Source organism: Epinephelus fuscoguttatus, linkage group LG21 (assembly GCF_011397635.1).
Source record: "Epinephelus fuscoguttatus linkage group LG21, E.fuscoguttatus.final_Chr_v1".
NCBI lineage: Eukaryota > Metazoa > Chordata > Actinopteri > Perciformes > Serranidae > Epinephelus > Epinephelus fuscoguttatus.
Window position 1 is genome coordinate 34666284 of NC_064772.1, and position 72089 is coordinate 34738372.

The following is a 72089-nucleotide window of genomic DNA, read 5'->3' on the forward strand; positions in this document are numbered from 1 at the left end:
CACCTGCATGTTAAACTGTCAATTCTGCACACACAATATTTCACAATCTAACAGACAGATTGCCTTGGAATTCCCTGAGCACCGTCACGCTTTCAAGTAAAACTTTTGATTGTTATGACCCCAACAGCCTTTCATGTGGCACCATCTTCATCAAACATGTTACATTATTAAATGCACTGGTAAGATTTTAAGAATAGCAGAATCCTCAGTATGTTGATCATTAAGCCCGAAACTTCTGTACTGTGGGCTGTACTAATGAAGATTGCAGTCTCTAGGTACTGCAAGGACTCAAGCAGGACTTTGGGTCATGTTTATTGTTTGTGAAGATCAAACAGGAGCCCCCGGGATATTTTGTGGCCTATCTCTGTCCAGGTCAATCTGTAGTGTGGTTAACAATGCTGAAAAGTACAGGGCTGGTGCTTAGTATTCACATCATAACTTTGTCAGACAATCGCTCAGTGATTGCAATCCAAGCCGAGAGAGACGTACCTCAGCTGAGAGCTGAAAATGAAAAGTTTTCTTCATCTCACCAACTAAGTAAAGTTTTCCCATTAAAACAGCACCTGGAATAAATAGAGAGAAGTGTGGAGCAGGGTACGAACTATAGGGGAGCCAGGGGAAGCTTGGCTCCTCTTTAAAAGACATGAGCTCCCCTGAAAAAGATGATTTGTGAAAATTTGGGGGGGGGGGGGGGGGGGTAGCTTTTTGCCAGGCATTTCTATTTTTATGTATCTTCAACATCATGGATCGTGTGTATAATTAGTCTGTTATGGGTGTGTGCTGGTTTGTTGATAAGGACTTTTGCATTTAATGTCGGAATTGTTAAGAGAAATTATTGTGCTCATCTGTATGTGGTAGGTTACATACACAGCATTTGTGCTAAACTAGAGAATACACGTAGTACATCACTCTGCAGAGTATACTGTGCCCTGCTTTACGTGGCCGTATTGTATCATAGTCTGCTGTGATTTTTGGTTTTGATACCCGTGTGGAGCTTTGATGTGGTCATTGACTGATTGGTATCTTGACCAAGCCTAGAAAAGGATCGTGCGTTTGGTCGTTTTTTACATGTCAGCATATATCGCTGGATGTTCGCAGCTAATTTTGCATACTACTCGACCAATCAGTCTAATATTTTTGTGCACATTAATGACTGTGAACCCAAGGACCTCTCCTGTTTGTGATGATTCACAGTTGTTGAAAAACCGGTCACTGACCGCTGACTCCTCAGGGGGCTATCACACCACCGTGCGGTTACTCATCCCCTCCAGTCATTTTACTGGGGAAGCAGTTTCTAACAAGGCCATAGGGGTATGCCCACTAGTGATGGCCAAATGAAGCCTCATGAAGCATTTTCTTTATTTTCTGAGCCCACTAGATGGCGCTTTTTGTTCAACAAAAGGTTGAAAGCACACTAAATTGCCATTCTTTGAGCCTCTCTCTTTAAACCATGAGCGCCATCTAGTGGGCTCAGAAAATAAAGAAAATGCTTCATGAGGCTTCATTTGGCCATCACTAAATACCCACGTCATCCACCTGCATGCACACAGACTTCACCGTGCTGAACTTCTGGAGGTTGCCCCCTGCCCCAGCCGATTGATTAGCAAGCATCACAGCATTACAAAGACGATGGCGGAGCAGATAATATTGGTGTCTGTCAACTTCAGATGCCTGGTAAAGCATCCAAATATGTAGAAATCTTTGGTAATTTTATTGACTTATGTTGTCAACTACAAGCTAGCTTGCACTTCTGCCAGTGCTCAACAAAGCACCTGCCTGGCACCTCTTAATCCACCCATTGCAGGAGCTACAACACCTCGCAGGCAAACGAGAGCATTCCACAGCATGAACATTATACAGTTTGTTATCAAACTTTTGTCATTAATCTCTATCATTGTCCTTGCAATCAGTGCTGCCAGGCAACATCGCTCCTTATCTGCTGCTTGTATAATTTCTCTCAAATTGGCCTGGCATTGGAGAGCCTTGCAATTTCTCAGATCAAAGTTCAGTCCATTGAACTCCGCAAGAAGAAAACAAGGAGGGATTCATCTGCTACTAAAAGCGAATGTGTCTTGCTCTGTCCTTCACTGGAATGAAGAATGTTATGGCTGACATTAATGAGAGTATTTGGACCCACATTATGGACGCTAATGTGGACACTATGTTTCTCTTAAGTTCAAGTATTCATTGTGACAGTGGCAGCTTATCCCATCTCTCAGTCAGAGTCTTAGTTATGAGACGATGGTGCTGTGTGCAATATTACTTGTACACAAGGACATTTCTTACAAAAGATAATGGAACCCTTAGCGTCTACGTTTGCAGACTGCTTCACAAAACTGTGTATGCTAATTTGTGTTTTTAATAGAAACAATAAAAAACTGCAGTCCTACTTGATAGATGGAGTACCTTGTAATTGCAACCTGTCAACAACTGTAAACTGTGACAGTGGAGAGAAAAGAGTAAGCTGGGATCAGATTTAATGAGAGACAACGCCATCGAGAATTGCACATAGACTGTCTCAACTTTATGTGAGTCTGTGTGAATTACCACAGGTCAACTGGGAGTTGAAAGCCTCATGAAGTCAGTAATAAGTGAACCCGCCAGATGTGCTCTGAAGCTTAGCGGAGCATGCCTGTTTCAATCAACAACACACACAACAGACACATCCCACAGGTTGAGCCTCCACTGCTTGATATGAAGGAGGTAAGAGAGCCCTTTGTCTGACTGTGGTTCAGACATTCAAACAGGCTGCCCTCATAGTCAGTGAATAAAATATGGTTGATATGAGGCTTTCCATTGACGGAAGAGGCGAATAATGAAAAGACCTTGGTTACATCAGCGTGATATCTTTGCTAATATTTCCAGAGGAAGACTGCATTTGAGGGCCTCTGAGTATCAGCGAGGCATTTTTCCTTTATCACATTACATCCCCTCGTATTGATCCTGTAAAACAACTTGAGCTCCTTGACCTCATTTCACAAACAGATGCTGTGACATTGTGCTGGCAAATTAAAATTCAAATCAATCTCCCCTGTGTAAAAAGAAAAAGAGCAGAGAGAGGGAGCAAGACAGAAAGAGAGAGTGAGGGAGGGAGGGAGAGAATGGGAGACCTTAAATAAAAGGTGTCATCTTCCTGGGTGGAATTTTAATGAAGTGAATTCATAGTCTCTTCCAACAGAGAGAGGAGCAAATAGCAGCTGCAATTTATCAGCAAACCAGAGTCAAACGTCCCCAGTCGGAGGAGGAGGAGGCCTCTCATCACCACCTTTAAAAACTACAGCAGTGGTTATAGGCATATGTGTTAAAAATGAAAATGACAACGGGGTCTGGTATAAAAGTAACTTCACTGATCCATGTGGGGAAACTGGGTCACTGCACCTGTGAAACATTTTTAACCACAAGTTTTTAATGCATATGCAGACACACACAAAAAAAAAAAATCAGCAGAATGTAAAGACCTCAGTGAAGGTAAACTTTTTGACCTTTATATTAAATTATCTTCATCACAGAGGTGAGAATTTAAAACGAGACAGAGTCAGGCTTTCTTTGCATTAACTGGCTCGACAAAGCTTATTATTAACTTGCTTTGTTAATCCAGGCTTTAACTCCTCCTCCGCCTGAGCTCCTAACTTAGTATAAAAATTGTAGTGAGGAGTCCTAGCCCAGGGGTGTTTTAGGAAAGTTCTCAGAGCAACTCTAAGCAAGGACAACAGAAACTTTTCACTTGGTCAGATGGTGTGGTTGACCATGCTGCTAGGTGTGATGCATTCTTTTAACAGATGTGATTGGTTGTCACAGACACACCGCTTTGTGAACTTGCAAGGTGAGGACACCCAGTGGAAAATTAAATAAACTGCTGACTGTGAAAGTGTCATCACTGCTTCACTGTTGCATTTTTCCACTTTCCCAAATATCTTAGTGTTGTGATTACTTTATTTCTGGTGTTACAGCGTTAGGTGGAAAATGTGTGCATATACCTAACGACATCAGCCACACATATTATCCCTGCACAATCTAATCTGAAGCATTTTATTTACTCACTGTCACTCATAACATTTGGAGAACATTTCCTTCACCTCTTTGTGTTTCCACTATTTTCCCCTCTGATTAAGAAACTCTTAAGCCTCTTAAAAGTCCTCCTCCCTACTCTTAACAGTTTTTTACCTTAGGAGCTCTCTCAGGGGCTTAGATGCTCTGTGATTAATTCTTATCCTTACCAGGACTTACCAGGATAGTGCACCCAAAAATGAAAATTCAGCCATTATCTACTCACCCATATGCCGATGGAGGCCCTGGTGAAGTTTTAGAGTGCTCACATCCCTTGCGGAGATTGGCGGGTGGAGCGGCTAGAACATCTAATGGCAGACGGCGCCCCAGACTAACGTCCAAGAACACAGAATTGAATCCACAAAGTATCTCCATACTGCTCATCCATAGTGATCCAAGTGTGCTGCAGCTGCAGCATAAAAAGTTGTTTGGAAAAACATCATATGAACTCTTGTTCAACTGTTTTTAGCCTCACTGTAGCCTGTAGCTCTGACTGCTTCTCTGTGCTCCGCGCTCATGTGTGCGCGCCTGCGCGAGACCAGCGAAAGCATGAGCTTTGCTCACCCGTGTTTACATCACGTGACACGTGCACCACAAGGAGAGACAATGTAACCACAGAGCTAAAAGATAATTTGCACTACGGTCTTTTAGCAAAGGACAGCCCAACATGTCTGAAGACATTGAAATTGAGGAGGAACAGCATTTCTTTGTTGAGCCATATTTGTTTGAGCCCGAGTATTCGGACGGAACTCAGGCTACTGGACAAAGCAGCCACCGCAGCTCATGAGCCTCAGCCAGCCGCAGAATACCGGAGTCGAGCACTGGAAACCTGGTGGTGTAGTTGTTTCAAATGCAAAGCAATGCCAACGGATGAGGAAAGTCTTTGCTGCTCAGACTGGGAATTGGTGATGCCTGCACTTGAGAATCTGGACATCAGACTGCTGCTCTTCAGAGATCACCGATCAACCTAAGCGCACGCACACGTGAATGCGGAGCACAGAGAAGCAGTCAGAGCTACAGGCTACAGTGAGGCTAAAAACAGAGTTCATATGATGTTTTTTGAAACAACTTTTTATGTCGCGGCTGCAGCACACTTGGATCACTATGGATGAGCAGTATGGAGATACTTTGTGGATTCTAATTTGTGTTCTTGGATGTTAGTCTGGGACGCCGTCTACCATTAGGTGTGCTAGCCGCTCCACCCGCCAATCTCCGCAAGTGATGTGAGGACTCTAAAACTTCACCAGGGCCTCCGTCGGCATATGGGTGAGTAGATAATGGCTGAATTTTCATTTTTGGGTGCACTATCCCTTTAACTTTAAGGGAAAATTTTAGAAGTATTCTTGTAATTTTAACATTCAGGGCAACTCTTAGTACTAGGGAGCTTTGTTGCTATGGCCCCAGGTTTGCATTCCCATAAAAGGAGGTGATTGGTAGTGATGGCCAAATGAAGCCTCATGAAGCATTTATGAGCTCACTACATGGTGCTTTTTGTTCAACAAAAGGTTGAAAGCACACTGAATTGCCATTCTTTGAGCCTCTCTCTGTAAACCATGAGCGCCATCTAGTGGGCTAAGAAGATAAAGAAAATGCTTCATGAGGCTTCATTTGGCCATCACTAGTTTCGCCACCAGACAATCAGAGATCTCCGCCTTCTGATAGTCTGGGGACACTCCTTTCTAAAGTATGTTTAACACACCGGCAAAAACGGCCGGCAACAAAGCAACGCCTCTTGTATTTTTGAAAAGGACACGCCCTCCCAGAAATGTGCGCTCCCCCTTTTCTCGTCCGCAAGGACACAAACACACAGAGAGCTTGAAAATGGATGCCGAGAGATTTAACTGCGTTTTATCAAACGTGTGCTCAGTCCGCAAGATTGTGGAAACGAAGGACTTACAACGACTTTTGTACCACTACATGTGTTTCTAGTTGGACTATGTTTACGAGCACAAGAGTTCAGCGAGCCACCGCCCTGTGGATTTACTATTGGTTACGTATTGGCAACGTAGGGAGTTTTTTTAAACTCTGAAATTGTATCCACCCATCTAAACACAAAATCAGGGAGAAAGACATCAGTCTTTAGTTAAGCAAAGTGTCTAAAGACTGACTTGTGAGTCTAGGCCATCACTAGTGTTTGGTGCATCATTTGACTCTTATGCCATCTATGAAGAATACAAAAAAAGGCAAGGGCTAAAGTAAGTATCTTGACCGTACCACAGAGGTAGACTTAACAATCTGACGAGGACTGGAGAGGAGAGCGGGTGTTTTATACTGCAGGGTTAATTACTGGATGGTTCTCAGGTGAGCAGCAGGGAGCAGGTGATTTGAATGAATGTAATCAGGAACCCAGAAGAGTGAGGGAGTTGCCACGCCCACAGCACAGGCACACAAAGAGACGGACAGGAGGAGGGGAAACAGGGGACAAGTAAAGAACAGAGAAAATTATGACACGGCCAGGGTCGTGACAATCAGTACTGATTATTACACATGACATGTCATCATCTACGTTGGGTTTCCAGCAGGTTCTACCAGGTGGCAGCAGGTTGATTGTGGTCTTGTGGACAGTGAAAAAACACACACAAGGAACTAAGAGGTCAGTTATGGAAGCATAAAATCTATCGACTATTTCTATCACCATCTTCATCCCTTTGTTGATTATTATTTTATTATCATCTCCAGCACTGTCTGGAGGGTTGTGTTACCGTTGTGTGACATTATCACAGCAGCAACACAGCACAGTGCTGCTGTGAAAAACGTTGTTACCTTTGACAGTTTGGACAATAACTTTTTGTTTTCTGTCCGTTTCTGCCTTTTTCTGCACCGCTAACTTTGCTTAATTTCGGCTTGTTTTTAACATCTCTCTGCTAGACTCCTGTCTGCCACTCGGGGAGTGCAGACAACCATGCTGTCTGTAATACACTAATGATGGATAAGTAACTCAGTCAACCACACCTCGAAAAATCTGAATCCCTTTAAACTGAGCCCAGTCTCATTCTGAAGTCAGCAAAATCCGGCGCTTAGGCAGGGACTTACAGCGCCAGAAAACAAAAAAAAAAGGCGTCCTTTAACGTCGACATGATATGCGACCAGTTGCTGTTATATTTTACGGTGCCTGGCAGCATTAGGGGGAAATGCGGTGGGACAAGGATGAAAGTAAAGGTGGCAGAGTCCGAGTGAAGCAGATGGGAGTGGTGGTGGTGGATGGGTCCAGCTAACATCGACTGTCACCCGAGAGAGCGGTGTTCGCTGTCGTAAGATTCTGAGGCCAAAAAAAACAAAGGGGCGATATGCGGTGTTGTATTGAAGGTCTCTTAGGGGCTTAGATGCTCTGTGAATAATTCTTATCTTTACCAGGACTTGGTCTTAACTTTAAGGGAAAATTCTTTAAAAAAAATTAAAATTCTAAGAATTCACCTCCTCTTATGGCCAAATGAAGCCTCATGAAGCATCTTCTGTGTTCAACAAAAGGTTGAAAACTGAATTGCCATTCTATGAGCCTCTCTCTTCAAACCATGAGCGCCATCTAGTGGGCTCAGAAAATGAAGAAAATGCTTCATGAGGCTTCATTTGGCCATCACTAGTTGTTAAACCAGTGGTTCCCAACTGGTCCAGCCACAGGGTCCAGATTGCTCCTTAGTCATTAGTTTAAAGTCCACACAGTTTAATATATTTAGGATCATACTACCATTTGAAACCACCACTGCATCAGGAACCACTGCCTTAATAAGTTTGCATTTTTGTATCGTATTCCCTCAGTTGAGAATGTGTATCACTCAGAGAGAATAGGCTATCATCAAGAAAAGCCAAAAGATCTAAGAACACTCTCCCTCTGAAGAAAACCCCGTATTTCAATCTGAAATTCTCCACGTAAACTGTAACGGAACCGACAAGCAACAAAGACAACCAGTTTAGCCTTTTCTAAATTAGCTTTGATTTGGGAACTGGAGTGTGTGTGTGTGTGTATGGCCATTGCACACACACACAAGCACACACACAGTAGGAGGAGTGGTGAAGGAGCGTGATCGAGAAGACAAAGAGAGAAAGAGGAGGTGAGGTGGGAACACGAGGTGAAATGTAAGCACATGGAGAAAATGAACAGAGGGAAAGAGGTCAGGTGTCTCGTGTCAGACAGCGACTACTGAAACTGAAAGTAAATCCAAATGAGTTTCACTCAGCACTCAGTAGGTCACCCGGCCCCCCCCGCTGACTCCATCACACCCTCTAACAACATCTAGATGTTTCTTAGCGAAAATGTTGGTTGACATGGCCTCAGATGGTGTCGAATGAGGATAATCTGAGTCCAGTAGGTACAGCAGTGGATCAAATACACCCAGGAAGCATTGGAGAAATAGCAATAGGTTTGTTAATAATATGTTGGAATGGAGCAAATCTTTATTTTGGACAGAAAAATAAACAGGTTCTGACTTAACTAAAACAATGCAGATAGGCGACCAAACTCAAGTTTGTTTGCCCCCAAAGTGCGGTTCTTTTGGGCCGTTGTGAACACAGCAGTCGCACTCAAAACAACCAGACTGAGACCTTCTTGAAGAGGTGGTCTCAGTCTGGTTCCAAACGAACTCTGGTGCGGTTGGTTTGTGGTGAGAAGGTGTTCCGACTTGGATGTGAAGCAACTGCAGTCACATGACACATTGTTTGGGTTAAACATGAGCATGTTACAGTCCTGGAGGATTATTAATGTGCACCTCCTCCTGTACTGCCTTAATATGCACATTCAGCACATCCAATGCATCAAAACATTGTTTTCTAGTTGGAGCCGCGTTTGCCTCATTTTCAAACTGTATGCTTTGACTAAAATGAACAATGACAGCAATATAGTCCACGATGAGCAGCGCTAAAATCAACCTGCGTAGTTGTCCCTCCATTGTGACATTAGAAAGCGTCACATTTATCTTGCAAGTGTACTCTTCTTCAACGTTTGCTTTACTTCCTGGATTTTTCCCACATGGAAATTCTGACCAATCAAGAGCAGCTTTCTCACACAAGGCATTTGATCTGGTCCTCTTGTAAATGCTGCCATGAGAACACGAACCAACTCTAGGCAATTATACAACTTTGGTACAACATGAGTCCCTGAGTCAGCACCAAAAAAAAGAGAAAGCACCATAAATGTGTGTGTTTATTTTCCTTGTTATTATTATCAGGGGCGGCATGGTGGTGTAGTGGTTAGCCCTGTCGCCTCACAGCAAGAGGGTTCCTGGTTCAATCCCAGGAGGGAGCCCTTTGCATGTACCTTGCAGTGCTATATGCACTGGGCTTAAAGGTTGCCCCGACGGTGGTGCAAGATTAAATCCTATTGAGATACAACAATGGAAAGGCTTCATGATTTGAAAAATATCTTAAGCAAATGTCATGGCAGTCTGTGTTTTGAAACAGCTCAGCCTGACTCTGTTCAAACAATATCCAAATGCTAACTATGTACAGCCATCCTGACAAAATATTTAAATTGTATAAGTCTCAAAGGCTGTGAGTCCCCACCCTTTCCTATACATAATTTCTTTTTGTTTACACAGAAGTTGTTTCTCTGTAAATTTCAACTTTGCGTCAGAATGGATGAAAAGGAACCAGGTCATTTAAATTCTCTCCTCATTATAGTCTGGGAGACACAGATAGAGAGGTCCTATTTACATTTAGATTGTTTCAGCAGAAGTAAATTAATCAGCACTGCAACCCAGCCAACTCACTTGTACAGAATACTTAGAAGAGTGACACACATGCGTGTATATATATATATATATATATATATATATATATATATATATATATATATATATATATATATATAATAAGACACAAGATGAAGAAATTTATATATTTTTATATAAATAATCCAACCTCAATCTACTGAATCAGCAAACCAGGACTCCAGTTAACCCTGTCTCAGTCCCAAGTTGTCAAATACTGACAATTGGTTGGTGGCCTGTCGGTGTCAGACACTAGCCCCTTTTACACTCCCAGATTTTCAGCGAATGTTGGGCCATTTTGCTGGCAAGCGGCAAGCATTTAGACAAACAGAGCCCGATTGGCGAGTTGATCCGACGTGCCCAATTTTCCACCTCGTAGGGTAGACATATCTTTTTGGTTTAAAAAGAATGAGGCATCCTTCCGCCATGGGAGGAGCTGTTGATGACGCCGCACGTGCGAGCCACTGGCAGTGGATAAACAGGAAACAGCTGATAGCAGGAATTAGCGAGCAGCTAGTAGCAAGAGGGAAACACAAACCTGACAGACACTGTAAAGATGAGCAACTGGGGAGACAAGGAATTGCGCGCCCTCCTTGTCCTTGCACATTAAGAGGCCATTAACCGTCAGATGACGGGGACGGTGAAGAACGGGCCGACTTATGAGAGAATCGCCGAAGGACTGACCAGCCGCGGCTTCCCTCCCACATCACTGTTTATGTCACACGCTGAGCTACACGTTTTGTTACTTGCTCACGCCCCCCATTGCCCCGAAAAAGGCACATTCTGTATAAACAAAAGTAGGCAGGCGGCATTTTGCTGCACTGATTTTGTTTTTATACTGCCAATGCTGAAAAAAGACTGATTGGCTTTGCACAATTCCTGTTTAAAAAGGGCTACAGACAAACGGAGGCGTCATATTTTGATGTGACGGGCCACTGACCAAGCGTCTGTATTTGATAAATCGGGAGTGAGGGTGTGTTGTTCCAGTAAGTGCTTTTGCTTTAAATCAACATGACTACTTGTGTTGCCTTGCAAAGACATGTATTTATTTTCACATCATTCCTCCTCTTACTTTTCCAGTGCTAACATCAGTTCATTAAAAGACAGTTTTGACCTCCTGTGTTTGTTAAAGAATCTCTGCACCTTTATGACGGATCCAACAATGTCTAAATCACTGAATTCCCTCGATCACATTCACGAATGTCTCGACATAGCCATGGCTGTTCTCTGAGTTTGTTTTGCCAATGAACCATTTCCCAAGGTAAAAGTCTGCCTCATTTATTTAATTACCTTCAGATGTTGTCGTTTTTTCCCCAACAAACTAAACTCTTTAACCAAACCAAACTCATTTTGTGTTCACAGTAACTACAGTTATGGTCTGCTGAACCTCTTATTGGGTGTTCACAGCACAGAACAGCACTAAGACCCAACCATCATCATAATGGTAAAAACAGTTCTATTAGACTCTTTAATGCCGGCACTGATTTAAGTCTCTGATGCTGATTTCAGGACCCAACCTTAAAACCGAGCACTGACCTATCACCAGGTCCTGTAATGCTTCATCCCCCCAAATGCATCATTTATCAACCTCTCACTATGAAACTGATAAATCTTCTCATGAGTGCAAGGTAACATGAGGCTATAACTTGTTCTTCACTGTAAATGGAAACATTCAGAGAGTAATTCAAGGTTTCTGGTTGTGGAATGATGTAACTGTCCACACATTGTGACCCAACAAGATGGACACATAGCCACTCCTTTGTGCTGCAGCTACTGATGGCCAAATGAAGCCTCATGAAGCGTTTTCTTCATTTTCTGAGCCCACTAGATGGTGCTCATGGTTTAAAGAGAGAGGCTCAAAGAATGGCAATTCAGTGTGCTTTCAACCTTTTATTGAACAAAAAGCGCCATCTAGTGGGCTCAGAAAATAAAGAAAATGCTTCATGAGGCTTCATTTGGCCATCACTAGCTGCAGCCATCTCTGCACAGTGTATAGCAGTGATCGACAGCAGGAACAGGACAGCACCTCACATTCCCACTGACACAATACTTGTTCACAGTAGACCACACACTTCTTCACGCCTAGAAAAGAAACTTATAGCTGATTGGCACTGTTGAAGATTTAGCAAAGTTTTGGTGAATCAAAGGGGATAACACTTCCTGATATTCTGATATTCTATTGGAAACTAATGCAGCACGGCGTTCATCCAGTTTATTTTCCAACACCTATATTATATGAAACTCATTATTAAATTTGTGCAAGGAAGGCTTTACGTGTTGGGCCTACAATGGACGAGTATAAATATCATTCTTAAGGATGAATCATGTTGACTAAAAAGATAACCTGCAAAATGTCTCCTTTTCTTGAAAGAGACTTCAGACAGTTCAAATGCTGGTTATAATCTTGCAGATTCAAGATTCTAGACATTGTTGTGTCTCCAGTTATAGAAGTACAATCATGTGTATTATTTTTGCTAAAAAGTCCCATGAAAGAAGAACAAAAATTATATATAAGTCAGCGATCTGATTAATAGCTTTAGCACCAGCTCACAGCTCAGTCAACACCTGGCTCATACAGGCTCTGGATGTGTAATCTGACAAACTAGTTGATTCCCTTAAGAACAGTTGAATAGTGCATCACTTGCACCAGATGTTGGTGCAGAAAGGGACTGTAGGTAGTGATGGCCAAATGAAGCCTCATGAAGCATTTTCTTTATTTTCTGAGCCCAGATGATGGCGCTCATGGTTTAAAGAGAGAGACTCAAAGAATGGCAATTCAGTGTGCTTTCAACCTTTTGTTGAACAAAAAGCACCATCTAGTGGGCTCATGAAATAAAGGAAATGCTTCATGAGGCTTCATTTGGCCATCACTAAATGTGGGACGGCATATCTCCTTTTCTCTCATAATCGATGGTGCAGTGTAAAGGAAGAATTGAAGCTCCTTTCTTTTGCATTTAGAGAATTCAAACAGCTCTTAATATGGCTGCCACATAGATACATGCGGGGCATTTCTCTTAGTTAGGAACCTCCCTAAGCAAAAATGATTACTCAACCGTTGCCAGTGTGCAGCAGTAACTTTATAGAGACTCTCCTCTGAGGCTGAGCAGCTGAAATGTCTCACCTGTTTGATACAAGCCGTCGACTGCCTGCACTCTGAGCCTGGAGTTTGTCTCTGAGCAGATACCACTGATAGTGTTGGCCACATTAACAAAGTTCTGTACATTTCTATAGTCAGCAGGATTAAGGGTTAATAATCTCGTGCTGACCACACTGTATAATAAGTTCTCCCCCCTGCTGGGCCAATGCAGAATTTATTCTAATGTCCTGTCTACCTGGTCTGGTGTGATTATACCAGGAGCTGCATGGTGTCTCTCTTTTTCTTTCTAGCCTCAGCAGCAGTCTATCTATCTATCTACCTATCTATCTATCTATCTATCTATCTATCTATGCAAAAAATAAAGCTTTGTACCTTTCTATTTCATGCATGGCTCCACAGTGACAGTAGTATTGCATTGAGTGTTAGAGTATTGTTATCTGGTGGCTTTTTGTAGGACAGACGAAAGAAGTGTGGGCTTTGTTTAGAATAGACATAATCAGCCTGCTGAGGCTCAGCAGAGCTGCTGATAACACTCGCTCCACTGGGGACACATACACACACAAACACCCAGGGAGTCTGGAGGATGAGCTGTGTAGTTATTCATTCAGACTTCCAATGCTGATTTCTGCTCTGCTGCTTCACAGTATATAGAATCTACTGTATATCCTGAGACCCTGCCGCTGTGATTATCCAATTTTATTGATGTATAAATAAATACCTTTGCTGTGAATGCTGTGCCCCTTCTTCAACCTCATTAAACAACGGCATTCCCTTCTCACAAATATAAATTTAACCCGTGGGTAAGTAAACAAATAAAGTGGCAACACAGCTCATATAAGAACATCCAAGGGTTTACATCGAGAAAGTGTATTATTAAAACTGTCTTTCCAGATTACAGAATGCTATCACGCACACACACACACACACACACACACACACACACACACATTAACTCTGTATTTTCTTGCCTTACCCGTGAATTCAACAACTCTTTATTCTCTCTTTTCCTTTATTTCCTGCAGCTAACGTAGCTAATGCTAATTTCTTCCACCCCCAATTACTTTATTTGGATCTCCAAAATTTATTCATGTATTAAAAACATTTGAAATTTAATTTACGGCACTTACTGAGCAGCCGTTTATCTGTTTTTGCCAAATTTATTGGTTACGCAACTAATCCTGTCTCCAGGCTCACTGTGTCTGACTTCGGCCACAGTTTAATACTGGGTAATTTAGAACTGCAAACAACCACTTGTGTCATAGCCGTCCGGTTGAAGGTTAATCCACACCTTCTAGCCAGTTAGAATTAGTTTTGTCCAGCTTGCAATGTGAATATTTTGTATGCAATGATTATGCTCAAAGTGGACTAAGGCTCCAGCAGAAGACAAGAGACTTAAAACCAAGCTAGTGTGGATTCTACAATTTTAAATTTCAGATGTGATATCAGCTGCCAGAGGCCATCCTATTCTGCAACTTGCTCATTGATTTTGGCGTCAGATACCGACGCAAAAAGGCACCTTTCATGGCGGTATTGTCCCAATGTGCACTTCTGACGAGTGATGGCCAAATGAAGCCTCATGAAGCATTTTCTTTATTTTCTGAGCCCACTAGATGGCGCTTTTTGTTCAACAAAAGGTTGAAAGCACACTGAATTGCCATTCTTTGAGCCTCTCTCTGTAAATCATGAGTGCCATCTAGTGGGCTCAGGAAATAAAGAAAATGCTTCACGAGGCTTCATTTGGCCATCACTACTTCTGACCTGCCATACATGCTCTCTCTAACCCAGTAAATTTCCACTCACTCGGCCTCTCCACCACACCGACCCACCAGCCTATCACCTGCCCTCACATCTTTTCCTCCACCTCATTAAGCCACCTCAGCTCACCTGTGGCTCAGCACTCCCTGCCACTATTGTTACTCCAGCTTCAAACTCTCATAGCCAGATTGTTCTTTGTCATATCTATGCAAGACTTAGCTTGCAGCTTTTATTCTTGGACTGCTTCCTTCTGGACACCTCACCTGCCTCTGACTCTCCTGTTTCATCCGCTCACCGGTATACCACTCAGCCTTCAGTCCCACACCAAGAGATCTGGTTCTATTTTTCCTGGTTTCTGTTTGCCTGTTACCTGTGGCTGTGTGGAGAGACTTCCAGTCAGCTCTACGTTGTCAGTTAACCTATTCTTCTGCCTGTGCTTTCCTGCCCTGTCGTTCACCTCGCTGCATGGCTGTTCATTCTGCCTTTGTGTGTGCGCCATGGCATCCACTCATTGTCACTGCTGGTTCCTTGACTCCTTGCTGGTTCCGACCTTCACAGGTGTGTTGACTTTCCACATGTGTTCCCCCGGTATTGGACCTTCTGCTCGTCTGGCTTCGCCTCCTCTCTGCTCCCTCCAATACCGCTGCACATGTTTGAACTGTTTGTGTGAGTCCAGCGGACACCAAGGACTCACCTGCTCTCTGCTTCGGTGTGCAACGCTGAGTGCTTAGTACTGAACCCTATTCCTGGAAGGCTGCAAGCCAAGAAATTGACTCACTGTTGTTTCACCTGCCTGCTCATTATGTGTTTGACAAGCAAAATAATAAAGGACATTACAGACTTTTCTATCTATCTGTGGTGCTGCAATTTGGTTCCTACCACAAACAGGTAACAGGTGTAATACTCTGTGTGGGCGGCGTCAGTGTGAAACGCTGCCTGTGATAATGACATACGAGGAGCTGGAAGGTCCCTCTATGTAGGGAGGGATGGGAGGTGGATGGTTCCAACAACCCCCAGACTTTCTCCCAGGACCCTGCTGTTAACTTATTGTATTAAATATGCACCAAACCATGATTATTTTTTTTTCTAAACCTAGTTATGTGCATTTGTTTGACAAGAAAACAAACATCATTGTGAGGTGTTTTGCCAGTTTTGAAAGACTGTCCGCATCTAATGAGCAGAAACTGTGCAGCTCCTGTGAAAATGGAAGCATTTATATTTGACGAGTTGGGATGAGAACGTGTAGCACCTGCCTACCTTAAGACTGCATGTGTCAGTGTGAGTGTTTTATGTGCCCTCATTTTCATCAGAATTTTCATCTCTCCCATTCAACAGGGACACGTCCAACTCCTCCGCAGAAATATGGAGTAATTCAGAACTTTAAAGATCTGTCAGCACACCCCAAGACTAAATTATGCATCAATGCCAATAAATTTTTAAGCTTCAGACTCATCATATTTCACCCTGTCTTTTATGATCTGAGGACCCCTTTGACGTACAGTGGGCAGGCAGAAGTCCTCAGTCTGCCGGACAAATTAAAGTGAAAATGTGGCTTTTGCTAATTCAGACTGTTAAAGGGTGCCACAGCTTGGTGGTTTGGCATATGTAATAACCAGGATTTGTGTGGTTCTGCCTTATATACAAGATCAGTATGTGACAAATATGCTACAGACAAATGCCAGTAACACAAGTGACTATGATCTGTTTGATAAAAGACAATTAAGTAGACAAGCTGCATGCAGAGTTGGTCTGTTCTGTTGTACATGTAGCAGAGAAGGGTTCCCTGCCCATTATCATTGGGAAGATAAGCAACCCATGCATTTTGAAAGGCTGCAATCACGCGACCAATGGGTATCAACAAGGAGGCAATCCCAAGCAATCTTGTAAGAGGCAGGTTGGGGTGGTGGATGGGTCAAAAAACTATGGACTTTCCCCAGGAGATGAGTGTTTGAAACTGTGTGAACTTTGAATAATTTTAAGGTACTTCCTCACCATGTTTCTCTTCCTAAACCTAACCTCCATTACTTTATGTTAAGGATGTAATGTTATTCGTGGGGCGGTAATCAGAGGATATCATACGCACTGCTGAGTGTGCATGTTCAAAAGACATCAAACAATTTTTCTATATAGATGATTGTCTGTTTTCTTGTGGTGCCCTATTGACCTCTCTCTGTGTCAGACATCAAAGAACTAGTGGCGATGAAAGCCAACTGTTGCGCCATCTACGTCACCCTGTGTCAGTTGCATTTGAACACACTACACGGACTACATCCGATGGCCAAGTAGCACGTACGTTCTGTGCCTGCGTGAGAGAGAGTAGAGTGAGAGAGTGGTACATCCTGTCAGCCGAGGGGTTTCCTATCTGTGCAGCCGAGCACCGCAGCACCTCCACGGACTATTACATCCAGACGGTCCCGGTGTTTCCTCCGCAGGCTCCACTTCCCTCAGCTGCCCGATAAACCCGCTGCTTCTTCCCACTTTAACCTGAATAACAAACCAGGGCTCGGTGCTCCGGTTGGATCCAAACGGAGAGCCGGGGCTAGCTCAGAGACTAGCGGAGGCTAACTGGCTGTGCTTCCCTCCGGTCATGTTGCGGCTAACGCTCCGCTAGCCGCTCCCAGCTAGCTTCGGTTTGTTATTCAGGTTAAAGTGGGAAGAAGCAGCGGGTCTGTGGGGCAGCTGAGTGAAGTGGAGCCTGAGGAGGAAGCACCGGTTAGCCCCGGTTTCACTACAGGCAGATTCACTCACTACAGAGGCGAGGAAATAACACCTGAACAGCCAATCAGAGTGATCTCTCTCACCGACAAGCTCTGCCGCTGATTCAACCAGCTGAAAAGCCGCTGACGCCGAAGTGCGGGACACTGCAAAAACTAGGGTGACAGACGGCCCGACTTTGACCGTCGGGTTGGTGTGTCAGGGCCTTAATAAAGTCATTCTTCTTCTTCTCATTATTATTAATAAACCATTATGTGAGGATACATTGCTGGGCTGGATGCACTATGTAGATGATTCCGCTCACGTTGAAACCCTCCTGAACAAAAAACACTGAAGGAACTCAACTCGGGAATAGTTTCAGCTGGGTGCAATTTGCAGTCCTCACAACTAGATGCCACAAAATATCCCTAAACTGACATACTGCTCCTTTAAATTAAATCCTTGACTTTCACTTTGACATGGGACATGAACAGCTGTCTCTCAGGTGAAAGTCCACTGTTTGCCATCCTGAGTTCCTCCTCATGTGGACTTTCACAGTCTTTATGCTATTATGTGGTTGTAGCAACAACCACTGCCTATTGCTTGCCGTTGTTGAATTTGTGTGTCCACTACAACAAAAGATCCTAACTGACTTTCCATTGGTACTGTCTAGACTGGGCTGGCAGGTAATTTCAACACTATACATGCCATCACCGGGTAATGTGCTGTTAAGAGGCTGTGGTCATTTTGTGTATTTCTCCGAGACCAGTTTTAAGTGGTTTCCTGATTTGATCAAACAATCACTTACATATGTATAATGATTCATACCATGATTAGTTAACTGGAGGCTTTAATTGACTTAACTTTATTACAAAGTGTTAGCCCAACACAGATTCTGATATTTCCCACATCTAAAGGACTCAGGGGAACTGCGTCCAAATGTCCATCTATAAGTATTGATCCACCTTGATATTCCAATACGGCATTCACACAAAGAGCCATTGTCTGATAGTCACAACAAAATGTGATGGAACTGAGTGCATTCAGCTTGCAAAATGATGCCTGGAACAAACTGGGGGTGTGTTCAACCAACTAGGAACAGAGTGATAATGCTCCCCTGATGTGCAGGGTGAACACAGGTAGGTGGTACATCGGAGGCGCCATTCATCACACCGTACTCCACAAACGTTGAGAGAATATGTAAGCAGGCTCCAAAGTTTCTCTTTCAGCTTAACTGGTGATGAGGCTGAAGAGGGGTTTTTAATACTCAGCCTCTGTGAAAGGCTGGGAAAGTGGAGACAAGCAAGTTATGCTCTCAGAAGTGTGAAAACGAAAAATCAATCAGCTCTTCCAAACAGTGTACTACAGCATGACAAAACAATTACTATTGTATCAAGTGTCTCTATACAGACAGAGAGAAAAGTCTGTGTGACAGAGATCAGCTATATGTGTGCAATTCAGATTGCATTTTTGATTCTTGTGTAGAAAAAACTTATTTGATCAAGTAGAGACTGATATTACAGCAGAGCTGGTTTGCCTGTGTCCCCAGAGGCGTTTGTTCAAGAGACTCCCCGTACGTAAAACACTGATGCTTGTCTGTTGAATGTGTCCACTGTTCATTGCCAAGCATGATCAAATAAATCCGTGATCCTCACTATTTTTTTCACAAGAGCCACATTGGCAGAGCAAAGCCAAGGGGAGAGCCACTTTCACGACAATATACCAAGTCACCTACACAGACTACATATAAACTGGACATCCCACAAATAAACAACACAGCCAATACATTTTCAGTTTTATTGTTGAATCAGACAACTGTAATCCTTTTATTTGTTTGAGAATCATGTCCTTGTTGTCGAAATCTGTGAACAATATTTCTGCTGAAGCCAAAAGCAGCCTTTTACTATTTCTGAGTCTGAGAATGGTATTTTTTGCCCGTGCCAAAGTCCACACTATCTCAAAAGATGCCTCTGTTAAACGCTCTGTAGTAGATGTTGTCCGGTGGATAAGATTCTGCTGCCCACAAAGTGAAGCAGTGAGCTGTGCTATTTTTTTCTTTCTGAGTTCACTGCCAGGCGGGTAACTTTCATTGAAGTGTGGATGCGTGTGTGTGTGTTTGTTTGCATATTAAGCACAGAGGGTTCATGCCATGAAGAACAAAAAAGAATTCATCTGTCCACTTCTCTTGAAATTTCCTGTGCTCATCTTGTATGCCTCGTACCTTTCGTTTTTCACTCAGCGTTTCCCTGCTCGTCCCCTCTCCCGACTCTCCGGCGTCTTCATGTTGATTTTCATTTGCTGCTTCCTCTGACTCTTTATCCTCAGTATTCCTTACAACGCTGTGTGTCTGTCCTTCTCGTATTTGTTCTTTTTTTTATTAGAATTCGATCCATTTTTTGCGAAACAAATGGTTTTGCCACGCTTTGAAAGTATGGCGGTGTTGGCTGATGGTTCAGCCCATTCTCTGGCAGTATGATACACCACCAGACGGCATCAGTTTGTAATGTCGCTGGTAACTACGTAATATGAAGAGCTGAAGAGTTTCAGTAGGGTGGGCCGAAGGGGAGGGGAGGTGGACAGGTTAAAAAAACCCAAACCTTTACAAGAGAGCTTGCTGTTTGCTTCCTGTGTGAATGTTAAGCCAAATCATGATATTATTTTTTTCTAAGTTTAAATGTGGGCTTTTGTTGCACAAATAAATTTGATGATGATGTAACATTGTTGAGTCTTCGACAGGAAGGCAGTCTAGGCACTCCAAAAAATATGGAAAAAAAAAACGAAGGAAATAATAAAAAACCTTTATTGTAGTGGCTGAATCATTAAAAGACCCAACATTTTTCAACCACTGCAGGTCTTTGTCAGGGCTTTCACAGGCAAATAAATAGACAAAAATGAAAACAATAACAAGTTCATAAAAACACAGTGACGTTAGATGAGATACCACAAACAATACATAAATAAATATACGCTTTTCTTAACCCATGGGCTGTGAGAAAAATGATGCTACCTGTAGAGAACAATGACAAATCACAAAATAACATTAAGTCTATATCCTTATTGAGACCAGGACACTTTAAAAGTAAATTTCAGTTTATTTCAACCTGTCTCCTATCGTCCTAAATTTGTTTCAAGTGACTAGTGACATAAAAATAATAGTTAGCATGTTAGCCGTTAGCCTAGATACAGCCGGGGTGCATAGTAGCATCAGACCTGTTAAAACGTAAGTGAACGGGCAACCTTCAAATGCAAAGTTAGTCCACTAAACAAGCTTTTTTTACACAAAGACCGCCTCATATCGTTAGGATAAATGTCAGAGAACATATAGAAAACCACATGTAAACATGTTGTCTTACCTTACCGGTGTGCTGCCATGTTTGTTTACCATTTAGCTCTGCTTTCCAAAGCGTGGCCGAAATATATCTCGCCAGCTCTAGATAAAGCCCAGCCGGATACTACTCCAGGTGGAGGTGTCTCGTCCTCGATCACATCCAGACCTTGAAAATAAGGCTGCAACCGGTCCCATGCCTTGCAACAGAGGCATTCCTCTTCTGTGGGCACTGGGGTACAGCATTCACAGACACACCACCAATCTCCAGAGCTACGCAGCCTTGCAGCAGCCATTCCTCCTCTCTTGTCCTCTACCTGTTGCGCCTCTCTCTCTCTCTCCTCCTCCGTTCTTCAATTTCACGAAGCTCTTCGTCAGTGTATTCTGGCTCAAATAAATAAGGCCGGCCATCAAACTCTGCAAAATCAAATTCCTCCTCCACAAAGTCGAAGTCTGGCAAAAAGTCAGCCATTATTCTATAAATCTTTCATAAAATAAATGAATGAACTTTTCAGGCTACTGTCCGGTTCTGCCTTCCAGCTGTTGCTGCTTGTTCTCGTGAGATTTCAGCTGCGCTTTGGAAAGCAGAGCTAGATGGTAAACAAACATGGCAGCACACCGGTAAGGTAAGACAACACGTTTACATGTCGTTTTCTATATGTTCTCTGACATTTATCCTAACGATATGAGGCGGTCTTTGTGGAAAAAAAAGCTTGTTTAGTGGACTAACTTTACACTTGAAGGTTGCCTGTTCACTTATGTTTCAACAGGTCTGATGCTACTATGCGCCCCGGCTGTATCTAGGCTAACGGCTAACATGCTAACTATTATTTCTATGTCACTAGTCACTTGAAACAAATTTAGGACGATAGGAGACAGGTTGAAGTAAAGCGAAATTTCCCTTTGAAGCATCCACTTGATGGATTCAAAAAGCTTCCCTTTCATTAAGTTTCTGTATTCTGTACAAACTCCCTTTAAGAAATACAATTTACGATTTCTCATATGTCCGCAAAAATACACAACTCTATAAACACAAGATAAAAGACTGTAAAGATAAACTGTGTTTGCATACAAACTTTACATTTTGGAATTTGCTGCCCTAACTCACCACCAGCCTCCGTTGGTAAGCTGTGATATTTTAGTGGGAGAAGACCGCGGTAATGAGAGGAAATCGAAATCATTTAAATTTCTATTTCTCAGTAAAATAAGTGCTGGTTGGTGGATTAAATACAAACAGAATTAAACACAGTCTTCACGCTGCAACTCCACCAGTTTCTTCTCCTTTTCCACAGTACAAGAGAACCAAAACTTATTCACGATCTTGCGCCTTCTCAGAGTCCCCTCCATGTTTACAGTCTACCAGTCTGTCATTGAACAAGACAAAAAAACTCAAGATAATATTGAATGTATGATGGGTAATTTTCCTTTTTTTATGGATATGTAACTTTATGAGCAGCTGTGTTCAGATTGTAGTGTAGGCTCAAATCCCACTGCAGGAGGCAGTGCTTGTAACGTGGTAGTTGGAAAGCAGAGTGAGCAAAGATGTCATGCCTACAACAAAGGTGTACCTTGTACTGTAGAAGCATTTCACAGCTTTATTGCTGTTGTTGTACGCCCTTATACATGGTGATGTTATTTGAGAAGCGATTTCCATGTCATTGCAGAGGTTCCATGGTCTAACGGTTAGCATTCTGGACTCTGAACGGTTCAATGTCCTTTCTATCCACTATTTTTCTATGGTTTATACACACTTTGTATTTCTGTTGCCAGATTAATTGTTAGTAGGAACTCTTGATGAAACAGTTGCTCAAGTTAAATAAGGACTATTGCTTCCTCAGTGCCCTGCCATGTTACTATATTGACTGTGTGTGTGTGTAGGGGTGTGTGTGTGTGTATTTTGTGAAGCACTTTGTGTTGCATTTTTAATGTATGAAAAGTGCTTTATAAATAAAGTTTGATTTGATTTGTTCTCAGCATGTTCAACAAAGACAGTGGATAAACCAAGACGGTCCACTGCGAGTCAGTTTCCTGTATCAGTGTCACGTGGGGTTCACGACCACCACGCCCCTTTAGGAGACTAACAGCAGGTCCTGAGTCCATTGAATTCAGTGGGAGAAATGAACGTGATTACAGATTGTGGCCGATTCTTTTGCCCCATAGTCACGGAAGCAGATATTGGACCCATTTATCACAAGCCACATATCTTCAGAACATTCCGACACCAAAACGGCAAATTTCAAACGGACAAATCAGGAGAAAATTTACTTTGTTCAAGACCTGTCTCTGTCTCAACAACACACTCTCGCGAGATCTGGCAACAGATAGCTCCTCTCTGGTGCTGAAATCAGTACAGTTTCACCAAAGATACTGGATTAAAAAAATATTTTTTTCCAGCGGATATCTTAGTTACAACATGATTGAGCTAGCAAAGCAGTTTTGTGTTGCTGTGTGTGGTATTTATTCAGTTTTGGGAAATCACGATGTCTAGAAAGCATCAGTGGCTGCAGCTGACAGGGACAGCTAACACTAGCAGCAAAGCTAACATCAGGACGTCATCTGTTAAAAGCCTCCCGTTGTCGGATACGACATGAAACTACTCCAGTTAGCTCAATCATGTTGTAACTAAGACATCCGCTGGAAAAAATATTTTTTTCACGGACCGTTCATTCATTTAGCTTACAGCCAGTAAGGGTACACACATGTTGACAGAAGCGAGGTTGGGGATACTCATCTTTGACTGGGGTACGGGGGACAACGCCTACTTAGGAGACCGGAAATGTATACCATTTCATACAATGGGAGTATATTGTAGGTGGGCCATGTTGTAGTAATCCAGTATCTTTGTGTTCAATTACAGAGATTTTTTCACACCTTCTTGTGGTTCCATGGTGTAATGGTTAGCACTCTGGACTTTGAATCCAGTGATCTGAGTTCAAATCTTGGTGGAACCTGGTTGCATCTATAATTGCAGGTGCAGGATGTTTTATATCTCAGAAACATAAATATATCAGTCATAGCTAAATGAATACAGGCACAGTGGGAGTATAAAAGAACTCAGCACATTCACTTAGCACATAAAGCAGATCCAACAGTGTTCTGATCGACCAGTCTAATCGATCAGATTTTTATGTTTTACCGTTTTTTGGGTTACATGCATCTCATTGTCGTGAATGCAATAACTCAAGAACGCTTTAAGGAATGTTCTTCAAATTTGGCACAAATGCCAACTTCGACTTAAGAATTGGTGGTCAAACCTGACCTTGATGAAATTGCTTGAAATGGTGTTTAGTGTAAGGCCAAATGCTATTAGTTGCAACACAATCAGATGTTGTATTGTAAGACCAGATATTGCACAGAAAAAAAAAGAATTAAGTCGTTTTGCAGCTTCACAGATTTGTTCATCAACACTGTTACCTCATGTTGATAAAAATAATCATAATGGCATTACTTTTTAAAATGTATATGCTGTTGTAAATAAATAATTCTTGGCTGTTTGTTGGCGAACATGCACAGGGGCCACTGGGATAAATGTGCATAGCTACACCTTGTATGTAAGCCGTCTGTTAATGTTTGTTTGGGTCTTTATTTCATACGTGCTGCCTGACAAGAATTAAATCAACCAATCATCTTGCTTGATAATGGCTTCATCTCTGGGCTCTTAGAAAGTTTAACAAATATAAAATGTACATAATTTAAAAATTCAGAATACAAAGAGCAATAACTGACCTTGTCTGCAGGTCAAATTGTCTCGTCAGTGGTTTTAAAGACATTTTCTTTGGTAGCGAAAATGCTTTATGGGGATTTTTTTGTTGCAATTCCGCATGTGGCCACTGGGACAAACTGGCAGCAGAGCTGTTGGTGGCACTGTTTCCAGTTGTCCTACGACATCCATGGTTGGTACCTCTGTGAGCCTCTGCGACCCACAGTTACCCATAACACCCTGCTCTGAGTAGGAGACTTTATGGATGATGTAAGAGATGCCCTTTGAAGGAAGTGGCCCCTGAATGGGGACACAGACGTCTGAAAGCTGGAGGGCTGAATCTGCATATCTTTCCCACATGAAGCAGTGCAAAGAGGATTCAGACCGAGTCTCTCTCTCTCACACACACACACACACATACACACACACACACACACACACACACACACACACACACACACACACACACACACACACACACACACCAGACCTGACCTGCAGTGAATTGGAACACTGACCACTGGGTCTCACACTCTGTCCTGAAATCCACACTTTGAAGGAGCTAGCCCTTGAAATCAGACACAGTTTTGTATATACACAGCAACTTCCAGCTCGCCTGTCATGTTCCATTTGCTGACAGTTCACTCAGTGAAAATGTCTGAGACCAAATGCTCGGTGTTGGTCCACATCAAGTATGTAAGGAGCAGTTTATTGTGATGTGCTTGTTTGGGACTTTTGGCGAGATGAAAAACATTGACATTCAAAGTCGAGTGCTACCAAATAAACCCTGACAGAAATGTGGCTCGCAGTCGTCGTCAAAGAGAACTCCACTGTGGTCCAAATGGAGTGTGAATGAAATGTGAACCAAATACACAGAAGGGACACAACACACACTATAGTTTATGTGCATAATATCACCACTCCCTCATGCTTGGAAAGCCTAGCATTACAAAATGAGGTCTGTAGTGAAGCTCATACTACATACGGTGATTTCTTTCTTTTATCTGTTACCAGAAGAGGTGAGGAGAAAGGAGAAGGAAGGAACAGGAAGTGGCTGACATTTTGTCTTGGATGGTAAGCTCTGTGATGAAGGCCGATAATCATGTTGTAATTTCTGGAACCAATGAAACAAATGAAGGATGTCCTCAGAATGGGAGCTGGTGCTCATCATGGAGCCCAAATAAGTTGGAGATGTAGCTAAACTTAGAGGGCCTGAAGATGTGCCCCGATGACTCACCTTCCAATTATCAAGCCACTTGAAAATCATGATACAGGCCTGGGTTTGCTTTTAAATTGGCCGACTGAGCCAAATACAAATATGTGCAGCCCGCTCAAAACAGCCTATAAACAGAGTCACTTTATTTCTAGTCTATTTCTAAATTTTGTATACACTCTAAAAATAATCCACTGGTTCAAAGATTTAGGTAGCAATTTGCATGCATCCTTTTCAGGAGCTCCAACTCTGGCATTATTGAGTCAGTTGTATGAGTCTTTTAAAGGGCCAGTGTGTAATATTTGGCATGGTTTATTGTAAAATCTGAATCTGAATCTGAATATTCTTCCCATTAATATGTTTATACAAGTGTATAATCGCTATAAAATAAAATTCGTTTGGTTTTCGTAGCCTTCTAATTATGCTTTTATATATATATATATATCAAGGGCCATGCTTTAGAGAGGTCGCCATCTTGCACCGCCATGTATGTAAGGCAGCCCTAGCGGACAATCCAGCCAGCCAGAGAACGCATTTCACGTGTATAAATAAACCAATGAAGACAGCGGAAGGAAGGAAGAAGGAGGAGGAAACAGCAGAGTGTTAGTAGTTTGTAGATAGAGAGTAGTGAAAAGTTTTTTTAGTTATAAAGTTTGTGAATGGACCACACTTACCACGCAACAGGAGAGAATGAACCTGAACCGTCATCTGCGAGGAAAAGAAGACGCAACTTCACTCCTTGTGATGCACTCTCTGTGGCGCTTTTCCTCCTGATGATATATCTCCCCAACGATGGTAGCAGTAGCACCGAATCCCATTCTGTGCAGCAAAATGGGAGCGGAGGATTCGGCCTCTCTTCTCGCCCGCTCAGCATCCAACACATGGAGATCCTCATCTGTATGCTCCGGCTCAAACAGGTATGGCTCTGGGTCTGTGTCCGCTATAAGAAACTCTTCAAAATCGCGTTCAAAGTCGTCCATTGCAGCTACTATAGTCCGGAGATATCGCTAGGCTAAATAAACAGCTGAGTTTTGGTTACAGGCTGTCAGTCACTGTGCAGGCTGGAGATTGGTGGAGCAGAGAGGGGAGGGGGTCCCCGCTAGGTATTGTAAACGAGTATGTGTGTATGAAGTGTGTGTGTTACGCTAGAAGAGTCAGAGTTTGGGACGTAGTCTTTTACCCCCTGGACCCCTCCGCAACAGATACGCAGAACTTCTATTTTTGCTGGACGCTGGAGCACAACGCAGCAATTCAGCATGGATCAGATCGTGCAGGGCAGGAAGTCGTGCACAGAAACAAAATAAAACATCCGGTTTATTTTCAAAATAAAATACACAGTGTTCATGGCGGATCATATTTCCCTGCACTACACCTTGAAAACGTCATAATGGGCGGAGGCAGGCCTGAAGTCAACAGGTCAGAGGTTTTCAGACGTCATTTCACCCCGTTGACACCATGGACGAGGAGATGTTAATCATGGAGGAGCACCCAGATGTCTTCCTACTACTCCTCTGGTTTTGTGGTTCTGTTAATAGAAACTACATCTTATTATATCGTGCATTATGCATGAATTTGCGAGATGTCGTGGGTCCTCATGACTCCCGCTATCTGCACAGCAAACGCAGCCGATGGGTGTTGATGGACGGCGGAGCACGCAGCGGATAACCAGCGCAGCCGCTCTGCAATGGACACGCATCCAGTGGAATTCAAAAAAAGTCAAAATAAAAGAAATACAAAAACTAAACTGAAGACCAACCAGGGAAGAAAAATGAACACAGTAAGGAACTTGAAGACTGGAAAGAACGCAGACAAACTGACCAGGAACAAATGGAAACACACAGGTATATACACACAGAAAACTAATCACAAGAACGAGACACAGCTGGAGGAGGACACAGGCAACAGGAGGGAAATGGAGATTGGCTGACAACAAGGGTGTGGAGGGGAACACTAGGGTGGAGCAAACAAGACTAATACAGAACAGGTGTGAAGGGAAGACTCTGGGAACAGGGAAGGACTAATGAGACAGGTGTGACAGAAAACAGGTGGGAAAACACACAAAGACAGGAAGTAAAACCAGACACGACACATGAGGAGAGAATCTACAAAATGAAACAGGAAACAGATTAAAAATGAATGAATAACATGAACAAGGAACACAAACAGAACATTCCAAAACAAAGTCAACAGGATAACAGAGTATGAACAGAAAGTATCTTGTTGAACAAAGCACTGATGGACATGTAGCAGACAAGCAGAGGAAATACACTGCATGAGCAGAGGGAGCACAGGACATGACCAGAGGATGCACCTGACCAGTCAGGGGGGACAGATCACATCCACATCTTTTCATCATTTCATACAGATAAGTGCTGAGATCGTATTACGCTCCATTTAAAGGAGAAAAAAGACAGAAAGCAGAGCAGAAAGCTGTGATATGATCCGACTCTAAGATGTATCAGAGGAGGCCAGAGAGCAGGTGTGGAGCGAGTGGAAGACAGAATGAAGAAGTCAAAGAATAACAATGCCGCAGCAGCATTCGGGCCTATTTGCCATGCAGTCAGGTGCACACAGAGCATATGCTCCAACAGATGGAGGTCCCAAGGTGACTTTGACTCTGAGATATTCCCACTTGCCTCAGGTTTTCTTAGCATTTCTGATTACCTGTTGAATAGTGGAGATTTTTTTTGCATGCGGCGAGCGATAAAGCCAGCTCCAAATCAAGCGCTTGCCTCTCACCTTCCACAGAGGAGAGGCTGCTCGCCCTCAGCGCTTTCTGCAAAATACCAGACATTCTGCAGCGGTAAATTAAACAGGAGCAATTTAAAATTCATGACGTTGTGGAGGGGAGAAGTGAAAAAATGCAGCCATTAAGATATTTGTTGCTGTGCTCGCTGGTCCACAGGGGGTGAAAGAGGGGGAAAGAACCGTGTGGCTGTTGAACAAGAGGATGCCAACTGCTCTATGTGAGATTGGGATAACCATTTAAGAATGATAGATAAGTGATTTCTGCAGGATGCATCTGCTCAGTTGAAAGAGGAATTTATCTGAAAGTGTTTCTGGAAGCGGAAAAGCATTAGTTGAAGAGCCCTGCTGTTAAACGACAAGTGTGCAGTGCTTTTGTTTTAACTTTCATGATTGACGGGTCACAGGAAAGCTTAAAGTGGAATGTCATTAAGAAATCCCTGAGAAGCTGGAGTGGAAGGAGAGTGAGGCATGAGGTGAGAAGAAAGGTGCACACACACACATACACACTTTCTTCTCTCTGACAGGAAATCTTTTGCCTCGCTCACAGTGTGGTTTCTGAGTGCTGGCGATGGGAACAGGCCGTGTTACAGCGCACAGACAGCCACTGTACGTCTCTGCCTAGGCGGGAGGGATGATGTGCACTTTCCCTGAGTTAGTGTTTTCGGTCAGAGCCAAATGTTTTCTCAGGGCTGTCCTGTCACTTAGATCAAAGCGGGCCAGGGCCTTCAGTCTGCCTCGGCCGACCTGCCTCGTGCAGCCTCGCTGCCAGCTGAGAGCACACAGTCTGACTGCTCGCCTCCAGTATGGAGCCCAGGCCCTGCTGCAGTGTATAGAAAAATATAAGCGTCAGTGTTTGCTTTTAGTTTTACTGCCTTCTGAATGTATACTGTAGCTTGTCTCGCTGGCAGCGTCAGTTCCCCCAGCACAGAACACCGACACAACACAGACAATGATTCTGGTTCATCAGCTGTGTGAGCGGAGACAGATGCTATTTTCCAAGTTTTGCACATCATTTTAAACCAAAAATCAACCTGAATTTAAGTTTATGTCTCCCATGTTGTGTCTTTGATCGTTCATTTAAACAAAAATGACATGCAGTTTGGGGCTACGCTGCGTAAAGAGCGCAGAGGAGAAGAGGAGGACAGCGGGGCTGCAGGTGTCTGTTCTCTGGGATTCTTAAACAATATTTAAAGCTTATTCAGAGGATAATTATAAGAATTAACACGTGACTATTTCTAAAAGAAAGGAGGAGAAGAGAGTGAGGAGAGGAGAAGAACAAACTGAGAAGAGGAGCAAAGGAAAGGACTGGAGAACAAAGTAAGGAGAGGAGAGCACACTTAGCCTGATTGTTGCAGCTGAACATCGGCCTATTCTGTAGTTTGGAGTTTAGATCGGTTTGTTTATCTTACAATATAATGATGAAAACTCTGTGTGTGTGTGTGTGTGTGTGTTCCACGTTTTTCTCCTCACTGACTTGGTCAATCCATGTGAAATTTGGCACAGTGGTAGAGGGTCATGGGAGGATGCCAGTGAAGCAATATTACATCAGTTGGCCAAAGGGGGGCGCTATAGCAACCCATTGAAATGTCAAACTTTGAATGGGCATATCTCATGCCCCGTATGTCGTAGAGACATGAAACTTTGCACAGAGATGCCTCTCCTCATGAGGAACACATTTGCCTCAAGAACCCATAACTTCCGCTTATATAGATTTTCCGCCATTTTGAATGTTTTGAAAAACACTTCAAATGGATCTCTTCCTAGGAAGTTTGAGCGATCTGCATGAAACTGGGTGAACATAATCTAGGGACCAATATCTAAAGTTCCCTCTTGGCAAAAGTTGGAAAACTTCCTAAAACTGAGCTTCTATAAGGCAATGAATATTGCGGAGGGCGTGGCTCATCACATAAAGGTGTAGAACATCTCAAGGGTTTCACCCATCACCACGCAACTTTGTAGGCATATGACCACACATAATCTGAGGGGACCCCTCCATTATTGACCCCATCAAACAAAATGGGGGCGCTAGAGAGCTCATTTCTTATCTAGGCCTAACCGCCATATGGATTTTTACTAAACTTGGTAGATATGTAGAACAGGACGCCTCAAGGTGACTGGAGAAATTTAACTCTAATTGGCAACTGGGTGGCGCTATAACAACAGAAAAATGCTTCAAAATGGCTAAAATGCGGCCGATCGCTGTGGCTCCCCCTGTGGACCAATGTTGGTGTTGTTTCTAATGTTTGGTATGACTAAGTCATGGTATGGTATGCTGTACATAATCACGGAAACTGTCAGTGTGTCATTCTGTCAGTCAGTCATTCTGTCTGTCCCACGTTTTTCTACTCACTGACGTGGTCAATCTATGTGAAACTGCACATAGGCATTGAGGATTGGCATAGGTAGAAGGTGACAAAGCAACCAATGGGTATGGACTATGGTGACTGTCATGGTTATTTACATTAGAGCACTAGAGTGTGCACAATGTGGCACTGTTTACTATATTGCTGATAATAAATGACAAATGATAATTGTAGAAAGTGAATGTTTATGTGTAGCAGCTGCTCGGTGTGCATAGTACAGATAGATATTTAGACACCTCATAAGTAAACTACACAGACAACTCCCCTGCTTATTACTGTGCACAAATGTACTGTATGGACTTACGTTTCCAGCTCAAGAAACCCTCTGGTGCTGGCAGACAGCCACCTCCCAGCAGGGTGCACTTTGCATGTGTATATTTGTTCATGCATGCAAAATAAATGTGTGGAAGGGATGCCCTTTTTTTCCACTTGAGCACCTGCCCTGCAAAATGTCTGTGCATGGCACTGGGTGTCTTAGAGCATAGGAATAACTTGTATGAATTTAAAAAAAACAGGCATAGTTCCACTTTAAGGCCCCAGTACACCTGCATCGGGCCGTCGGTGAGCATCTGTGAATGTCTTGGCACTCGGAAACAGCTGATAAGCCGTTCGTCACTCTCTTCAAACATGTTCTGTCTGTCTCTGGAGATGTGCTGTCTCCTGAAGGCACGGACTGCAATGTCTTCCAGTAAGGCTAGATATGCCGTTCTCACACCAGCTGGGAGGTAAATAAGAATCGTTCTTAGACCTTGTATGCCAGTAATAATAATGATAATAATTTAATGGCACTATAAATTGGTGGGAGTAGCCATCAGGCATATTAAATAAAAACAATGAAAACCAAAATTGTTAAATTTCAATGTGGACATTCACATATACTCCATCAAGTGTATGCATTAGTGAATTAGTTGGTCAGAATATCATGGTCTATTCAATACTTTATCTATTAATGAATGCAGCTTTGATATATTCTGCACTGAGTAACAGGTGTGTGTTTGCATTTCCTAAGACAGCCAGGCCTTCATCATTTGTGCGTACACACGGTCTGAGGCAGTTCCACACTTGTATGAACAAACTGATGCAGTGATGTTGCTAGAAATGCAGAAATCCTGTGTCCCTGACGCATTAAAATCTGAAAGGACGCAGTAAACTGAGATGCACTCTATTATTTTCCCAATGCTACATCGAGAACAACCAATCTGCGTTGAAGCAGTGAGTGACATCACTAGTTTTGAATATCTGTGTCACAGAAACTGCTGAGAGTGAAATGTGTGTTTTGGATGTTATTATCATAGTTTCCCGTGTCGGTGTTCTTGTTCTGGTGCTCTGCACAGATCTAACACCTGTCTGCTCGCCCACCTGTTCTCATCCGCGGCTCTCTGAAGCTCGAAGCGCTGCAGTTTCCTGGTAAAGACATCGGGGTGGCACAGCGGTTCCCTTGGATCACCGGTAGACAATAACCTTGTATTTTAAGGTTTATAAAATACACCCGAATTCATGAATATGTAGGATATTAATACAGACATTCTTGTTATCTTACGTTGTAACGTCTGCTGTGACAGCAGATGCTGTGTATATGCTTTACCGTTGAGGGACGCACTGCGCTTTTCCTCCTGATAATGCTACATTGTGATGATTTAATGTGTCATTGATCGATACTGTATTGACTCAGTGATGACCTAAAGATGTTTTACTGTCTGAGGGAAGTGTTGTGCTGAAAAATATCATCATTGGCAGCCACCATTTTCTCACCATATATATATATATATATATATATATATATATATATATATATATATATATATATATATATATATATATATATATATATATATATATCTCACGCAAGACCAGTTTCGTTTTTGTTTCCTGTTTTGTTCATCGTCTCAATAAGTGAAAACATAAAAACTCCAGTAACTTATTTAAAATGTAATGGATTATCCATAGAAATTCTGTGTCTATGTGATTATCACAGATCACAGTCATATATCACATCTGATTTACCTTATACTAGACCTTATACTCTTGTACTCCACCCCCATTTTGTAGCAAAAATGCCTAAAATGACATACCCAAATTAAAATGACTGTAGCTTCTGAACCGCTCTGACTACATACATGCATGAGGTCTTGCCAGAAAGAAAACTCCCTGAAGTTTCTTGTGAAAGTGTCAGAAACACTCTAGGTGATACAGAGACAGAGTAATGGGCCTCTGAAGTCAGTAAAACATTGAAGATTTTGCCTAAAATAAAATAAAAAAATATATTTCAGGATGAATAACTGTCTGTGGCTTCATCTGAGCAGGTAAATGACACTGTGGGGCTGTAGGCACACTATCAATGAACACTTGTTTCAAATTTGAAGAAGACTGCTCAAAGTATGACCATTCTACAGTGTTTTTTCCATGAAAAGATCCAGGCGGAGCTCCAAATGACAAGTCGGTCACTCGGCTTCAAAGCAGTACTGTCAGTGATCAAACAACACTCAACCAGCTTCAAACATTGTACCTTATTGAAATCAGGTGTGATTATGATAGCTGATGTTGTTTATGACACAGAAACACCATAAAATATCACCAAATAAAGCCATATGAAACATGAAAGTTATGATTCCACTTTCTAGACGGTGTATCTCAGCCAACAATAGTGGTAGGAGTGAGACTCTTACCTTTTATAAAACAGCTACGTGCCCACTGACAGCTCTGCATAAGATTGCAAATAATCCCTTAACTTTTCCCCTTTTGAAAAGTCGAGAGCTTCCTGAAACATCACATGGTTTGATGACGTAGTGCGCCTGGGAGATACCATATGACAGTTGTATAATGTTTTGTACATAGAGTGGATATTAAGGTTCTCATACAATCGCTTGCTTTTGTTTGTGGATTTTATTTCAGATACATTTTCAGCATACATGAATATAATATTATTTAGAACCTTATAACATCGAACATCAGTTTGACACTACAGTTTATCAAATAAAACAAATTTCACTGGGGACCTGGACAACTGACGTCTTGTGGGCGCCCAGCTCTCACCACATTGAAAATCTATCAACATCGCTGATTCAGGTAAGAAACTATTAATAAATTCCAGATGGAGGAAGTTAAGCACAGATTTATGTGATCGCACTGTTTGTGAATGAGGTCCATTGTTCCTTTATCATCACTGCTCACACACACTTCTAACACAAGTACACAACTCCTCACCGTGGGCCCTTTGCTGACCAGCTTCTCTGCACAAAGTCCAGTTGCTCCAAAGCTTTCCACACAGTTTAGCAAATAAACTCTCACTTTTACAGCAAACGAACTTGGACAGCAGGTGGCTTTCTATCTCCGGTGTGTGGTAGTCATCAGAGGTCCAGCATGCTGCGTCCTGCATTTAAAGTGAGGTCCAGCATCCTGCATTTAAAGGGAAAGTGTGTCTAGACAACGAGCACCAGCTGTGCTAATCAACTTACCTGGCACTGCTCTCCTGAGTCATCCTCTCACTTGTCTCTTCTACGGCTGAATGCAACCATGCTCCCACATACACATAAAATATTGAAGCCAACATATTTTCCAGCAATTATGAAGTCCTTTTGATTTGACATAAAAACAGCAACATCACCATATTCAACTGCAAAGAGCTAATCTTTAACCATTACTCAACTGACGTTTAATAGAGCATTAAGTTGGATACTATCTAACTCTACTTTTACCTTGCTAATGTTTAATTGTAATTGTTAGTTATGTTTCTATTAATAAAGCAGCGCCCTCCAGAGCTGAAAAATGAAGCCAACATGGAAGAGCCAAGAACAGCAGTTCCTCTAGTGGCCACTTGAGGCTGATTCCAGAGGCCTGTCAATCATCATAGACCTCCATGTTTAAATGTCCAACTTCACAGCAGAAATAAACATGTTTACAGCCTGGTACAAAAAACAACACAGCTAATTTCTCTGTTCATGACAACAGTATAAGATAATTTTATCTCACTTACCTCTTGACATTTTATTAAGGTCCAAAGTTACGCATAATTAAGGGTGTAGCTGCACTTAGTGACAGGCTGTCTATCGTTAGCGTCCTCGGCTTCTCAGTCAGATCAACCTCTCGTCCAAATATGGTCACCTCAAGATGTGATGCATCTCATTTCTGGGATCCGAGTCCATTTGCATTCATTCAGCGACAGACATCTAATGCCCAAAGCCACCTTTCACGGTGTTATGATATGCTGCCGGGTGGCGTCAGTTTATAACACTGCCAGACCGAAGCTATTGTAATGTTATCATATGCCACATTGGCCAGATGGCACCTGTTGAAGCAGATATGTGGATGGGTGGCTTCAGTTCATAACATGGCTGGATGGCACCTGTTGCAGCGGTTTAAAACGCCGCTGGAAAGCATAAGGTTGAAATGCTGCTAGCAAAGATGTCATATAAGGAACTGGACAGGAGGGGTGGCGGATGGGTCCAACAAACCCTGGACTTTCACCCGGGACCCCAGTGTTAGCTTTTTGTATGAATGTAAAGACAAATCACGATGTTTGTTTCCAAACCTAATCATATGCTTTTGTTGACATCCCTGTGTTGGCTGCAGAGGACCATTATGTCAAAAGATGCAGGAGTATACCCAGTGCGTAATATGTAGACATGAAAGGACATGTGACAACTTGGGATGAGAATGTCTCCAGTTAAACAACAGTAAAACCAAAGTGGTCCTATCTGGTCCCTCAAACACCACCGGGGACATTGCTCAACATCTAGGGTCCCTGGCGTCCAACCTTCATTCCCATGCCAGAACTCTTGGTGTCATATTTGATTCATCACACAAATCTGAAAACAAATCGACGCCGTGGTCAAAGGTTGCTTTTTCCATCTCAGAAATATCACCAAAGTCAAACTATTCCTCTCTCTTACCGATCTGAAAACAGTCACTAACGCCCTAATTTCTTCTCGCCTCGGTTATTGCAACTCACTTTATTTCGGCATCAACCATTCTTCTCTGTCCCGTCTGCAGCTGGTGCAGAATGCCGCTGCCAGACTAATAACCTCTGGCAGCGGAGGCAGTTTTCAGTCAGCGCCCATATTAACCTATCTGACTGTCCACACAGGCCGCTGAGCAGAGTGGAGCGCCCGCGGAGGCAACGCTTCAGTTTGGTGTATGGTCTATTTTTCACAGGAGCTGCGAGTGCTTCTGTCAAGCTGGATCGAGCGGACCGTACCAAACAGGAAGTTGGACACAGAAAAGACGAGAGAATCCGGCCAATTTTCAAAATAAAATAACAACAGCACGCACTGAGAAACGTGAGGAGAAAATACTGTGTTTATGATATAAAAAAACACAACAGTGCATAACCGAACACATTTTTCAATACCATAATCACTTCATTACAATTTTAATTTTGTGTCACCGAGCCTACAGGCATAACTGCATAACGCCCTGGACACACCGGACCAGTGTGTCCAGGGCGAAGCCTAATGGCACGGGTGTGTGGATGTCTGTTCATCTTTTCGTTCATGTCCTTATTAATGCACACTTTATAACTTGCTTTTTGGATTTATTAAAAACGAACAAATGAAAACTAAATGTCTTTGAATATCTTTATTATCATTTAAAAATTAAAGTTAAAATGACCAGTAAAAATAGATTATGACCGGATTTTTATGACCCTGTCGGTCAAAATGACCAGCGACGAAAAAGTCTAGTGCAACGTCTGACACACACTGTAGTTTATTTTGGCCAAATTCCATATGCACCCTCCTGCTACCACAAATACTCACTAGAGCACCAAACGTGTATTAATCCAACACTGAATAGTTCCTAACTAATGCACAGTTTCTTACCTATTTGAGTCATTTCTCACAGTGGACAGCTGTTTCTGTAACAGGTTGTGTTCGGACCCAAATGCACCACACAGGATACCAGGAACAGTTGGTAATGATGTTTAATGTCACAGCACAGCAGGTACAGGACACAGCAGGTAATCAGCACACAATACAGTTCAACATTCCAACAAAGTCTCTCCACGAGGTCCTTAGCAGCCCGGCTGGTTTGGCAGGCCGACTGGGCAGGGAGGCAGACAAGTGAGCCGTTACATTTGACAAAACAGGTAAGCTGGAGACGTAGTTATGGAGGCAGAAGATCCAGAACCAGGTAAGTACGCAGTCCCAGCAGACAAACCAGTAGGGTACAGGCAGTAGATAGGTTGAGGCCAGGCAGCAGATCAAGAAACCAGCAGGTAAATGCTTACAGGACGCACACACACAATGGCAAGTGTGACGACATGGTGAAAATCTCTGGACTGCACGAAACCACAGGTTAGCAGGCTGGAACACTCACACTGTAGCGTCCTGGTTGGATGGTAACGCCAAGCAGCCACAGGCAAACAGGAACCAAGGACACAGATGTAGATCTCGAGGTTGAGGACAGAAGGCTGGTGCATTTACTGGGAATTAGAGAAGACACGTAGGTCAGAGGCAGGCAGGGTCTTGTCTCGTCTCGTCTCGTCTCGTCATCCTCCACTTATCCGGGTCCGGGTCGCGGACAGGACAGGACAGGACAGGACAGGACAGGACAGGCAGGGTCGTCAAAGGGAAATCAGTCCAGAAAAAGTGCTAGAGAGTCTTGCATGAGTGGCAAAGAACAATCTGGCTGTTATGCCCCACCCTTGGGTGGTCCTATGGGAAGAACAAAACTTCACCACTGACCTGTCAGGTTTATATACCGGCTCTGAGTAATGAGGAACAAGTGAACTGAGTTGCCTTGATGAGTTGGGCATGACTAGAGCTGAGGACAGGAACCAGGGTGAATGGAAAAGTACTGAACAAAACTGCAGAACTGTGCCAGACACAATTACTGAAACTTTTTCCAAAATAAAATATACGCTGTTGTTATTTACAGTTTCAGTAGGAACCAGTGGGCTTTAAGATCGGTGCCACAGTGTGTGTATAGACGTTAAAGTATGGAGAGACGCAGGGGGCACATTGTTGATTTTGGGCCTTTCGTGGGATTTGTTGATGATGACAAAATTAAAGAAGATCATCAACTATCCTATTATCCTGTCACCACCACCACTTGTAGACTCTTTAAAAATAGAAATCAGTTTTATTTAAAATCCACTTGTGCCATTGAGATGGACTGCATACAAAACAGGTCTATCCTGGGCGATCTTAGTTGTGTCTAATTTTTAAAGAAAGGCTTACTCTCATTTAATTGGACGCCTTAGGGATCTGGGAGTTCCACATTGAATGAATAAGCTATTCTTTCAAAATTAAACTTTTTACTAAGTCCTTTCCATCTGTTTCAGACTTTCAACCAGGAATTTACTGCCCCCTACTATTCTTAACAATTACATAAGAATGAAGAATATGATAGTATTTCCCAGAGAATGGCAGGTATATGGTGGAATCAGCCTATGGTTAAAAAAAAACCAAAAAAAAAAACAACTTTGCGAGACTCATCCCTGCTTCTTGGATACTCTTCACCCTGCTGGCCTTACTCCAGGGTACTGTGCAGTAACTCTAGTTCTTGACAGTTTTCTTGTCAATGCAACTGTTTGATTGGTTGAATTAATTAATTAATTAAAGTTGCAAGTATACTTTTGCCCGCTAGGAAGTGTTTTACAAATAACCCAAAACAGCAGAGTTCAATGGACCTGACTTAGACACACACTGTCTGCAATTTCACATCAGTGAAAGAGAAACTGAGAACAGGAAAAGTACTACTGCGTACATGAAAAAAAAAAAGAAAAAGTTGGGTAGGGGTTGCGGGCTACAAGTTTAAAGAATAATAATAACTAGTCCATAGCCATTGGTAGCTTTGTCACCTTCTACCTATGCCAGTCCTCAATGCCTATGTGCAGTTTCACATAGATTGACCACGTCAGTGAGTAGAAAAACGTGGGACAGACAGAATGACTGACTGACAGAATGACACACTGACAGTTTCCGTGATTATGTACAGCATACCATACCATGACTTAGTCATACCAAAAATTAGAAAAACACCAACATTGGTCCACAGGGGGAGCCACAGCGATCGGTCGCATTTTAGCCATTTTGAAGCATTTTTCTGTTGTTATAGCGCCACCCAGTTGCCAATTAGAGTTAAATTTCTCCAGTCACCTTGAGGCGTCCTGTTCTACATATCTACCAAGTTTAGTAAAAATCCATATGGCGGTTAGGCCTAGATAAGAAATGAGCTCTCTAGTGCCCCCATTTTGTTTGATGGGCTCAATAATGGAGGGGTGCCCCAGATCCAAACTTCCTAGGAAGAGATCCATTTGAAGTGTTTTTCAAAAAATTCAAAATGGTGGAAAATCTATGTAAGCGGAAGTTATGGGTTCTTGAGGCAAATGTGTTCCTCATGAGGAGAGGCATCTCTGTGCAAAGTTTCATGTCTCTACCACATACGGGGCATGAGATATGCCCATTCAAAGTTTGACATTTCAATGGGTTGCTATAGCGCCCCCCTTTGGCCAATTGATGTAATATTGCTTCATTGGCATCCTCCCATGACCCTCTACCACTGTGCCAAATTTCACATGGATTGACCAAGTCAGTGAGGAGAAAAACATGGAAGAGAGACACAGACAGACACAGTCAGAGTTTTCGTCATTATATAGTAAGATGATAAGATAAAATCTGGGGATGTGCACGTCCATCTGTTGACAGAGTTGTTGAGCACAATATAACATTACCATCCACTCTGTTTGTGTCAGTGGTCATTTTTTTGGTGAGCTGCCTGCGGCTATCCAGTCAACAGCTCTGCAGCCCTGCCATTCCAGGGCCCAGATGTGTGAACCATATGTATTATGCAAGGAGCTAAACAAATAAATGCAAGAAGCATATATAAAATCACAAATCTTTACACTTATTTTCTACAACTGATTCTGTAGGAAAAATAACAAAAAAGCAGGAAGTGAGAACAGCACATCCTGTTCATATTTGAGTCCAGGGGCTGGATGCATACAAATCTGTGTAGATTCATGACTAAAAATGTGTGTATGCCTCAAAACAGAAATGCCCACACACATTCTTAAAAACAGATTAAGAAACTGTGGCACTGACTCTCAGTTCCAATCCCACAGTGAGCCATAAAGGGATGTAAAGATGCCTTTAAATGTACGTTCACATATCGATACTAGACCTGTCAATAGGAATTACTGCAAAGGGAGTGCGGTTTCAGTGGCTGTCATGACGCACGGCTGTGGTTATTTGTAGCGTCCATATCATTAATTCATCATGTTTCTGCAAACCATGATTGCAGTACAATCTTAATCATCATGATTATCAAGGAGGATTGATCAGTGATTCAATCCTCTGACCTTTTGATTGACACCTCACTTGAGCCAATAGAAGCTTCCATGTCCTCTTCATAGCACATAATAGCCAGTGCGAGCCTGTGTTGAAAGGAAGGGCCTCCCTTCATGGGTTACGGATCTAATTAATAGCAAGTAGCTGTATTTGGTGTAATGACTATTGAGTTTTGCAGTCAAGGACACTTCCATTCAAACTTATATGACTCAATGACAGAAGCACTTGCAGAGTGTTTCCTGCCAAATGAGATCATGTACGCACATGTACAAATAATGGAGCAAGAACAGCTTTCAGTTTACTCCACATATGATTTGGATCGGCATTTCAGGTAAACTGAATTTCACAGGAATGACATCACATTACTTACACAAGTGAAGTTACACATCAAATGTACTTATCTTAACCAGAACCGTGATCTTTTTTTGAAAACCCGAACAAGTAGCTTTGATAGCTAAATCTAAAGTAGTTCCCAAAATCTATTTTTCCTGTGAACATGGAAGCTTTTGTTTTGACAGGACATTGTAGCATGCTATAAGCAGAAAATTGACACGCCATCCCTGAGCATTCCAAACTGATGGCAGAGGGGTGCCTAGAGTGTCACATTTGGAAGGGCAGGGCTGAGTTGGGAGTGAGAACGCATTGTGTGCTCATACGAAACATTTACAAAAGGTGGACCATCTAAAAATGAGCCATACACACACAGCTTTATACATCTGAGGCAAAGACTGTGTATGCTTTATTCGCCTCTCTGCTTAACAGAGCTTTAGCCTTGAACCATATGCGTTTGGGTTAGGGGAAATATTTTCCTTTTCTGCCTGACTTGCCAAATCTAACTGTTCACAGAACAAGCCCTGAGCAAGACTCTTATCTGAAGTCACGCAAAAACAATAATACCTATAATCTGTACATTTATTTAATGTATATACTCAGATACTGTACTGACTACATTCCCCTCTACAAGTAAGTAGACATTACACTTTAAAGACGTGCATTTCACCTACTCTCTTTACATTACTCCTTTGTTGTTTACTGGCAACATATTTTAAGGGTTCTACGTCACATTCAGAGCATCAATATAGCAGCAAAACACTATTTGCTATGTATAGTGGAGTTATGGCATCCTGAGCAGGGAATTAAGTCACGCTACGTCTTTCTGTTGCTGTAATGTGCATACTAATGCATGTGTTTATCCCACAGGCAAACTCATGGGCATCCCTTGCACTGTGCTCATATGGCAGTTAGCAGTATCAGGATGACATTGTAGCGGAAGTGTAGCACCCACCTTCCAGTTCCCCATTGGTAAACACTGTTAGCTCTGTCAGCACTGTTGCTGGGGTTAAACGTTGTTTATGGAGTTAGCAATGTTAGCTGCTAGCCGCCTGCTGAGCCACCACTCCATTTTGTATGGAGCCCATTTAAAGGTCCAGTGTGTAGGATTTAGGGGGATATATTAGAAGAAATGGAATATACTATGATACGTATGCTTTCTTTAGCGTATAATCACCTGAAAAAAGATTGTTTTCCTTACCTTAGAACAGGGGTCTTCAACGTTTCTCAGGCAGAGAACCTCATAGCCTATAGCTGCCTGTAGCTGCTAAGTCAGCAGCAGTTGTAGCATAGCTAGTGTCAAAACAATCTATTGTGGCTCACTAGAATGTCCAGAAACTTGGAATAATTATACACCTAAATAGCTGTCTCAATTATACGTAAATGTTTGCTAACTAATTCACCTGGCAATCACAGATAAGTGCTGCAGAATGATTTAGCATGAGCTAGCTCCTGTTATTGCAGACTTCATGGATAACAGTTAGCCTTTCAGTAATTGTGTGTACTGTGAATAAAATGTTTTTGTTTTGTTTATTTATTAAAGGCTATTATGTTGGATGCACATTAATATACATTTTCAGGTATTAAATAAACAACAACAAAACAAAATAACTTAAATGATCAGTTTGGACGACCCCCTAAAGTAACTCTGAGGACCCCCACAGGTGTAGTGATGGCCAAATGAAGCCTCATGAAGCATTTTCTTTATTTTCTGAGCCCACTAGATGGCGCTCATGGTTTAAAGAGAGAGGCTCAAAGAATGACAATTCAGTGTGTTTTCAACCTTTTGTTGAGCAAAAAGTGCCATCTAGTGGGCTCAGAAAATAAAGAAAATGCTTCATGAGGCTTCATTTGGCCATCACTACACACGGGTCACAGACCCCATGATGGCCTTCATCTCTACATAGGGAGCAGGTCCTTGTTTATGGAGATCGCCATGTTCACCACCATGTGTCTACAGTAGCCCAGCCTGGACAAACCAAACACTAGCTCTAGATATGGCCATTCATGTGTTCACATTGGCTTCTATTCAGTGTTTTCACCAGTTTAAATTACTGGGTCTGTTTGATTTGGAGAGGAAGAGACCTCTGTGGATAATTCAGCTCCAGGTAAAAACCTCCTGAACATCTGGATCTTATGTTAGCAAAAAAAAAAAAAGGTCAGCGCACATTAGCATGTGGTCGCCAAACCACCCGTTCCTTGCATGCTATACAGTGTTGGAGAAACTGATTTGTAATGTGAAACTGCTTTCGTCAGTGTTTTTACCACTTTTAATAACCTGGTTGGTTTGTTTATGAGAGGAAGAGACCTCTGTGGTTAATGCGGCTTCCAGTAAAAACCTCCTGAACAATAAACACTGAGGGAAATCCAACAGTGAGAAATTTCAGCTGGTGGCAATCTGTAATCCTCACTGTTAGATGCCATTAAATCCCCCTAAATCTTAAACACTAAAGAAAAAAACAAACACACTGGTTAAGGTCAGGAAAAGATTATTAATATGTGTACTCCACCATTTTGCGGTAAAGCATGGCTGGACCGATGCAGCATCCATTGTAGCTTTTGAAAGTCGTGCCTCCTTTTTCCATTTTCTCCGGCCATGGCCATGAGCTTTTAGAGACAGAGTTGGAACTTCTCAATAATGACTACAAAATCAGGTTTATCTTTGAAACTACTCAGTGATTACGATTAAAAAGTGATAGTCGAGGTTTGAGGAGCTTTTGTGCTTGCTGTCCTGCGTCTCCCTGTCTCTCTCTGTCTCTCGCCTGCATAGCTGTGACTTGACTGCGAGCCAAGGAAGCCTCAACAACAGGTGTCCTATCTCCGAGGCTGTCTCTGCTCGTTCTGCACACGTGGGCTGAATTGTGTTATCGACCTTGGGTGTGTGTGTGCAGCGTCCACACATACTGGAGTCTGCATTATTTCAGCTAACTGAGAGTCCGCAGCCAGGATTTCATCATTCTTTTCTCTGTAACTTGCTCATCTAACACTTAGCCCGCATGGCATTCTGGTGTTCCAGCCTAAGAAAGCACAGCACAGATTTCCATCTTCCTCAACAATAGCGCTGATTGTCTCAGAGAGAGAAAGAATAAACATGACGGAGCGAGCGTGCCTGCACTCACTGGGTGATTTTGGATTTGCTGGAGTGAAGATAATCAGCGTTCATTCCTCCCATCTCCTCTTCCACACAGAGAGCTAGAGGATGGGAAATTGGGAGGCAACAGGTAGACACTCTTATTATTTGCCTCGCTGTCAAACGCATTAACCATGGCTGAGAAAACAATGCAGCTCCAGTCTCGGAGCAGAACAGGAAGCAGTGATTTAGTCACACACTCATTTGCAGTAACAGAAAGCCATGCTCAGCATCACGTCGCGCTGCTCTGCAACAGAACTGATTAGAGTGGAATGAGTCGGGAGCGACACAGAGAGATGGCTGCTGCAACGGTCATTACCTCTCTTGTTGATCTTTCAAACCTTATTCTGCTTTCAGGCTCAGAAAACTAAAACAGACTTTATGTTGAAAATGGTTCAGTTGATTATGTGTAATGTGAATGGTCACACATAGCCATGAACCCACAGAAAATTATCATTGAACTTTGCAGTTGCCTTCAGCTCTACAGAGCATTTTAGCATCTTTCAGCTCATTGTTTTGATTTTGTGCCATAACTTTACTGTTATGGTTGAGTCTCTCTGCTCCCATCAGCCTTGTCTCCAACGGCAGCTGTTATGAGTCAACACGTCTCATTCCCAGGTGGTCAAATACCAGTGGTTTGTCACACCCCCTCAGCGTCTCTTACTGACGCACAAGGTGCCCTTTAGCATCTGTAGGTTACGCACAGGTCTCTCCTGGATGAAGCACATTGTAACACGTGGTTAATATTGTCAACGGTTGTGTTCAGCTCTAGGCAACAAAACTACTTGGCTAGGTTTTGAAAAAAAATAGTAGCAATGGGGCTGTTGCAAATGGAAAATGCCAGGGCCAGATTTTGTTCCGAGTCTGACCCTGATGGTACAAGTAAAAGTGGTCGTCACTCTGACCATCCTGGTACCTTGATTGGAATGGGAATGTTCATTCTGCTGTCTCTGTTTCTGTGGTTCACAGCTTTTTCTGATGTCCCCAAGTCTCCAAAGACAAAAGAAGAAAAACAATTGATGCAGCTTTGACATCGAGCCACATGATAACATGACAGAAAAGGTTGGGGAAATCCAGATAATTTTAGGTGGGGGGCACAAACTAGACTACTAAATGGAAACAATACATTTTTAAATTAACGTTTAAATTAAACTTTGCAGGAATTATATTTATATTATTGCAGAAATGTGTCGGTGAAGATTCTCAGTCACCCAGGTCATGGTAATCATAAGTGCCATATCGTAGGCAACTGGACTTGCTTGAGTTTCTTGAAGACGTTTCGCCTCTCATCTAAAAAGCCTCTTCAGGTGCGGACACACCAAACCGACATCAAAGAACTAGTGGCGACGAAAGCCAACTGTTGCGTCGTCTACATCGCCTCACGTCGCCCTGTGTCAGTTGCATTTGAACACACTACACGGACTACATCCGACGGCCAAGTAGCACGTACATTCTGTGCCTGCGTGAGAGAGAGTGGAGTGAGAGAGTGGTACATCCTGTCAGTCGAGGGGTTTCCTATCTGTGCAGCCGAGCACCGCAGCACCTCCACGGACTATTACATCCAGACGGTCCCGGTGTTTCCTCCGCAGGCTCCACTTCACTCAGCTTCCCGATAAACCCGCTGCTTCTTCCCACTTTAACCTGAATAACAAACCAGGGCTCGGTGCTCCGGTTGGATCCAAATGGAGAGCCAGGGCTAGCTGGGAAGCTAGCAGAGGCTAACTGGCTGTGCTTCCCTCTGGTCATGCTGTGGCTAACGCTCCGCTAGCCGCTCCCAGCTAGCTCCGGTTTGTTATTCAGGTTAAAGTGGGAAGAAGCAGTGGGTCTGTGGGCAGCTGAGTGAAGTGGAGCCTGAGGAGGAAGCCCCGGTTAGCCCCGGTTTCACTACAGGCAGATTCACTCACTACAGGGGTGAGGGAATAAAACTGATCTCTCTCACCGACTAGCTCCGCCACTGATTCAACATGCTCAATCGGCCGAAAAGCCGCTGACGCCGATGCTGAAATGCCGACAGTATGGGACACACCTCAAAAACTAGGCCGACAGACGCTCACTGACGGCCCGACTTTGGTCGACGACCGACTGTCTGCTTGGTGTGTCAGGGCCTTTAAGTTCTAACTGATGAAAGCTTCTTGGTTGAGAGGCAAAATATCTTTAAGAAACTCAAGCAAGTCCAGTTGCCAGCAATATAGCACATATAGTCTTCTTTCTTAACTACTCACAGTGAATGAAATTTTGAGCTGGGGTGCCCAGACGTTTGCATGCCACTGTAGGTGCATATGATCCTACTATTTTCCAGTGTCAACACTGAAATTCTGATGGACAAGCCTCCTTGTTTATGACATTTTCATCAACATCTGGCTATTATGTGCAATTAGAAAGCTCACCAGCAGTAGCCCAAAGCCTCATATTAAATAGATGCAATGTTTGGGCATTTACAGCACTGTCAATTTTCATATATTGCTATATTGATTATAATTATTGCTAGTAATGATCGATACTCTCCAACTCTGTATAGCAAACAAGAAATCTCACATTATAAGTAACACTCACTACAGTCTCACAGTGAAAGGAAGAACAATACCAACAATGTTCTTTACTGTTAATCAGTAAATAGCCTGGTGCTCAGCTCTGTCCAGTAAACCTCTTAGTGTTCTGTGCAGTTATCAGTCTTAAGCAGAAGAAGAAGCAGTTGTACACTCTGATAGTGGAGCGCTCTCATCAGTTAGAGGTACAGACACTTCAAAACAACTGCTACTAAACAGCCTTATGAACTCATCCATATCCAAGGCAATGGTTCTCTTGTACCCCAAGGTCACTGTTCATGGTGGTGTGCATGTGATTTGTTCTTATTCTTATTTTATTAATTTCAATGCAAGCAGCTGTGCTTGCAAGTAGGGCCATGGCAGTTGTGTGCAATCTGAACAGTCCATAGAAGACCTCACTTAATGGCTCCAGGAAAACTATGCACTCAAGCAACATCCAGCCACCTACTTCCTCTCCCAGATCTGTCCAGTATTAATACATGGCCTTTTTTACAGTTTGAAAAACTAGTACCTGATGTTTTTTCATGAGCGGTATCATGGCATCGAGAATACTCAAGCCAAATGTACTCTTTGTACTCGGAGGCTTTAAAGGCTCTCATTCTACCCAGTCTGTGCTGAGTGTGAGGGAAGGTATTCAGGATCGGGTGTGCATGGCTCGCAGCTTTTGTTTGAGAAATGTCTGGAAGCATAAAAAGTTTCAAAAGGAGTCTGTGGAAAGTAATCCTAATGGTCAAGGCTGAACTTGTCAAGGAGTAGCTCGTTGTTAAGCAGTGACTGTTTTGAAATAACACACTCTAGCTCCAAATAGACACCGCCCCTGCTGTCACAACTGTTAGGATAAGAATAAAAACTGTTAGTATTACTTTCACACAGTGAGAGTGCACATCATGTTATTCTCTGCACTTTCAGAGCCAAAATTGCCATAAAATAAATTCAAAAATGACCATTTGTTAGGAAAGCCAGTCAAAAAGCATCAGATGGGACAGCAAGGTCCAAGAGGATGAAACACGCCTCCCTGATGGTTATACAATCAACCAATCAATCAATTTATTTTTTCCTTGAAATCATAGAAAACACAAGTCCATTGAAATGTAATCCAGTCAACGCCTTCAATTTGTGCAGACGCATTGCAGCGCCTGGTGTAATCAACCAGTACTGACAGTAAGATTACATTAGAGATGAAGGAGACACCCCAGTCGTGTTAGCATCAGATAAGAGGGACCACCATGCGCCCTGACAGCTTCAGCATCAGGTGAGGGAGAGCCCAGAGTGTCCCCTACAGCTCCACAGTGGATATGACACTTTATCTAACTATATAATGACGAAAACTGTCTGTGTGTGTGTGTTCCACGTTTTTCTCCTCACTGACTTGGTCAATCCATGTGAAATTTGGCACAGTGGTAGAGGGTCATGGGAGGATGCCAATGAAGCAATATTACATCAATTGGCCAAAGGGGGGCGCTATAGCAACTGATTGAAATGTCAAACTTTGAATGGGCATATCTCATGCCCCGTATGTCGTAGAGACATGAAACTTTGCACAGAGATGCCTCTCCTCATGAGGAACACATTTTTTAAAGATATTTTTTGGGGCTTTTTAGCCTTTAATGGATAGGACAGACCAGTGTGATAGGGGGAGAGCGAGAGGGAGTAACATGCAGCAAAGGGCCACAGGCTGGAGCCGAACCTGGGCCGCCGCGGGAAACAGCCCCGCACATGGGGCGCCCGCTCTACCACCAAGCCACCGACGCCCCATGAGGAACACATTTGCCTCAAGAACCCATAACTTCCGCTTATATAGATTTTCCGCCATTTTGAATGTTTTGAAAAACACTTCAAATGGATCTCTTCCTAGGAAGTTTGAGCGATCTGCATGAAACTGGGTGAACATAATCTAGGGAGCAATATCTAAAGTTCCCTCTTGGCAAAAGTTGGAAAACTTCCTAAAACTGAGCTTCTATAAGGCAATGAATATTGTGGAGGGCGTGGCTCATCACATAAAGGTGTATAACATCTCAAGGGTTTCACCCATCACCACGCAACTTTGTAGGCATATGACCACACATAATCTGAGGGGACCCCTCCATTATTGACCCCATCAAACAAAATGGGGGCGCTAGAGAGCTCATTTCTTATCTAGGCCTAACCGCCATATGGATTTTTACTAAACTTGGAAGATATGTAGAACAGGACGCCTCAAGGTGTAGCCTAAAGTGCAGATGTGTAACAACCTCATACTACTAAAAACTGCACAGTGCACAATGCCATCACTTTAATTTAGTGATTAAAATGGAGTAATTCATTCACTTTATTCACTGGGCAAATGTAAAATCATGTGGAACAACAAATTATATAACGTGGTATGAATATGACTGCATTTTAAATAATTTGTTTCATATCTGTATTTGCACCTAAAGGTCCACGGGTGCTGGTCTGGCCCTTTGAGTTTTGCTCAACACGTAATAGTCCCTCACTGTATTCAGGCTGACCCTGACCTTCACTGGTGCTTTAATTGACTTCCACTGTTATGTTCTGTCTTGAATATCTCCCTTTAATTGCTAAACTACCTTGAGGCAAAAAAGCAAATTTTTTATTACGCCCATATTCAATTTAAGCAACTTAAAATTATACCTTTTGTACTTTTATTGCTGAATTATTGTAGAACAACCACCTGGTTAAACTAAGCTTTATTCATGTCACAAAACTGTGCAGAAATGGAGACTTATACCTTAAGGGAACAGTTTTATTGGCTATAGTGCTATTTAATTAGAGTACTGGAGATATTAGCCATTGAGATGTTCAGCTTTCTCTTGAATAATACAGAGCATATCACCATGCAGAAGGAAGCGTGCATCAACAGCTAGCTTACCTACAAGCACCACTGAGCTTGTCCAGTAGATAGAAAATAGGTCCTGCATAAAAATGCTCACAACAAGGTCTGTGGATTATCTTGAGTCCCCAGGGCATGATTTCTGGAAAGAGACATTGCTGTTAAGTTTTTTCATATGTATTTTTGGCACTGTGAGCACCACAAGCTGAGTGCCATCTGGCTCCATTTCATTGGAGAGAAGGCAGACATCTCTATGACAGATATCTTGTATTTGTGGTGTGTTCTCGCATCAAAACAAACAATTTACATTCATAAATAGCACAACAGGTAAGAGAAAAAAATGCATTTTTGATTTTGGGTGAACTGTCCCTTCAAATTGAAAGCTAGCTAGTTAATGCTAACTACATGGCTTTAATGTATGGCTGGGTTTAGGGACCAAAGAAAAAACAACTTGATTAAGGTGACAAAATGATTGTGGTCATGGTTCAAGAAATATAACCAGGACAGCAATTAAATAATTTTAATTTTAATTTATATTTTAATTTTATTTATGCATGAATGTTTTGGACAGATACCTTTCCTCAGTGTTCAAACTGGCAACAGTGTTAGATTTGTCTGCCCAGAAAGTTAATGCATCATAATCATAATAATTGGAATGTTGTCTTGGTCAGGATTTTTGCTTCTCTTTTTTAATAGAGCACATTTGTTAATTTTTAATTATTTTCAGGTTTAAAATGAACAAGTGTTGATTGCTGTAGTTTTGTCATGTGCTAGAATCCCTAACTTCTACATGATACCTTGAAAAATACCAGTATTCAATACCATTTTCTACACCACAGAGAAAAACTGACATTGATGGCATACAAATTCATGTTTTTTATTAAAAGACAGATATAACAGGGCTATAACATGACAACAACTTTTTTTCTTGGTTTGTACCTGAACTATACATGACAAGACACTAAGAAAGTGCAGCTGGTACTGGTACATGAATGACTAATGACTAAACTCTTTTACATATTCAGAATCAATATTTATCAATAAAACAAAATTTCTGACAGTACAGTTGATAAGAAAGTCTAAGTTGTGGCTTTTATGTTTTTCTAATCCCTAGTGTTCAAAAATGGATTTTGGCAGCTTTAAGAATGACAGTATGGAAACTACACTGCTCATTTTCACGTGTCATGTTATTTTAATTTTTTAAAACTCATCTAAAAACCCATTGTTATTCCTTGACTTTCAACTCTGCATGAGACTCTGCTTCTGTTTTAGTGTTTTATGGTTTGTTTTATTTATTGTTTTATTGTTTTTAAATTGTTTTAAAAACAATAAACAATTATTTTAGTATTTATTTCCTGTTAATTATTTTATGTCCCTGTGTTGCTTTGTCTATTTATGTACAGCACTTTGTTTCAGCCGTGGCTGTTTTAAAGGGCTATATAAATAAAGTTGAGTTGAGTTTAATAACTTTATTTTTTCTGAACTTAACTGGCATCCAACTGAGGGAGAGGAGAAGTTAAAATATGTGTTGTAGCATTCTGCACTAGTCGAAATAAAGCTACAGAAGATTTACTGAGGCATGTTAACAGTGCATTACACTAGTCAAGGCGCGAGAATTCAAAAGCATGAATAAGCCTTTCTAGGTCAGAAAATGACACAACTGATTTCATTTTGATAATATATGTATATATATATATATATATATATATATATAGTTTGGGTGGAAGCAGCAGGATTTGATGAGATTATTGAGATGTTGTTCAAAGTTCATTTGAGAATCAGAAGGGATGCCGTTATTTCTCACTGTATATTTTATATTAGTTGCCAGAGGACCAATAAAAGGTTGTAATTTGCTTGTTAGGTGATCAGAGCCAGCTATTACTATTTCTGTGTTGTCTGAGTTTAGCTGCAGAAAATTACAAGTCATCAGTTTCTTAAAAGCAGTGAAGAAGTCCGTTAAAGCACTCAGACAGCTAACATTATCTGGCTTATAGGAAAGGTAGATTTGGGTGTCATCAGCCTAACAGTGGTTGAATACCCCATTGAAATGACTGACAGTGCTTCCTAATGGATGCATATAAAGTGAACACTAAACAGGACCAAGAGTAGATCCCTGTGGCATCCCACACATAAGTGGAGCTAAAGACGAACATGTTGATTGGCACAGGTCCAAAAATAAAGCCCAAAACTGAATTTGAGGAACACTAAATACAATTCATTCATTTAGTCTTCTCTCAAGTTTTGTTTTAAATCAGTGACATTTTAAATTGACATTCTTAATCCAGTCTTATCTGCAGATAATAACACTATCACTGCTGCTCTGTGTGGTCATCTGTGTAGTTCACGAACAATCAGAGGGCAGACAAAGTGTCAAACAGAAACCTGATACAGATGAGCATTGATTAAACAGTCCAGTGCAGACCTCCAACACATTGATGCTGTCTTCCAAGATCTATTTATAATGAGAAATGTTTCAATACTTTAATGTCAGAGGACTCTTTGTAAAGATAATGACACTGATCTAAGGATAAAAAAATCATACATGTATGGATAGTACACTTTTAACATATTTTACAAGTTTTCATAACTGAAAGTTTTGTTTCAGATACAAAACTGAAATCTTGGTAAGTCACAAATTTTGTCATATTGGTCCAAAGGGGTCTACTGCATGTCATCCTACACTTTACGCTCTTAAAAAACAGAACACTCTTATCTATGATGATATGTCTGACATCTTAGCCTCCAGTTTTTAGTCAGATTTGATCAAGATGGGTGTTCAGACAGTGCTTCCATGATTACAACAAAATGCTCTAAGTGTTCCTGTTACAATAGCGGTGTAACTGTTCCACAGACATCTTTTAAAACAACTGGGGCTGTTACGATATAAGTGGCCAAAATCAACTTCTCATCCATTCTGAAACACATGATTATTCGCTTGGGGAGACTGAATGATTGAACACAAAATGACTTACTGAATGAAATTTGCACAACCTCGCTGTTGCAGCGGTGGACACCTAAGAACAGTGTGGTTTGACTGGGTACCCATTTAATCATATCTGTCAAGACAAAGGCACTATTCCCTGCTTATCAAACGTGCTGACTGCTCACATGCACATGTTCACAATTCCAAGGTCAGTTATTGTGGCAGGTTATGTGTGTCGCCTGTAGTGTGCATACAAAGTCAATGAGGCTTTATCTGGTTGCCTTGCTGTTCATCCATGGAGACTTATGGCTTAGATGACACAGGAGGGAGCAGCTCTGTAGGGCACAGTAGTGCTTTGAGCTAAATGCTAATGTAGCCATGTTTCCATTCCCACAATGACAATGCTAACATGCTAATGTTTATTGGGTATAATATGCTTCTGCTTTCTAATTTAGCACACTGGTATGCTTATGTTTGCCAGTTAGCACTTAAACTCATTAGTTTTGCAGATCCTAAGGATTGGACAAATTTAAATTTTGACCTGCTGAATGGTGCCTGAGGAAAGGTCAGGCGATCAATAAAGTTAGTGATACTGGTCCTGTGGGGACCCTGACTGCACAAAGTTAAAGTAGGTGTAGCTTCAGCTGGAGCAGCTGAGTAACCATGTCCACCATACCGACACCTTAGTCCACAATCAGCATTTTTCCACCTTGGCCCACAAGCAGAAGACCTGATAAAAAGCTATTAGGTATTACATTGAAAGAATGGTGGTTAAGGTTGGGTTTACCACATTTGATTTTTGAGAAACTGGTACATCTGACACATGATACAGGGTGTTAAACCATATTTGCAACAGCTGTTGACAGCTGTAAGACGCCATTTTGCCTTTCTTACCTCTACCTGTCCTGACATGCAGCCATGATGATAACACTCAGCAGTCAGATACATCTGTGGCTCTCCTCTTTCACCATTTATAGATATAAGCTTCACCAACTACACCTGACCATTTACTTAAGTATTAACACAAGTTATTAATGTACTAGTATCATGAGTATGCTGGGTTTATACCATGCCCATGATCAAAGCATAATCCTTTATCAGTCTTTAATGGGTTAAAGAGACTGGTTGCCATGGACACAAACCAAGTACAGCAGTGGTTGAAAAATAATTGATCGCTGATTATAAAGTCAAAAAGCTTACAGAAACATATGAAACCATTGTTGTCATGTTGTTTCAGAGCGATTCAGGATTCTGATGCACGTGCTGTTTTGTCAAAACTGATGCCAGACATCTTAATCATCCCAACAGCAGCACGAGACACGAGAGTAACTCAACTGCGACATCTGGTCAGTGGCTTTCAAAATAATTTTTGCACTCCAATGTGTCAGGTATGAACTGTAAAGCTCTCAGTACAGCGGGTAATAAAGTAGCCCACTAACTGCACAAAATAATGTAAAATGACTGGATAACCTACCTAAAACTGCGACAGCCTGTGCAGCAGCTGTCAGAAGATAGGGTCAACTTTTGCATTTCTGCTAACAGTTAAAAGAATTATAGGCATATGGCCAATTGTCACTGTGTTCTACTCATGTTTACCTGTTTACATACGCAAGATTGGATGTCTAAACGTAAAGACAAAAATACGACTAGTAGTAGAAGAATCTGGCTGTATTTGGAAGTCTGACATTCTACGTGAGAAGTACATTTTCTCAACAAAATAAAACAAAAACGGATAATTTGTGTCTTGGAAAATTATAGCCATTTTCTGGGGCAGTCGCTCGAAAAACAGAACAATCCCAAGATGACCCTTACCCAGGCAACCCTGGGTAAGGGTAATGGTAAGGTTACGTCTTATTACTTATGGTAATGCTAAGTTAGCGATTAGCTATGAAGTAGGGAACTGCCCATTGGTTTGACATCCCATTGTTCCGACCATATTAAACTCATTGTTCCGAAGTCCGTTCCGAAATCATCATGATGCCCTGTGGTTAAGGTCTGGTTAGGTTTAGGCACAAAAACCACTTGGTTAGGGTCAGGAAAAGATCATGGTGTGGGTTAAAATGAAAAAGAAAGTGACAAACACAAAAGCCGTGAGCCTGCTCCACCTCAAGCCGGTCGTGGCGCACTATACGCCCGCCGCGAGCCGTTCAGCACCGCGGACAGTCGGACTAATGGGATGTCGAACTAATGACATGGACCCTATGAAGTATTACATCAAAAGAGAGGCAGTTGAGGTTAGGGTTCGTGTAATAGTAAGAGTTACATCTCATTACCCATAAAGTGAATCACGTCTTTGTGTATTATGTGCTACATTTGGTCACATGCATTGTATCAGGATTCAGGTAACCTTCACAATGGTGGGTTTGTGTTGCACTAGTGGTGGATGCAGTTTGTAGGTGTGTGTCGTGTACATTAGGTATGGAAGTGGAGATTAGTAGCAAGTAAAAGTTGCATTCAGCAATTACAAATGGGCAAAAATGAACAAACAAATCTTTTTGAACGACTCCTTTTAGTGTCCGGTATGTACCAGGTTAGCCTGCTGAACGTCCGAGAGCTCAGGAATCCCAAACATGTCGTAACGTAGTGCAGCATGGGTTGTGAATGAAGAAGCATGGACCGAATAAACATGACTCGAATGGAGACCTCCGCCAGCCCAGGCCAACGGTGCATTTAGGTGGTCCTCAGTGATCATCCTTTCGACTTTGGTGTGTTGATGAGCTTTAAATTGTAATGAGGAAACAACATAGACACTAGAAAGAACATGTACTTTCTGCAACATTGCACTGAGCTTACATAGCCTACATAGAAATGGGAAACGTATCAACTTAGAGGAACTGATGCTGTGAAAGGAATCAATTCTCCCATCACCTTTACAGTAGACAGAAGCACACCTGGCTCTAGAGAAATCAGGGAAAAGGTATTTTTTAGGTTTTTCAACATGGATTGAAGAATCTTTGCCACAGAGCCATTTTCACTCGATTTAGTACAGCTTGAGCACTGTATAATTTTATCTCCTTTTCACCAACCTCACCCTATTGAACTCTCTACTGACTGTCAGATGCAACTTGGCTTTTAGTCACCAGTCTCTCTGGGAAGAAATGCATTAATTTTAACCAACACTAGTGTCTGGGCTGACAGAATATCATGCTCCAGTTCTGTCACATGTGCATCATGGCCATCTGTAGAATCGTTTTACGCCTTAAGAAAGACTCCAAACTCTAAACTTACTGACTTATCTTTATTTGGATCCTAAATCACTTTGTACGTTGTAATAAATGCATTCAGTTGGTAGCAAAGAAGTCATGTAAGTAAAATATAGACAGAGGAGTGCAATAGGTCTCATTTTGTGTTGTTGACGTGACGCACACAGTGTCGACAAGGGTCAAAAAGTCTTGCGGAGGAGGCAGTCAGTTAAGTCAATTCGCCCACACCCCCATTACATGATTTATGGTGAATTAAAAGTCCTTTAAACTTTAAAACACCATGTTATTGCCTAAAGCATTGTTCTGAAATGAGCATATTTTGTCTCTTTTTCAAGGTCTTTCTGGGATTTCTTGGAAGTGTCAAGAGGCCTCGGAGGTTTAGCCTGTCAGTAATATCAGGATGATCAAATTCTGTCCACAGACATCCTTGTTATTTTGTTCTTTTTGTAATAATGAAATGCCTGTAAACATCCACCTGTCCTCATCTGCATTTGGCTCTGTGTTTTTCTGCAGACACAACAGAATGTCAGAGCTATCAGTGGATTCGGAGGAGAGGGAGGCATTCAGGAAACTTGTCAGAACTACAGAAGTGTTCAACAGTGAATAAGGATTCCAAACATCAAAGGATTTAGGGAACTCTACCCCCTCCAAAATGGGAACCAGGGTACCAATAATAGTCTGTACTAACTGACTCCACATGTAAACAGCACAGAAACACCATAGTAAAACCACTCCTGGCAGCTATAACTGCACACCTGACCAGAAGCAAGTGGCCACAAGGGGAGAGGTGGAAGAGGAACTTTGCCTCTACTGTGCTTCATCGGACCATTAGCTGCCCACCTGTCCTCACACCCAGAGCTGTTTAGTGATTTCCAGCCAAGCCAGCACCATGGGACGGCAATGAAGCATCCTGACAACTACTGGTTGGATTGACAAGACATTTTTATTTTTAAGACAGTTTTATTCAGACCCCTTATCATTTAGTTCAGTCAGTAGGTTGACATTTCCAGGTTTACTGTAACATTTCTCCATAACTATTGAATAAAGCTGCCCGAAATTTGGTCCACATACTCATGTCTTCCATAGGATGAATGGACTCATCATCCAGCCCCAACACTAGATTAAAACTTCAGTTCAACTTAAATTCTTTGGTTTTTGTACAAAGATCTACAAATCTAATGACAATCCCATCATCCTCAGCTGCACCCTGTGTTGGTAATGAGCCACTGCTAGCATGCAAAGATGGTAAACATTATCTTAATGACGAAAACTCTGTGTGTGTGTGTGTTCCACGTTTTTCTCCTCACTGACTTGGTCAATCCATGTGAAATTTGGCACAGTGGTAGAGGGTCATGGGAGGATGCCAATGAAGCAATATTACATCAATTGGCCAAAGGGGGGCGCTATAGCAACTGATTGAAATGTCAAACTTTGAATGGGCATATCTCATGCCCCGTATGTCGTAGAGACATGAAACTTTGCACAGAGATGCCTCTCCTCATGAGGAACACATTTGCCTCAAGAACCCTTAACTTCCGCTTATATAGATTTTCCGCCATTTTGAATGTTTTGAAAAACACTTCAAATGGATCTCTTCCTAGGAAGTTTGAGCGATCTGCATGAAACTGGGTGAACATAATCTAGGGAGCAATATCTAAAGTTCCCTCTTGGCAAAAGTTGGAAAACTTACTAAAACTGAGCTTCTATAAGGCAATGAATATTGCGGAGGGCGTGGCTCATCACATAAAGGTGTAGAACATCTCAAGGGTTTCACCCATCACCACGCAACTTTGTAGGCATATGACCACACATAATCTGAGGGGACCCCTCCATTATTGACCCCACTTTAGACAAGTACCCAGCAGTCTAAATTTATTCTTTCATTATCCATAACCACTGTTAAGGGTCGCAGGGGGGCTGGAGCCTATCCCAGCAAACAGTGGGCGAGAGGCGGGGTTCATCCTGGACAGATTGCCATATGATCACAGGGCTGTCATATAGAGACAGACAACCATTCACGCTTACATTCACACCTATAGGCAATTTGGAGTCACCAGTTAACCTAACTGGCGGAAAACTGGGAGAAAACCCACACTGAAACAAGGAGAACATCCACACAGAAAGGCCACAGTCAGTCAGTGGGCTTGAATCCAGAACCCCCTTGCTGTGAGGCAACAGCGCTAACTACTATACCACTGTGCCGCCCCCAAGTGCCTAAATGAAGTCTATAATTGTAGGTGTTTTTTTCTGGCAATGACTGAATTCAAACATGTCACTGAAGGCTGAAAACAGCCTGCATGGTCGGTGCTTAGTGCTTTGAAATTTGCCTTTTGTTTGGCTGTTAGGTCAGGAGAAGCAATTGCTCCTAGAAGTGGTTATCTAAATAAAAGGAAACAGCAGCTTTAGTGACAGGATACAACCTTTAATGTGTGTATAGGAAAACTTAAGGTGTGTCAGCTAATACTGCTTGTTAGTCAGAGCCTGTAAATTGTCATGATGTACCAACTCTTTGGCTTTCTAGTGAGTAAACCCTCACATGTCCATTCCTCATTCAACAGTCTCCTTATTCCACAACAATAAGTCAATGACTTTATTTGTTTTCTGTTTAAACAAATGACTAAGGACATTGTGTGACCTCCACTTCCTGTCCATGGTGTTGAAATACGCACCAAATGGATAAATAAAATTACTGCAGTCTTGCATTCAGTAGTTTGCCTTTGTCCTTTACATGTGTAACTCTTGAATTCAAAAGTGATGACTCATGGCAAAGGCATCATGACGATGATCTGATCTAATCTATAGACAGGTACACATCCAAGGAGCTTGTCTGACAAGGTAGTCATCCAGTCATGACAATGCTGGTCCCAGTGTGTCCTTGCACTCCCATTAACGCTACACAAACACTTGTGATTCAGCCATATTTAGTATTGTGTATTTAAAGCTGAAACATCAACTGAGCACAGAGTCTTTATCGTCCAAGTTAGGTCACAAGTCATTTATTTTCTGTCAAGTCAAGTTGCAAGTCATCAAAACAATGACTCAAGTCAACTTGAGTCCAAGTCCCAGTTCAGTTCACATCTCTGTTAATTCTGTGCTGATTAACTCGACCTGTCATCATCTGTATTTTCTATTTTCCAAGTGCGGCTCAGGAGACCAGAGCGGGAAGTGGAGGGTGGTCTACCACCACAACAAGACTGCTGGGAGTTTAGATCAGTCCCTCAGCCACAAGCATCAAGTGTGTGTCAAGTTCCTCACTCCAGTGTAAATTGTTGCTCTTTATTTAGGTTTAGTTGCACAGGGAGAGAGAGAAGAAGGCTGTAGAGAGCTGAAGAGAAGTGACCATTATCCAGTCCTATTTACTTCAGAGTTCAGGGCACAACCACATTCACACAATCAAGTATCAGCTTCTCTCCATCTGGGGCCCAAACAAAGGAGCCTCCGCAATTCTTCATCAAAATGAGTACGGATTCCATTTCCCCAAGGGAAAACAACACAATGAAGAGTCAGGAGGGTTAATGATACTTTTGAATAACTCTCCATGTGGGCCATTTGGGGTTGAATTTTCAGAAAGAGAGAGGGGGAAAAGAAAGAGACAGAGAGGACGAGAGAGAGGAGCATGCTTCATGACAACGATCCCTTTTGAATACAACCAGGCATTGCTGCTTTAGCTTTTAAAAATGAATTAAGCAAAAGCACAATTAGAGGGCATTGTCATGCAAATGCTTTGAGATGTATTGTTCTCTGTCAGAACACATGTTAAATCTAATTAAAGTGAACTCAGGGTTGTCTGCTCTGTTGTTTTTGGAGGGAAGTAAGAAGAGCACGAGGGACACACAAGAGACATATACTTGTCTACATGAACAAACTAAATAATAGCCTCTTGTCACTGTTTTTGGTACACTTTCAATAAATATGATTTATTTATTCAGATGAGACAAATTATCATGGAAAAAAGACAGATTATGAGGAACAGAGTCCAAAACTGGTTGTAGTTTGCCTCCTGAGGTGGTTAAAATACTATGGCTGTGAATAATGATAGGCCCGTTTCCACTGAAGAAGTTCCTGGTACTATTTGGGGGGCAGGAACTACTACAGGAACGTCCTCTCGCTCGGCCCTCTCAACCGCCGTGTCTCCACTGAGAGAGTGGAGTAGGAGGAAGGTTCCTGTAAAGTTACCGGGCTCTGTATGTGACGTAATCGTTGCGCATCCATTTTGACCGGGACGACGTAGGGACGCCGTTAGCCGATAGCGGTGTCTGTAATAACTCACTAAATGGCCTGTGAAAAAAATATTTTTTCCAGCGGATGTCTTAGTTACAACATGATTGAGCTAACTGGAGTAGTTTCATGTCGTATCCGACAACGGGAGGCTTTTAACAGATGACGTCCTGATGTTAGCTTTGCTGCTGCTGTTAGCTGTCCCTGTCAGCTGCAGCCACTGATGCTTTCTAGACATCGTGATTTCCCAAAACTGAATAAATACCACACATAGCAACACAAAACTGCTTTGCTAGCTCAATCATGTTGTAACTAAGATATCCGCTGGAAAAAATATTTTTGTCACGGACCATATATAGAGTTAATGAGTTAATACAGACACTGCTAACGGTTAACAGCTAACGGTTAGCCCAGCTAATCTACGATAACCATAGTAATTACAAAACGTCACATCCCGCCTTGAGTATATCCAATCAGCACCAAGTAATCCCCAAGCCCCAGCCAGGAGTCTCTCGGGCCGTTCTGAGTACCTCCTCCGAGGCAGGGACTTGTTTAGCCCCTGTAAAAGTTCCAGAACTCTGTCCTTCGGGGGTGGTTCCTGCGGTGGAGACACGCACCAACGACCCCGAAGTTCCTGCGGTGGAAACGGGCCTGATGTCTCTACATGCCTTAAATGCCAGCCGCTATTCAATGTTGGCAGTTGATTAAGTAGACTCCCACTGAACATCAACTGAGATTTCAACATGGAATTCTATTAAAAAACAGGGTGATATTTGGTCTGATTGTATACGACCCTTTTTTAACCCTATTTTCAACCAGCTAAAATGCATGACACATATACATTTTTAATTATTTTGCTAATTTGTCCAATTGCAGGTCAAAAGAGATACTATACTGATTAGTGTGTGATGTTTAATGAAACATTTACTGTTTAATATAATATGTCATAAATATGGAACTATGTAGTCTGTCAGGACATTTTCAGTTTCATATCTGTACAGTCTATCATTCATGAAAAATAACAGAGCTCACATTTTCTGCTGTAATGCACATGTGTGAGTACTTGGCTGTCGCAACTTTGTTGATATGGATATCTTGCGGCCCACTGGGACCTGCAGACTGAGGTGAAGGAGCTAATGAAAGAGATGCGAGTCTTCATGGTACCTATACTTTGTAAGACCTGTGCTACTGTATTTTAATAAAGCAAACCAGAAATTAGCACCATATTAGTTTTATTTTATGCCATTCATGATGCGGCCTAGGCTGCTGTTCTGGCATGCTAGCTTGGCGTTAGCATGCTAGCTTGTAGCATGCTGCAGTGTGGATCAACAGTAAATTTGCAATATTGACTTTCAACTGAGAAATTAGGATGTGACTACTTAGTTAGACTCCAAAATGAAGATAGAGTTTTATTTGCTCACTGTAGAGGATGAAAAATAAAATGTTACCAATTCCAGTGAAATGTGGTCTAACTGTGAACGTTCAATCAACGTTTTCCAATAGTAGGTGAAAAAACTTTCGTCAAGACAACATTGAACTTTTTACTTCATTACGTTTATTTGAGGTCTATACTTTTCATAGTAGGATTTTATTTAAAAAAATATATATTTAGCAGGTTTATAAAACACTAAATTAAACCAGTGGCTCCAAACCTTTTAATGACCCCTTTCAAAAAAGTCATAGTCATGTATACAGTGTCTATGGGTTGTTAGCAGTTCCACCAAAGAGACATTTTCCAACTACATTCGTCACAAGGTTTTAAATAGGTTTGAGGCCCGAAAGGTCAAATTATCCAATATATCACAAAAAAAGTCATGTGTGAATAAGGAGTACAGGAGGGAGCTGAGCATGCAGCCTTGAGAGGCTCTGGCATCGAGAGTGAGGGTGGAGAATATAGTGATGTCTATCTTTGCAGCCTGGGGTCTGCCTGTCAGAAAGCTCAGGATTCAATCACAGACAGCGGAGTTTAGTCCCAGGTCTCTAAAATCCTTTTACACAGAGACCTAAAGCGCTGCGACAAAGACCCTTTATTGTGTTGGCTTTGCTTTTGTACACAAAATCAAACAATGCCAACAGAATGGCACACCAGTGTATGATTTGCCAGATGCTAAAGAAGTGTGATGTGTAAGACAATAGCTTTGGCCTCTGGTGTGACATATAAGAAAGACGTTGGGCAGCGCTTTCTAAACAACAACAGTGGCTTAACGTGGCACTAGCAATCATTTACTGTTCCTGTTATGTGGTGCTTGAACTTGTCCCCTGCATGGAAGATAAGAAGCTTCCGGACCGCATTGTCGTCGAACCTGCCAAAATTTTTGCCCGCTGTGATTCTTCTTTGAGTTAGCTGCTAACTGCAAGCAGCTGCTTTTTCAGTACCCCAGCATTAACATGTTGAAATGTGACACCCGTCCTGTCCTGCCAGCTGTCCCTTTTATACATCAGTTGATTTAGCGCCGTTACTATCCCTAACCCTTGATCTCTGGTGCCTCCCACAAATGCTCCAATAGGTTTAGGTCTGTTAATCAACTGGGCCGTTTAAACACCTCCACTTTCTTCTTCTGAAACCGACAGTCTCCTTTGCAGTATGTTTTGGATTGTTGTCCTGCTCTAACAACCTGGTCTCACTCTGAAGTCATCAAATCTGGCGCTTGGCAGTTATTTGTGGTGTCAGACACCACTGAAAAAAGCCAGCCTTTCACATCGGCATGATACCAGACAGGTTGCTGATATTGATTAATGGTGCCCAGCAGCATCACTGGGAAATGTGACGGGACAACAATAAAAGTTAAGACAGCAGGTGTCCGAGTAGGGTGGACAGAAGGGATGGTGGATGGGTTCAACAACCACTGACTTTCACCTAGGAGACCAGCGTCACTTCCGGTATTGCAAATATCTTGGTTTTCCAACTTGTACTGGAGCGCTATCAACTTGGGTGTGAGCTCCGACCTCTGACTCCCGCAGTCCGGTCTCACTCTTAAGTCTTCAAAATCAGGCACTTGGGCAGTTACTTCTGGCGTCAGACGCTGACGAAAAAAGCCATCCTTTCAAGTCGGCATGATATGCAGCTGGTCGCCCTTATAGTTTAACATTAGCGGGAAACACGGTGGCACAGAATGAAAGTTAAGGTGGCGAAAATCCAAGTAGGGTGCGCGCAGAGATGATGGATGGGTCCAACAACTACGTACTTTCGGGGTTTGTTTCCTGTATGATTGTAAAGCCGAGCCCTGTTCATTTTCCAAACCCAACCACGTATGTGTGTTGGCAAAACATAAACACGTGTGTTTGTTGCTGAAGGGAAAAGACGATTTGCAGTGTTGCACTGATTTCCTGTGAAAACAGAAGTATATTTTAAAAAACACAATGCATGTAACGGGCTGAAGTTGACACAGCATCCGAGAGTGTCAACAACCAACTCACCCACCTTGCACCTTGCACATTGAATCTGGACATGGAAAGTCCATAAACAAATGATTATATTTGACGAGGTCCGAGTGAGCTTGATGATGAGTTTGGAGGTCACAAAGGCACTATCGTCCTAACTTCAGTCCATGAACAGCATTCTTACATGTGTGTTCCTCTGGTCCAGGCAGGTCATCTGTTCACAGGTTCAGTTACAGCCATAAGAGAATGAAGAAGTTATTATCTTATCACTTTATCACTTACATTTACCTAATTACGTCTAATTACCTTAACTGCCTCTCACATCCACTTTCTGTGGCTAATGCACCTTCATGTAACTCTGTATAACTCAGCCATCAGTAATAGCTTGCAATATCACGTAACACACACACACAAGATTCACCAGTACAGCTGCAGTCAATTTACCATCTACTGAACATACAAACAGTCAATGGGCAATGCAGTTACATCACATTTTTACACTATGTTACTGTGAAACTGGGTCACCACTGGAGTCCATAGACTACAGTGTTGTTGTTGCATTCTATGTTTGGAGTTTGTGAATGTGGGCACTGTTATACTGTATCTCCAGCAGGCAAACGTCAGAGGAGTTACACCTTCTAGGCTGTGTGTAATGAAGCACGAGGCTTTCTAACAAACCCTGCAGCCAGTGTCCACAGCAACAGAGACAGGCTTGTCATCCAGAGCTGCAACCTGACAGGTCTGCCATCTAAAACCACTTCACCAGGCCTGGTCAGGAGGGAAAAAGCCCATCTCACTGTTGACGTGTTTGATAGGTGGTAAATCAAGTGTAGTTGTGCTGATACACTTTTCTTTTTTAAATCTTTTTTTTTTGTCATTGTCACATAGAGAGCCTCGGTAGAGCACATGCATATCCCGAATCAATGTTGACTGAGTTAGAGGGAGTTATGTAAAAGCTATTAGGCCCAGAAATTGACTGTGAGAGGCATTGATTAAAGGTAATTAGAGGGACCTGGAAATACATCACCTCTGACCCCTGAATGCTGCCACTTAAGTGAACCTTAAAAGCAAACACTTTGTTTTACAGATGTAGTAGATGAAGCAAATAGCGACCTTGTGTACAGTCAGCACAAGAGGAATGAAAGGAAACCGTACAGTAGCATGACCTTTGTAAATGTTTACTCCAACGGCACAGCCAAAATCAAATCTAAAATGAACTCTGTGAAAGCCACGTGAGCATCGCATCACAAGTCCTAAAGTCTCAAAAACTGTTTCTGTTTATGAGTAGCCTAAACGGAATGATTGCCAAATAAACTCATCCCTAACTCCCTCCCTCCCTCCTCTCCCTCGCTGCATTGAGGCTTGTGCACGCGAGCAGCATGAACATCAAAGGGAAAGTCGGCCCATGTGATTGGTGCTGGGGCATGGAGTGCTTGTCAGACATTGCTCTTTTTAGCATCCTCCGTGTGGAGCAGATATTATTTCTCACAGTGTGGACTCGCCAGCGCAGACAGCGTGGTCTTGGTAACTGATGCAGTGTGTTTGCTTTAGTTAATTGGATTCTGAAGTAACCATTGTTTACTCAAGAGCCCGTAATGAATTCCCTGCCAGCGTGATTACAGTGTAATCACAACATACATACACACACTTTAAAACGACAAGCCAGAGGGAGCAAGGACGGTGACAGGTCTGCGACACCGTACGACACCATACAACACCGTACGACACCGTATGACACCATACACAGACAAACACTGAATTAGAAATAATAAATTACTTCTTTAAATTGTAACAGTTTGGTAGCTTGATTTTGATAGTTATCTATTAGCAGGCCACAGAAATACACGTGACGTCAGTGTATGTGAAGGTCGCATCCTGTGTGGAAGACGTTCAGCATCAGCCATTCATGGGTGTGTTGTTTTGTGTCTATTTGTGGTTGTTTTGTGGTTGTTTTGTGTCTCTTTGTGGTTGTTTTGTGTCGTTAGATGTCGATTCTTTGAGATAATTTTGTGTCTCATTGTTATTGTGGTAGTTTTGTGTCTCTTTGTGGTAGTTTTATGTCTCCTTGTTGTTATTTTGTGTCTCTTGTGGTTATTTTGTTTCTCTTTGTGGTAGTTTTATGTCTCCTTGTGGTTGTTTTGAGTCTCTTTGTGGTAGTTTTATGTCTCCTTGTGGTTATTTTGTGTCTCTTGTGGTTGTATTGAGTCTCTTTGTGGTAGTTTTATGTCTCCTTGTGGTTATTTTGTGTCTCTTTGTGGTAGTTTTGTGTCTCTTGTGGTTGTTTTGTGTGTCTTTTTGGTTGAGTTGTGTCTCTTTGTAGATGTTTTGTGTCTCTTTATGGTTGTTTTGTGTCTCATCTTGGTTATTTAATGTTTCTTTGTAGTTGTTTTGTGTCTCTTTGTGGTAGTTTTGTGCTTCTTGTGGTTGTTTTGAGTCTCTTTGTGGTAGTTTTATGTCTCCTTGTGGTTATTTTGTGTCTCTTGTGGTTGTTTTGAGTCTCTTTGTGGTTGTTTTGTGTCTCTTTGTGGTTGTTTTGTGTCGTTAGATGTCGATTCTTTGAGATAATTTTGTGTCTCATTGTTATTGTGGTAGTTTTGTGTCTCTTGTGGTAGTTTTGTGTCTCTTTGTGGTAGTTTTGTGTCTCCTTGTGGTTGTTTTATGTCTCTTGTGGTTGTTTTGAGTCTCTTTGTGGTAGTTTTATGTCTCCTTGTGGTTATTTTGTGTCTCTTGTGGTTATTTTGTGTCTCTTTGTGGTAGTTTTATGTCTCCTTGTGGTTATTTTGTGTCTCTTGTGGTTATTTTGTATCTCTTTGTGGTAGTTTTATGTCTCCTTGTGGTTGTTTTGAGTCTCTTTGTGGTAGTTTTATGTCTCCTTGTGGTTATTTTGTGTCTCTTGTGGTTATTTTGTATCTCTTTGTGGTAGTTTTATGTCTCCTTGTGGTTGTTTTGAGTCTCTTTGTGGTAGTTTTATGTCTCCTTGTGGTTATTTTGTGTCTCTTGTGGTTGTTTTGAGTCTCTTTGTGGTAGTTTTATGTCTCCTTGTGGTTATTTTGTGTCTCTTGTGGTTGTATTGAGTCTCTTTGTGGTAGTTTTATGTCTCCTTGTGGTTATTTTGTGTCTCTTTGTGGTAGTTTTGTGTCTCTTGTGGTTGTTTTGTGTGTCTTTTTGGTTGAGTTGTGTCTCTTTGTAGATGTTTTGTGTCTCTTTATAGTTGTTTTGTGTCTCATCTTGGTTATTTAATGTTTCTTTGTGGTTGTTTTGTGTCTCTTTGTGGTAGTTTTGTGCTTCTTGTGGTTGTTTTGAGTCTCTTTGTGGTAGTTTTATGTCTCCTTGTGGTTATTTTGTGTCTCTTGTGGTTGTTTTGAGTCTCTTTGTGGTTGTTTTGTGTCTCTTTGTGGTTGATTTTTGTCGTTAGATGTCGATTCTTTGAGATAATTTTGTGTCTCATTGTTATTGTGGTAGTTTTGTGTCTCTTGTGGTAGTTTTGTGTCTCTTTGTGGTAGTTTTGTGTCTCCTTGTGGTTGTTTTATGTCTCTTGTGGTTGTTTTGAGTCTCTTTGTGGTAGTTTTATGTCTCCTTGTGGTTATTTTGTGTCTCTTGTGGTTATTTTGTGTCTCTTTGTGGTAGTTTTATGTCTCCTTGTGGTTATTTTGTGTCTCTTGTGGTTGTATTGAGTCTCTTTGTGGTAGTTTTATGTCTCCTTGTGGTTATTTTGTGTCTCTTGTGGTTATTTTGTATCTCTTTGTGGTAGTTTTATGTCTCCTTGTGGTTGTTTTGAGTCTCTTTGTGGTAGTTTTATGTCTCCTTGTGGTTATTTTGTGTCTCTTGTGGTTGTATTGAGTCTCTTTGTGGTAGTTTTATGTCTCCTTGTGGTTATTTTGTATCTCTTTGTGGTAGTTTTGTGTCTCTTGTGGTTGTTTTGTGTGTCTTTTTGGTTGAGTTGTGTCTCTTTGTAGATGTTTTGTGTCTCTTTATGGTTGTTTTGTGTCTCATCTTGGTTATTTAATGTTTCTTTGTAGTTGTTCTGTGTCTCTTTGCGGTAGTTTTGTGCCTCTTGTGGTTGTTTTGAGTCTCTTTGTGGTAGTTTTATGTCTCCTTGTGGTTATTTTGTGTCTCTTGTGGTTTTGTTGTGTCTCTTGTGGTTGTTTTGAGTCTCATTGTGGTAGTTTTATGTCTCCTTGTGGTTATTTTGTGTCTCTTGTGGTTATTTTGTGTCTCTTGTGGTAGTTTTGAGTCTCTTTGTGGTAGTTTTGTGTCTCTTGTGGTTGTTTAGCCTGTTTTTGTCATTATTTTGTGTCTGCTTGTAGTTCCTTTGCATCTTTTTGTGGTCATATTGAGTCTCCTCCTAGTCGGTATGTGTTATTTTGACATTTGACATTTTGCATGTGATGGCCAGGGGGCACCTTGATACTCGGGCCCAGTAGGCCCATTCAGTAATCCAGCCATGCTGCCATTATATGCATTTAGATAGTAACAAGACTAAGGGTGCTTTCACACCTAGTTCGGTTCGTTTGGTTCAGACAAAAATAATACTCTTTTACATTTAGCTGTGGTCCAGTTCCTGTTCTCACTGACTTCTTAAACCAGTAAACATAAAGTTATACAGAGTGACAGGAAACAGGTGACTGGAAAGTTTTGGTGACTGTCATCCTGCACCATCAGGTCCACCATGAGGAATCAAAGTGCTGTGACTGGCAGACGTTTATGCAGCAATTTCATGCTTCTGATGTGTTTTTGTCCTTTAGTGTCACAAAGAGCTCAGAAAGAAATTACTGATTAAAAGCATTATTAGTTTTATTAGACTGCAAATCGACCAGATGAAAAGGAGGCATTGTGTACAGTCATGATTCAGGGTTATTACTGTGGGATCCCCTTCACACAGTTTTAATGGACTTAATGAACAAAGCACACCAAGCCAGATGAAAGCACAACGTTTTTTAACAGCTTTTTAATCAGGAAGATACACCCGCACTGATATGCATACACGTTACCATGGTTACCAAATGATTTGCTTAAATAGCTTATATGGCCATATAAAGATCAATTGTAAGATTGCAGATGTAGGTGCGTAAGGTGTGTGAGGCTGCACCTAAACTAAATGCCGTCAGCATGCTAACATGCTAAAAACTACTATACTAAGATGCTGATGCTAAGCAGGTACAATGTTTTCCATGATCACCCTCTTAGTCTAGCGTGTTAGCATGCTAGCTGGTGAACATAGCAGAGCATTTAGCAGCTGGAGAATGAGGCGCTGATTGCCCAAAGCTAGTGATGGCCAAATGAAGCCTCATGACGCATTTTCTTTTTCTGAGGCTTCATTTGGCCATCACTACCCAAAGCACCTTGAAGATTTTCCTTTAAATCTAAGTTAATGTTTCCTTGAAATATAACTGGTTGCAAAAACATCCTTAAGTCCTCTCCTTAAGATTTCCCTAAGTTTTTCTCCTTATCTTGGTCTTACACTTAAGGAATTAAGTAAGGAAAAAAAACATAAGGTACATCTAACTGTATCTTAACAGCAACATGGCTGAGTTGATGGCGATAAATGAGGAAAATGAAGGCATCCTGAGAAGAGTGTTCTGCAACCAGGCAAACTTGATGGACACCCTTAATGATGAGCAATTGATTTTACACTATAAATTTCTGCGTTCTTCCAGACCCTTTACTATTAATGATTGCTCTGCGGTTTTATGCAACGGGAGTTCTTCAATCACTTATTGGCGAGGTATTTCATGTATACAAGTCAATGGTGTGTTGCGTCATCCACCAGGTTTTAAATGCCCTCATCCATCTGCTGAACACCGTGATGAAGTTGCCGTCCAAACATGGCAATTTCGTCCCATGTTCATTGCTTCATGTTTGCTGTTATTTTCAGATCAAATGTACTTTTTAGTTTGTTCTTTCTTTCACTGAATTCCTGTAGAAGTATGATTTTTTTCTTCCGCTGACCAATTTGGTGTTCGTGTCTTCTTATCTTGTGTTTATTTTCAGGCCAACTTTGTGAGAGGATACTTGGTGTGACAACAGGTAGTCTTTCACAAGAGCACGTTCAAAAGCAAACAAATGGTCCCCATGGAAACTGAAGAATTTTACTGCTGTGAAATCTTTACGTGTCATTTTTTTTTCTTCAGGAGTTGGCGGAGGCCAAAAACAGAGCTTGAGGACATTAAGTATTGAAGTTACATTTGCTCATATTTCATCTCTCTTCTCATCATGCTGATTGCAATGTAGCACACACTTTTTAATTGCAACTTAATTTAAAATACAAATCTGTTAACTGTAACTGCAATCAAAGAACTAAGCTACTGTAGCTGGATGATGATTAATAGGCCACAACATGTGAGCCTGGATTAGTTAAAATATGTTTTCAGTTTAAACATTGTTTGTATGTCTTTAGACTTTGTTAGGTACCAAAATTATTGCTGTGGTGTCCAGCCCTAAACGTACATCTCAAACTCAGTTTCTAAGATGTCAGAGTATAGGGTAGGGCCTATGGACATCGAAAAAAAAAAAAGAATGCATACAAGTGCTCAGAAAGATAACCAAAGGCTACCCCAGACAGAAGATCCAACGACCAACAAACTGATTATTTGTGGATGTTTAACAGCCATTAATGAGCAATGGTTTATAAGAGCAAGCTGTTTCTGAAATAGAAAATAAATTAAAAGATGAGCCTCCATAAATCACCACAGCATCACTGTGCACTGTCGAAGATAAAACAGTTATTCTCCGCTTGTTGTCTGCATGCTATCTCTGCAGGATGACCTTTAAAGCCCAGATACTGACACCATGTTCACTCGAACGCTGCTCTCAGGCTCATCCGTTGATGCCAAAGCACACACAGGCTTTTGTCAGTAAACAGTTACTATTTTATAATATAAATGACAACGAAAAAGCATCGATTCTGGGCCAATATGCTCAAACCACCTCAAGCTGCGAGGGCTTGGAAACGTATCCTGTGGCACAATTTAACACTGACACATTACTGAGGATGAAGGGGCCCAATATTTGAGGAAGGCAAATCTCTTAATAATGGATTTCAAAAGCATGGAGAGTGTCACTGAGGCATTTTATAAAATGGGCAAACAGAGAGTCTCTGTCTCTCCACACTTTGATACTGTACATACATATCTATATGCAGCCCCACCTAGACTGATCCCTACCATTTACCTGTGAATATTTTTATGATCCATACTGTTAACTTGACTTTGGCGTTGTATATATTTTGGAGTTTGCACATTAGTTGTCAAAGACTTTTTACATTTGCACTTTTTATATTCACACCCTTGAGATTGATCTTTACATCTAACAGCTCAACAAAACACATATTTAGACCCACGTTTGTCGTGCCCATCTTTCTTTGTAAGCCAATTTATCTGGGGTGTTTTTACCTTTCATTGTGGCAGTGGCACATTATGTCAACACATTCTCATATCAACCTCGTCACATATCGACATTTGGTCATGGACGTTCTACACTGAGATATGACGTCCAACGTACCCTGGGGGTATTGGCTTTTGGCGGTCTGGGAGGGCGTGTCAATTTCAGCCTGTTACATGCATTGTCGGTTATTAAAATACACCTTTGCTTTCACAGGAAATGTATCGTTTGCGTACTGTGTCTTTCAAAATAAACAATTGCAAGCGATGTGTTCGCATAGTCCTCGTGAAGCGGTCCACAAGCTTAGCGGCAGCACACATGTATTTACTAGTGATGGCCAAATGAAGCCTCATGAAGCATTTTCTTTATTTTCTGAGCCCACTAGATGGCGCTTTTTGTTCAACAAAAGGATGAAAGCACATTGAATTGCCATTCTTTGAACCTCTCTTTAAACCATGAGCGCCATCTAGTGGGCTCAGAAAATAAAGAAAATGCTTCATGAGGCTTCATCTGGCCATCACTAGTATTCACACCACAACCGAACAGACGCGTCGCGCAGCGGCCGCTGCTGTCCTGTCAAAATACAAACCACACCCGAACAGTTGGTGGCGGTAGTGCACCATGCAAATCTCCAGTAAAGAAGAAGAAATGCGTTTGGACCCAAAGCCCAGGGTGGACAGGTTCACGCACCAGTGATTATTCCAACACAAAATTAATATTTAGCACTACAAATGGGTAAGTACATGAAACATGTGCCTGTCAGGTCTCGCTTGGTCAAGGGGGAGATGTCTACGGTGGCCGAGTGACGTCACGACACACGCAAACTCGTGTTTGTGGTTGATTACTGCAACTCATGCAAAAAATCGGCGTCTCTTCTATTTTCGAGACTGCTCGCGAAAGCGGCGCGACTCAAGCAGCGTGTAAAATGGATGCGGTGTGAATGGTCTGAGCTGTTAACATGCTCACTGAAATGAAAACGCCAGTAAACAGCAATCGTTGGTGAGTGCTACGCGAACGCATTGCTTGCGGTGTAAATGAGGCCTACCTCGGTACAACACCGCAAATTTACGTTTTTTTTCCCTTCAACAACAAACACACATGGTTAAGTTTTGCCAACACATGCAGGTGGTTGGGTCTAGGAAAAAAGAACAGGGTTTGGCTCTAAAATCTTATGGGAAGCGAAGCTAATAATAACTTGGACTTCTGCCATCGTAACTTTTGTTGTTGTCCCACTGCATTATGTTGATTTAGCCATTTTGTTGCCATCAGGTGACTGTTAGAATTATCATAACTTTATTTGCAGAGCAGTTTTTGAGCTTAAAACACAAAGTGCTTTCCAATGTGCAGAAAATACAAAACAATAGTGATACTAATGCAACATAAACATAGACATATGCCTACACCAACATGTAGACTAAAAGACATATACATCTGTAAGCATGCATACATAAACACTCCCATACACACAATACGTCTATCAACTTTCCAAAAGGCCAAACTGTAAAAGTAAGTTTTCAGATGAGATTTAAAGACGTTAACCGTAGGAAAAAAAAAAAATTGAATGGAAACGCTTGGAGGGGGTGGAAAAGTCAGCATATCGATATTAGGAAAATGCGACTTTTGGCAATGGAAACAGATTTAGTGAATAAACGATGACGTAGGCTACTGGAGAAAAAGGAGCAAAATCTGAAAAGACTCCATCACCATCCATCCATTTACCTGGACTCTAGAACAGTTAGAGGACTCAGACTGGCTCGATTGCTGAGGCAGGTCAACAAGGCATTAAAGTAATGAAGGCAGGAGGTGATGCTTTTAGAAGTGCATGCTGAGAGCACACGAACTAACCTGTTGATTGGAGTTTGAACAGTGAGGGCAGACATGACAATAAACATTTTCTGTTATCTCCAAGTTGCAAAAAACAAATCTAATAGCAGCTACAAACTGCCAACACAGTGTTGCAAAAGTAATTTATGTGTCATTATGTTTGAATCAAGATGCATAATCCATGCAGCTGCATCAAGCAGAGATTTGTCATTTCAGTGGAGCCCCTGTGGTTGCCAAAAATAACCAGTGAAATCTGAGTGTGTGGCAGTAGTAGTATAAAGGTCTGAGAAGCTGGTTTGTTACAGAAGCAGCAGAGAAAATTAGGCAGGGGAAGTGACCATGTGGCTCTTGCTTTTCCCTTATTACTACCAATGAGGTTCCTTTGAGGGAGGT

At 42.0% G+C, this 72089-nt stretch overlaps 1 long non-coding RNA gene and 1 other non-coding gene across 2 annotated transcripts; both read left to right on the forward strand.

Moving 5' to 3' along the window:
• The first annotated feature begins 23499 nt into the window (after positions 1-23499).
• Positions 23500-23571, forward strand: trnaq-uug (transfer RNA glutamine (anticodon UUG)). The gene has a single exon. It is a non-coding gene; the product is annotated as a tRNA-Gln (tRNA).
• Positions 23572-43193: 19622 nt separating this feature from the next.
• LOC125882031 (uncharacterized) lies at positions 43194-58567 on the forward strand. The gene is made up of 4 exons (XR_007448287.1): positions 43194-43482; positions 52928-53036; positions 55229-55278; positions 55407-58567. It is a non-coding gene; the product is annotated as an uncharacterized LOC125882031 (long non-coding RNA).
• The last annotated feature ends 13522 nt before the right edge of the window (positions 58568-72089 follow it).